A 63008-nucleotide genomic window follows, 5' to 3' on the forward strand; every position below is an offset into this window, starting at 1 on the left:
ATTGCGACTGAGATACACACACACACATATATATAGTGTCAAATAGGTTACTCTGACTTATTATTTTGTGTAATTGGATTATTGAACATAAAAGTGTATAATTAAATCATTAAACAAGTAAAATAGATATAATTGAAACAATTTTCTTTTTTGATATTTTTTACTGCAATTTGAGTTAAAAATAAAAAATAAAAAAAAAATCAATCTTTACTCCCAATTAATATGAATCATATGATCGGATTTTACTTATATGATTGAGGAAAAGGCAACTCTCAATATATACAAGATAAGGTAAGGTAAGCAGTATGATCGAATTTTACCAGAAAATTAAAAAAAAAAATGTCTTAAATGCACATATTTTGCCTGTTTGATGATTTGATTGTACCCTTTATAAGTTCTGTGACCTAATTACACAAAAACAAAAAGTTTAGTGACTTATCTTACACTTTATATATATATATATATATATATATATATATATATATATATATATATATATATATATATATATATATATATATATATATATATACATATATACATATATTCCAATGAAGAACAAAGAAAGAAAGTGAAAAAATAAATGAAAAATGAGAGTAACCCCAGTCAAGATAACAAGTGATCCATACTAGTAACCACAAGATCACGAGTTTAAATATTGTCCCCTTGGTTTGAACAGATCAGCTATTGATGATAAACTGGTTTACTTCTTCGTAGTTCTTTGTCAGTTTGAAACTATAGTGGATAAATTTGTTTACTTAGGGGATGTGTTGGTTCATGGAAAATGTTTTCTAAAGGAAAATATTTTTCTTAAAGTGGAGAAAAATGTTATTTTCTGATGTTTGGTTCATGGAATTGGAAAATAAATTCCTCAAATTTGAGGAAACATGGAAGATGATAAGAAAAAGTGATATGAATTGATTATTTGACCCTTGTTTTTGCTTTTTGTTTTTTTTTTTTTTTGAAAGGCCCTTGTTTTTTTTAAAAAAAAATTATATTACTTTTATTAATTTGTAGGGCCATATAGATCTTTATACTTGTTATTTCTTACAATCCCAAATTTAACCAAATAATAGAATTAGTATTCTCAGCAATTCTTTTTTCACTAACCAAACAATAAAATTCATCTTCCTAGTAATTATTTTTCCATGCAATTTCAATTCTACTTCCATTAAAATATTTTCCGCAAACCAAATGATCCCTTATAGTTTTTTACCGTTTTCAGGTTATTCACACTCAAAATTCTTTTGGTTTCCTCATCATAAAAAAAATAATTTTAATATGCATCCTGCCCTCCTCTACTAATATTTTACATCATAAAATGTGGCTCATAATCTATCTTCACTTAAAGCTCCACCCCCTCCACTTCCGGCAACTTGTGCTTTAATGTCTTTCTTCCCCTATCATAATCTCTTTCTTCTTCTTCTTCAACCTCAATTCCCTCTTTACTGTTCTTCTTTGTATACTATGAAAAATTAACCCCATATATGTATGTGTAGGGATAGATTAAAGAGAAGTAGTAGCATATAGTTAGTGGTTTAATTTGTGGTTTTATGGTTTGATTAGATTGTTTGAGGATAGATGATGGATGAAACAACGTATGGGTTCCCATCTACGAGTTGTGACTACGCAGACAAGGCTTTGATGTCGCCCGACAACAACAACCTTATGATGATGGATTACCCCTACGCTTACAATTACAACTACAACTACCACCCAGGCGGCGCCGCCGCCGACACCATCCCGTTCTGCGGCGCATCGACGGAGGTTGCAGCTGCCACCACCACCTGCGTCGATAACGAGGACGATGATGTTTCCAGCGTGATGATCAAAGCTAAAATCGCTTCCCACCCTTGTTATCCCAAGCTGCTCCACGCTTATATTGATTGCCAGAAGGTTTGATTAATAATTCATCTGTTCTAACCATGAAACAAAAGAAAAACCCAATTTCTTAAAACTCTCATTTCATGTTCTAAACCTAATCCTTTTTTTTTAGGAGATTTCTTGAACTTTGTGATTTTACATATATACTTAGGTTCAATTATGATGGGCTGATAATGGAGAGGAGTTAATTAAGTTGTTGTTTTTATGGTGGTTTCAGGTGGGTGCGCCGCCGGAGATTGCGACGGTTCTGGACGAAATCCGGCGAGAAGATGATGAGTTGCGTAAACGCGGCGGCGGCGGCGCTGTTTCATCGTGCTTAGGAGCCGATCCTGAGCTTGACGAGTTCATGGTCTCTCTCTCTCTCTCTCTCTCTCTAACATATACATACTTAGCTATATATATATATCCTGAGCGTATAGTAATCTGGGGTTGGATCTCAACTGTCCAGGAAACCTATTACGACATGTTGGTGAAGTACAAATCGGATCTGTCGAAGCCCTTCCATGAAGCTACTACCTTCCTCAACACCATCGAAACTCAACTAAGCAACCTTTGCAAAGGTCTCTCTCTCTCTCTCTTTTTCTCTCAACACAATCATTCCTAGGTATGAGAAAATGGGACTCAATTCACATCTCTACCCAAAACACTTCTCATGCTTGCTTTTTGCTAAATCCTTTGCTTTTTAAACCCATTTACTTCTCATAGTTGCAAAAACCTACCTAATGAATCCCGTCAACATCGCTAAGAATACAAACTCTAATTACAAACTCACAATTTCGAATCCCAACCCTCTTAATTTGAACCGATAAACTTGGATAACTTACACCCATTTACCTCCTTGTAGTCATTTGTCCGCTAGAATCACAAGGCGGGATTTAACTACGCATACCATAATAACTGCGCAAGACTCATTTACCTCTTTAAAGTCCTTTATCCGCTAAAGTCACTAAACAGGTTTACCAGTGCACACCTTCTAGTAATAACTGCTGTCCCTCTTCACCCAAAAACAATCGTACCAAATGAAAATGGAAAATTCTCAACCTTTTTCTTCGAGAGTGAAGTAATTGCAGAGGAAATGTTAATTAATTAGGCCCGTTTATATATATATCTTGTGTGTGTGTATTGCTAGGAGTAGTACATGAAATCTCACTTGTGTTATTTATGTTGGGTATGAGAGACTTTTGTGTTAGTTGTGTGTGTTGCATTTATTGTCTTGTCTATGAATGAATTTTGGTGTGTTTATGATGATCATCAATATAATGTCAATGCTGTTTATATATAGAAAATTCAAACGAAACCTTAATGGATTTCTAGGACTTTAATATATATATATATATATATATATATATATATATATATATATATATATATATATTAATGTTGGTGTCATTGCTTTTCAGTTGAGTGTTATTTTACTGGTGGTATATATGGTTAATTTGATATTAACTTGTTTTTTTTGTTTTTTCCCTTGTTTCTCGCTCTTTGCTTGGTGCATGTCAGAGAAAATGAAGGTTGCATATGGACCTTTTAACTTTGAGATTCTTGATTTTGACATTTCACTCTTGAGATGACATGCTATAGTATTTTCATTGTCTGTAAACCAGTAGTAAACATGTATATATGTACTCCTTTCTTCTCTCTTTCACCCCACACACCTCTCAGCCTTAACTGCACAACTAGGGTTAAACGACTATCACTACTCTAAAAATTTAGTGTCTGCCAGTCTTGACTGCATAGTTAGGGTCAAACGCTTACTACTACGATAAAAGCTATATGTATGTGTGTGTGAACCCTTTCAAAGGTGTGAGTAAACTCCGCTTTGTGACACTTGCCGGTAAAGGACCACAAAGAAGTAAACCAGTCTGAGTTACTCGTAACTGACCGGGTCAAGCCAAAGGGACAAGAATTCAAACTCGTGACCTTGTGGTTACAAGTGTGGATCTGTTTTCACCTTGGCTGGACTTACCCGACCAAACTTATTTATTTCTTTTACTAGGATAATTATGTCTTGTTTTTTTGGTGTTTACCCATTATATTACAATGACAAATTAAACCCACCTGTGATTTATTACATACACCTGTAGTGAAATGAATGCACTTGTCTAGTTCTTAAATTTGGTGCTATGGAAGACAGATGTCTGGGTACTTGTAAAGACATTCAAGTTCCCATAGAAACATGCATGAAACATCAGAAATAAGCCTAGGGAAGTGTCTGATACCTCATGTGAGCAGATAAAGTGATGTCTCCTTTTGGAGTAAGTTGCTTATGTACATTTTTACTTTATATTAATCCCCCCAAAAACCCAAAAAAAAAAAAAAAAGAAAAAAAAAAAAAGTGAACCTAGCTAGGTCTTGTTTTATCCTCAAGCTTCTCAGGAGACACAACCATATGAATCCTCTTCATCCAGCACGTGCTTTCTGAGGATAGGATAGGATTTTCTTGATGAAATCTTGTTTTGTTTATGAAAATATTGAGTTAATGGAATAATAATGAGGCAGACAAGTAGAATTGGGATCTGTTAGTTAATCTTTTGGCTTTTCAGAACAATCCTAACCTCAACCTAGTTATTAATTTAATGTCAAGTTGTTCTATTTTATGCTCTTGCTTCTGTGGTGTGAAATCCTCCATCACTATTTGAGGTTGTGCACCGGATAAATCATGCCTTGTGACACTAGCCGGCAAAGAACTACAAGGAAATAAATCAACCTAGATTATTCATAGCTGATCTGTTCAAACTAAGAAGGTTGGGATTCGAATTCGTAATCTTGTGATTACAAATTTGTATCCTTAGTCATCTTGGTTAGGGTTACTTCCATTTTATGCTCTGCTTGTTTGCACAAAATATGGTGTTGCCTCCGTCTCCAATGGAGGAGCGAACTTGTGACCTTTGGTATGACATTAACTCTTGATATTTAATTGAAACATGTATTTCATCTTAATTGAAAAATCTAAACTAATAGTTGGATTGCTGATCATGGGAATTGGATTTCCTGCTCTTGGTGTTAATATAAAAATTTGGTCAAAGTATCAGATTAACTAATAATATTGTTACTTCGAAGTACAGATTTTTAACTAATAATATTTTTACTTCAAAGTACAGATTAACTTTATGGTTAAGTGTGTTATTTTTAATTTGTAACCTGCCTGAGTTGGCCGCTGTTTACTTATCTGCACCTGACACCTAAATACCTAATCCCCTTGTGCATCCAAGGTTGCCATTAGGGATTAATGCATGGTTAATTAACGTTAGATTACCATATAATCACATGTTTTGATTGCATTAATTAATAAATTAAACCTGTTTGATATTTACTAATCTGCTGACAGGATTCGGTTTAAGTTTGGATAAGCTTTCGTTCTCTTTTGTGGCATTTGTTGATCTAGTGTTGTGTGTGTGTGTGTGAGTGTTTTAGTTTTTAATTTTATTATTATTATTATTATTATTATTATTATTATTATTATTATTATTTTGCATTTTCTTGTCAAACTTTAAATGCCATATAATAAACAGGAACTAATAAGTTTAATTCTTTTGTCTATATATGCATTGTAACTTGATTAATAAAATGATTTGAGTTTATTTTACTTTTGATCACTTAATTATAGTGATATTTATACATTTAATTAATTAATCATCCATCTTGATTTATTTCATTTTTTAATTGGTAATTCTGTAAAGAGTTTCAATTTTAGTCTAAAACATGTCTAAGTGGCCGTTTGGTTGGGATATAGGAATTGGAGTTGTAACTAGAATTGGAATAAAATCAAATAGTTTTTGTAATAGCAATGTGTTTGGAAAAAGTATAACAAATGTTTGGTAGTAAGTAAGAATTGAAAATTAAAATAAACAAATAAATAATTTCCAATTTTCAAAAATGGGATAGGAGAAGTTAAATGAAATTTATGATTATTAAAGAATTAGGATTTAATAGTGGTGCATCATATGTAGGCAAATAGACACTGTAATTAGAATCAAATCTAAGATTACAGTATAAAAGTGCCCAACAAAAGCTTAAATTTGTTGAAATATTTAAAAAGAAAAAACATTTTGAATATTGATTCGTGTGTGCACGCATGCACCTGACTTCCTACCACCTCTACTTTGAGTTGTTAAATCATTGCATTGCTTCTCTCTTTTTCCCTTTTCTTTCCCTACTAAAACCTACACGTCTCTCTCTCTCTCTCTCTCTCTCTCTCTCTCTCTCTCTCTCTCTCTATATATATATATATATATATATATATATATATATATATATATATATATATATATAAGAGCGCTCATATGCGGCGGGGTCTTACGGTGCGGTCAAATTCTAGAATACACCAACAGTGTAATAAAAACACACCCCAATGAAATGTAATAAAACATCACAAAATACACCACAAACTCAAAAAAACACACCATATAACTCACCACCCCCAATGGTGTATTTCCGAACAGTGTATGGTGTTTTTACTCCCACCTAATGGTGTGTGTTTGGTGATGCAGGGCTCTGTTTACTCTGTTTTGTGTGGTGTATTTCCTAAAGTTGATGGTGCATATTTGGTGAACTATTGATGTTGCCGCACCGTAAGAAATAACCGCACCGTAAGACACTGCCGCACCTGAACCCGCCTCTCTCTCTCTATATATATATATATATATATATATATATATATATATATATATATATATATATATATATATATATACATATATATATATATAGAAGAGCGCTCATATGCGGCGGGGTCTTACGGTGCGGCGGTGCGGTCAAATTCCAGAATACACCAACAGTGTTAAGAATATGCACCAACAGTGTAATAAAAACACACCCCAATGAAATGTAATAAAACATCACAAAATACACCACAGACTCAAAAAAACACACCATATAACTCACCACCCCCAATGGTGTATTTCTGAACAGTGTATGGTGTTTTTACTCACACCTAATGGTGTGTGTTTGGTGATGCAGGGCTCTGTTTACTCTGTTTTGTGTGGTGTATTTCCTAACGTTGATGGTGCATATTTGGTGAACTATTGGTGTTGCCGCACCGTAAGAAATAACGCACCGTAAGACACTGTCGCACCTGAACCCGCCTATATATATATATATATATATATATATATATATATATATATATATATATATATATATATATATTGGATCAAAAATAGAACAAGTCCTTAGGAAAAAAAATAAGAATCAATATCAACTTTACATATAGAAAAATTGGACGGATTAGATCCTTTTTTTTTTTTTTTTTTTTTTTTTTAAACACGGTGATATTTTCGTAAGTATCACTAACCTTGTTATGCAAACTTGAACATTAACATCTGCAATCCTTAGACTTTTTAGGTTTGCACATTTGGTATTAATATTTTGCATATTTAATATTAAAAGATTGCACTTGCAAAAATGCGAAAGTGCATTGGACTTGGAGGTTTGATTTTAGAGTTTATAACTGAGTTTTTGGTTTTATTTGGTTTAGTGATTCACTTATTACTGCTTAAGGTCTAGCATTTATGGTTTATATTTAAAATTTATCTTTTTTCATTTATTTTATAAAACTTACAAGGTTTGCATATTTAGTTGTTAAAGATTGTATATTTAAGTGTTCAAGTTTTACATAGTGAAGTTGATGATATTTACAAAAATGTCACTACATTTTTTTAAAAAAATTTGATAAGATCTGTCGAATTTTTACAGATGTAAAACTAAGATTGTGTGTGTGTGTACATTTAGCTTCAATTATTTATAATTCATATTTGTTAAATATATGTAACTTAAGTGTATATATTAGTGCCAAGACTTTGTCGTCTAATGATATATTTCAGGTTTGGGTTCCATCATAATCAGGTTTGACATAATTGTTGAAAAGAATATGATAGATTTCAAATTTAGGTTTCATTCTAATTAGATTTAACAAGATAGTATAAATATGAATATGTTAGTGTGCAATTAATGTTCAATTATTGTAATTATGGCATTTAAAGAAGAAAAAAAGTAACAATAATAGAGAAGGGGAGAGAGATGTGAAGTGGAAAGAGAGATGGGCTTTAATTTATTGTGGTGGGGACGCAATGGGTCCCATAAGATGGGTTGAGGGTGAGGCCTGGAACAGCCTCAAATTAAATTACGAGGTTTTTTTTTTTTTTTTTTTTTTTTTTTGTTTTTTTTTTTCACAAAGAATTAATATTACTCATAATTTTTTTTATGCACTTTAATTTTTCTGACTCTATTACAATGTAGTATTTGTTCAAACATATTGTCGTAATCTAATGAAACACAAAAGAGTTTCAACCTTTATTGAGATTCGATCTCATGACTTCTCACATGAGAGAGGTCACTACATGCCATCCGAGCATAATGTACTTGACCACATATTTTAATTAAATGTTTTAACTGATGGGATTTCAGATTTGAATCAAATTTGGTGATATGATTTGAATTTAATTTTATTAATTTAGTGTATTCTTGCGGAAGGGAAAATGCTTTTAAAAGAATTAAAAACCCCTCTGCACGACAAGAGACATTTATTCTTTAATCTTTAGAATAACATCTTATTTTTCGCTCCTAAAGCTGTCATTATTTATTGAACCTTTTTATTAATTGCATAAATTCTTTTTATAATCACTCTATATAATTAATGTTACAAAGTAATTTTCCTTCATAGATAATGTAACAAATTTTGCTCCCACCCAAAAGAGGTGTCTATAATTTAGTGAGAGAATTAGTCATTATGTTCGATGGTGGAAACCATTAATATACCAAAAAGAAAAAAAATATAACAAATTTTGCCGATTATATCACGTTTGTTTCATTGAGGTTAAATGTCAAATAAAGTGACTTTGTATTTTGATATCAGCTAATAAACAAGTATTCATTATTTCTTATATCTTATATTATGTGACATTTTATCCCAACATATATATATATATATAATAGAGGTCCATAATCAGGTGCGAACTGACTTTAATGTGCGGACCTGCGAACCACTGAATGATTGCACTGCATTTACTATATATTTCACCGCACTGGATACGATTGCACTGCAGAGGTCTTCCAGGCATGCCTAGGAGCCTTTGTGGTGTAGCCCTTTAGTAGCTCGTAGGTTCACAGGTTAAAGCTGGTTTGCGCGCGCGCGCACACACACACACACACACACACACACACACACACACACACACACACACACACACACACACACACACACACACACACACACATATATATATATATATATATATATATATATATATATATAGTCTGGCTCCCATGTTATGCCTCGGGTGAAAATGACTTTGTTTCTTTTTTACTTGATTTTATATCTATCGGATCTTGCTGAGTGTTTGTTTGGATTTGTCCACATGTTCTCATCTTGGAGTCATTCTTATTTGAATTAGATATTATATATGAAAGGTGCAAATTGATTTTCCCATGCAATCATGTGAGTTTACGAAGGAATGTACTGCAACTATTGCACAAATGCACGACAACTACTCCCATGCATTCTTGGAGGACTCGCGCAGATGTGTGCAGTGCCATTCATGTAGTAATTGCGGTGCATTCATATAGTAGTTACAGTATATTCATGTATTAGTTGTGGTCCATTCGTGTGGTAGTCGTGAAGCTAGAGTAATTGCTGTGCATTTCTGTAGTAGTTGTCCATTTCTTCATATATATATATATAGTCAAGTTCCAGTGCGTCCAGGCTTTAATGTGCAGTTGGTGCGGCCGCACTATTAGGTATGCAAAAATGCAACAATGGTATTAGGAAATGCACAACAAAAAAATGTATCAATGCACCAAAAAACGCACCACTAGGTATGCATTACCAAAAAATACACAATTAGATATGCATAAATGTCTCACACAGTGTTTGAAAACGCACAATTAGGTGCGGAGATGTATGATGTATTTTTTTAAGTTGGTGCATTTTGTGGAGTATTGATGTATTTTATTATGTACGCTTTTTAGTATTATTGGTGCATTTTTACATAACTAATAGTGTGATCGAACGTTACCGCATTTGAGCTTTTATATATATATATATATATATATATATATATATATATATATATATATATATATAATATGCAAGGAAATCCCCGGATAGGGCGGGTGGCGGAAGGTGTCACATGGACTCCCGCGCTTTACGCTGCCAACTATCCCTTCTTCTGCTCTGATTTGGTCTCTCAAAAACTTTTTCTCTCTACTTGTAGACTACTAGTAGTAGTGGCTGTCAAATCCCATTACACTATTTCTTGTTCTGTCCAATCATGCCTCTTTTATTACCTAATACCCTTGGATCATTTCTATATTTCATCTCTTTTATCTCGTCTCATTTTACGTGCCTAATTTAATTAATAACGCTTCATTTATGTATAAAATATGGATGATATGTTGTGAGTGATTCGGTTCAGTAAAGATGTTCTATAAAATATGTTGTGATATGTTCTATATTCCCTTAAAAGTAAATAAAGATAAAACATTACTAAGTTTAAGTGATATAATAGAAACCAACAATTGTTATAACATAGACCATAATTCGCTTTGCATTGGACATTGGTCCAAAAGGGTCGTGACTAAAAAATGCATCCTTATTTTGTGGGCGAAATTTTCCGTGAACCATTAATGCAAGATAACTTTTTAATATATTAAAACTACATTATTTGTATACGAAATGTATATTAAACTAAATGTGAATGTGTGGCAGATGAGAGTGGAGCAGTTTCATCTGATGAGGAAGACAGTGGAGGGGAGACAGACATTCAACAAGAATCAATCACAAAGACTGAAGAGCGCCAGCTTAAGAATACACTCTTGCGCAAGTATGGTAGCCATTTGAGTAGCTTAAAACTCGAATTCTCCAAGAAGAAGAAGAAAGGGAAGCTCCCAAAAGAGGCAAGGCAAACTTTGCTTGATTGGTGGAGTGATCACTACAAGTGGCCTTATCCTACGGTAAAATCGCTACATAATATTCACTACCTATTACGATATTGACTAAAATTAAAAGGGAATACTTTCGACCGACCCTAGTAGGTATAAGTCTATGTAATTATTGGGCGGAGGTTAAACAAATTCCAAGTCCAACACTAAATTTGGACTTGTCTACTACTTTTGACCGACCCTAGTATGTATATATGTAATTATTGGGTGGAGGTCAATGAAATGCCAAGTCCAGCACTATATTTGGACTTGTCTACCACTTTTGACCGACCCTAGTATGTATATGTCTATGTAATTATTGGGCGGAGGTCAATGAAATGCCAAGTCCAGTACTAAATTTGGACTTGTCTAGTAGATAGTAGTTGTAATTCAACTAAAGCTAAATTATGTGTGGAATACAATTACATTGTTTGGTTGGAGGGAGCTGTAATTCTACGGAATTGCAATTCTTTCCATTTGTGGAATTGAAATTCATAGGGCTCCCCTTATGAATTCCAATTCGGTGGTAGCTGGAAAGAAAAAAAAAGATGAAATTACAACATTACCCTTGATGATGATGATTATTATTATTATTATTATTGTCAAGGACATTTTAGTCTTTTCCTTTCTTCCTCAAAATTCAATTCATGTCTACTAAACAATGTAATTTGAATTCTTACTTTATTCTCACTTTATTTTTTTTTTTTTACGGAATTACAATTTCTTTCCTCCCTACTTCCTTCCTTCCAACCAAATACTTTGTAAGTGGCTAGGGGATTGTTGGGTGGAGGCTTGAAGAGCTAAGTCCAGCACCATGCCTTTTGAAAACGTGACGGTATAAAGAAATAAAGTTTTACTTTCGCTACAGGTAGTAGCTTTTGGCATAATGATAAATGCTTGATCCTAACAAGTGTATCAATCACGAGTTCGACGCTAGTAGGTGTTGGGGCGGAGGCCGGTGAAGGGCCAAGTCCAGCACCAAGTGGGTGGAGTGTAGCATGAATCAAATGGTTTAGCCTTTACTATGAATATCCTTAATTGTTAGGATGGTTATGTTGTTGTTGTATAATGAATAAATACAGGAAGCAGACAAGATTGCGCTGGCGGAATCAACGGGACTGGATCAGAAACAGATCAACAACTGGTTTATAAATCAAAGGAAACGGCATTGGAAGCCTTCAGAAAGTATGCAATTAGCTGTTATGGAGAATCTGACAGGACAGTTCTTCTCATCCGATGACTCATAGATGAGGTCTGATCGAAGAGCAACCAACAACATAAGTTTATAATTGGATGGGATATTTTTTTCCCTCAATGTTTCCTTAATCTCTGTATCTATATTTTAGAAAATTGTGGTTATCGCTGACATGATCGCCATTTAACATATTAATAACCAAAGAATACAATCACTTGTATATTACTTATTATAATTGTATGATACTCATCATTCTCCATCTCTTGCATGCTATGCTCTTTTATACTCCAAGTTTGTTGTTGTTACCATTTGATTAAAGATTGGGTCCCAAATTAGCTCAATATATAGCCCCAATTCAATAAATAATTCAAGAAGTCTAGACATGTTAAACATGCATGAAATTTGGGGAGTGGTTAAGTGGAAGGAATTTCATCCATCCATCCATCCATCTTTAACCAAACGTTAATGAATTGATCTTTGGCCTTAGGTATGAAACAACATTAAATCTCCAAGCTAATTGTCACATCCTTAAATGTGTCTACAACTCATGAAAGAGATTTGTTATTATGCTTGATGGTGAAAACTCTTAATTACACCCCCAAAAAAAAAATGTTAAGCATCACGGTTGAAAATCAATGGATTTTCGGAACTGGCCTTAATCTGGTCTGAAACGCCTGTTTCGACCACTTTGATGAGTATTCGAAAAAACCTTCATCGCTATCTCTGACTACCAGCGAAAATGGTCGCAAATAGCAACAACTTTTCTAAAGTGGTTGGAAAAAACAGCCAGCAGAACAATTAGGCTGGTTCTAGATTTTCCACGAATCACACTTAGAGGTGGCACAGGTGGTCCAGGCCGACTAAGAGGCCTGGATGTGCTCCGAGGACCCAAGAGATAAGTCTGGACCCCTTAAGGGGGACGTGAACCGGATAAGCACTAGGCCAGACACAAAAGCAAGCCTAGGGCATTCAAAGGACCTGAGCGGCAACCCAGCTGGAGTACATGATTAAAGTGAGAGAGACCTGAGCGGCAACCCAACTGGAGTACATGATTAAAGTGAGAGAGCCCAGATGCCACCCTTAGTTCAATTGTAAGGGTCCTGGATGGTTGTGCGATTCATACAAAGGGTTCTAAGAGGCGTATGTGGGCCAGACAACATGATTGAAGCTAGAGAATCCTGACACCACCCTTAGTCCAATTATAAGGGTCCTGGGGCAAGCATAATCCTAACAAAGTGGCCCAAGAGGCGTACAACGAAGAAAATTGTGAGAATAATCTCGAAAGGGCCCCGAGCGACTTAGACACTTAGTTCAACTAAAATAGTCCGAGTAGTGTACGTGACTCAAGTCAAGAGAACCAAACTATGTACTTAGTCCAATCAAACAATGAAAGACGAAGTGCCTCACCAAGAAAGCGAAGCACAGTGCCGACGGGGAATACGAGCTAGTGAACAGTCCCGGTCCCCAAACCAATAGCCATTCCCATCTTCAAGCAAAGAGGAGGCAATGAAGGCAAGAAAAGGTTATGGTCATCCCATGGACTCAACATCTGAAAGTAATGATTCAAAGGAACACCTAAGCACGCCTAGGCACTAGCTCGAGGACTTGAGGTCAATTATGGGCACCTCCTATGCTCGACTAGGACTCAGGGGTTCACCGCAGGTCATGGGGTGCTCATAGTGACCAAGAATATAGACCATGATAGGCGATTCAGATGAAGATAAGCGACCCGAACCAAGAAGGCGACCTGGACCAAAATAAGCGACCCAGACCAAGATAGGAGACGCAGGGCAACTAGCCATTCCCACCCCAAAGCGCATCTCCAAGCTCAAATTGGTAGGCCTTAACTTGGTCTCACACCCCGTCACACTTTTCAGACATTTGCTGGATTTTTCCTTGTATAAATGGTCATTATCTTGGCCTTGACAATCCATGTCTTATTCTAACACAACATCCTTTGTAATATTCCTACATCGATCAAGGAAATATTATTACAATCCTTTGCCTTTACTATTTTACCCTCTTTATTATTTATGCGGACTTATTCATTCGTACATACCCGAATCAATTTGTTTTATCAAAATGATATAGAGAGAATTTAAGAAGGTAAAATAATAAAAATTAAGGGGAAAAACAAAGAGATAGAAAATAGAGACTATGAACATGAATCCATTACCACAACTAATTTTGCACCTAAGTTCGATTTTACCAATCAAATTGAGAGTTGGTTCTTTCTTTTGTCTAACTACTACACCGTATGACGTCCAAAGTTAGTCATGTATTTTAATCATTCATATATCTAAAGCACTTATTCAAACAATTAAAATCCACTAATAAGCTTATAAGAACTTATAGAATATCCGATTTAAGAACTAAATAAACAATCCAACAAGATGTTAAAGAATTAGTCTAGTCCTTCTATAATCACTCTTACTTTTGCTTGGTTTATATTCACTGGTGCTTTCCTAGTTTTCTGATTTAGCTGTAATTGTTCCTCTTTCTTTGGCTCTATATTATTATTTAAAGCCTTTGGCTTACAGTTGATAAATTACAGAAGTTCTCTTTCTCATACAAGAGAGTCAACTCTCGGAGTTGATCTACTTGGTTATGTCACGGGCTCCATTACTGCTCCGGCTAAGTACTCTGATGTTGCGCGCACCACGCTAAATCCTGCCTACACTGCCTGGTTCAGACAAGATCAGATCATTCTTAGTGCCATCCTTGGTAGCCTTTCTGAGGTTTTGCAGACGGTCATTTCGTCCGCTGCCTCCGCCTGGGATGCATGGACTCGTCTGTCCACTTACTGCACTACTGCGTCTCGGGGACGTGTTGTTTCCTTGAAAGTAAAGTTAGCCAAAAACCCCAAAGCTGTGACAACCCAAAATTTAATTTTATAAATTCGATTTTAAGAAATTTCAAAATAGCCGTTTTCACTCTACAAAAAAAAATTGTGATAAAACCGGTGTTTGAATAAATTATTTTGAGAGACTTTTAAATAGATTCAACACCGGGAATATTCTGTTTCAAAAATCCTAAATTCCCGGGTACATTGCGCACCTAGTTTTTGATCCGAAAGTCAATTTGAGTGAAATCGGGAGAAATCTGAGAAACCTAAACTAAATGGTTATTTAGAAAGTATTTTTGACAAAATGTATTTTTTACCCCAAACTATTTAAAATCTCATTCTTAGACTATGGTCCATGTTGTAAGATAGACCATAAGTTTGCCTGATATTTTGTAGAACTCAACCAAATTACTATTTTGCCATTAACCAATCATTGGTGATTCTATCCTAGATTTCAATCTCTGAGATCTTTTCTTAGGCATTGTCACTAGTACAAAATTGAACATAGAAGATTGACCATAGACCACCATTGTTGAAAGAATGGTTGCCTAATCTTAACTCAAAAACTCGCGATAGCAATTTTGTAAATAAATGATTAATAATTCACCACCGTTGTTATCTGTAATGATTGCCTATTGTATTTCTTATGCATTTAAACAAAACAAAAAAAAAAACATTGTTTTATAATGGACAACCATTTCTAAGAGAAATGGTGGGCTATTGTCATCCCCTTTCATATCAGATATGATATTCTCCTCTCCCACACACGCTCTTCAACTTCAGATCTATATTCTCCATCGCACACCCACCGTTCACTACTTCACGTCGCACCCCGGCCACCGCGATGTCGCGCACCGGCCACCACCGTCGACGCACATCCACCGCGACGACGTCGCACACCATCAACTATCGTCGCACACACAGTAGACCACCGTTGCACACCCACCACCGCGACGCCGACGCCACAGCCGCCACCACGCCGTCGATCTGCACCCTTCCCTTGCCCTGCGACGACGCCACATCCGCCGGCTCCGATCAGGTAGGTTTTTTGTTTCAATTCATAAATCTTGCTTGTAGTAGTTATGTTTTTGTTTATATTTCTATGAGGTTTACTCGCACCTCTTGTTTTCCTTTATGAAGAATTTCCTGTGTCTATGTTGCTCTATAAGTTTCGTACTTTTCCCTTGGTGCCTTGCAAATTTTTGTGAAGTAATATTTAACTGTACAGGTAGAATACTTGCAATCAATCTGTGAAATGCTGAGTTCCTGACCTTCCAAACCTGTGTGAAATTTATGGATTTTAAGATTCTTGCTGCTACACCCTAACCTTGAAGACGAAAAAAAAAATTACCTTGCCAAAAAGCCTCAGTACCTCACATATCATGGCAAATTACATCATGGATCCCAGTGCACAATGCTTTGTTTCCTCTAGAACAAATGGGTCTAATAATTATCTCCAAATCAATTCAACTATCACTATTTTTAAAGGAACTATCTGTCAGTGAAAGTTCATTGTCTTTGTAATAAGTGTTCATCACTAAAACAAAATTATGGAACCATGCTTAGTGTACAAGGGTCCATAGTATCAATTGGTGATTCACCAACATTAACCATAACCCTGTTTCTTCCTGTTTGCCTTATATTAGCAATTAAAAACCTTGTCTTGGCCCTCGTTTGATTCTTTTCTTTTAGTAGGCTTGTGCATCTAGCAATTTGAGGTCACCTGTTGACTTTGTGTTAAAAGCTGTTAAGCAGTAAATAAAAAAAAAAAAAGAGAGAGAAGATGCATCAAGTAAATGAACAATTATGTTTATATTGAGATTCAATCTAGAAAAACTACAGTGTAACTATCTCTGCTTTGATTGTCCAACCTTTGTTCCACAAGGTTTTATTTTGAATTTCAAATATTCTTTATATAGGAGTTTTATAGAAATGCCATATTTGTTAAAACCATCATGATTCAAGCCTCATCACGATGTACCTTTGGTTATATCAATTGATGTTGACAAAAATTATAGGAGCAATGAAATGTTACTGGAATCTTAAACTTGCAAAGTGATTTACAAGGAAAACTTGTTTGTTGCTGACCCATCATGATTTCATGCCTCATCATGAGGTACCTTAGTTATACCAGTTGATGACAAAAATTATAGGAGCATGAAGTCTTGTTATTAAAATCTTAAACTTGCAAAGTGAATTAAGCAGAAAACTTGTTTGTTGCTGGCTTTTGCAGGTTCTTATATCCAGTTTATCCACTTATTTGTGTTGCTGCTTCAGCTGTGATTGAGAGCTTTCCTGACATATTCCATGATAAGTATAATCCTAATGACCCAAATGTGCTCGTTATGGTAATCTTCTTTGTTCCTATAGAGTGTAGGCATATGTTGCTTGCTCAATCAGTGATGGAGATTATAATGTTAGCTTTGCTTATGACAGATATCAAAATTTATCAGACCTGTGGCTCTTGTCTTTATTTTATGTGCCTCGCACGCTAGGACATTCTCTCTGATTAATGGTTATTCTGCTCCATTAGAGATTTACAAACATTTGAGTTATCATGATGATGTTGGAACAGGTGAGATCCTGAGAAATTGCATTCTAATTGTATGTGAAGTTAAATATATCATGAGCCTCTAAAAAAAAAAAAAAAAAACAACTTATAATTATGTAATATTTAGCTGCTTTATATTTTTTTTCAATTTGCAAACTTGGAGTTTCGGGATAGGATGCGATCTCCTTTATTATTTTCCCGAAATCTTCCAGAGCATAATCACTAATTACCCTTACCCCTTGTAATTCAAGCGCTACCCTATGTGTTGGGAGTGAGTGGCATCGTTTCCCATCATCCTTCTTGGTTCCTAGTTATGTGGATAATGTTCGATTCAGGGGTCTCCTGCCATTCCCGTTTAATTCTAGTTTGGGTGGGACTTCAGCAGCACCATCTTATTTCAACAATAAGGAGAAGGCATCAGACAAGCAATATGTAATCAGGCTTTCCCTATTGCACACTTCATTTAGTACTGTTATCTTTTCATTTTCTGATGTTATTTCTTTAAGTTACATGGTTCTCGTGCTATTGCATTCATGACAATCGGAACTGGCCTTTCTTTATGGGCAATAACATGACAGCTCGCCAATCTAGAAGAGTGTACTTTCCTCATAGAGCTACAGTTAAAACGACCTTTTATGACTCGAGGAAGTGATCATTCAAAATGGGAGGTATTAACCTGACCTCATCATCCTAATTCCTACTCATTCTTTCCCTTCACACTGCACTATCTCAGGAGGACTTGTAGAGGCAGACAAGAAGTTGAGTCTTAATTCTGGATGTGAATGACTATGCAGAAAAAAGAGATCTGATCTGGACTGGAAGCTGTTGGTTTTGCTTGAATCTGATCTGCAGACTTTAATGTTGATGATCTGCAGTGTCTATGCTTGAATTTGGAAATAAAATGATGCTCCTTACAAGTTGTTTAGGCAAACTGATGAGAAGAGAAGTTTGACGAGTCTAAGTAGTTGCAGTAGTTGAGCTTTTTTGCAGTAGATTAAAGCTTTCAAAGTGGTGATCTGTTATAGCCATGGGATTGATCCCTCCTTGGAAAATGTTTGGCTGGAAATATGATTGCTGCAGCCTCTCAAGTTCTATCTCAGCGGCATTACCTTATTTGGATAGGGAACTGTCGCCTCCCTTATACTGGTCATTCTTCATTCCATATCATTGGCAGCAACTGAACGTCTTTGGCCTATACAAGTTACTCAGAAGAACAGAAAATGAAAGTAGATGAACACGCGGGACCATTTTGACAGAGACTGGGGCAAACTATCATCAGTGACCATATTTTGCTTATCTTTACCTTATCCAGCTGATTTTGTATTGGTGTACATTTTAGGAGTGTTTCTTCATTACTTTACTAGGGGGGGAAACTTCAAGTGTTTAGGCTCCAGATTGATGTTGTAGTTATGTTTCTCTTCTGCCATTATTTTTAATTTAGAATTGTAAATCTATCATTTTATTTACAGGAATTATAAAAAAACTAGAGCTTTTATAATTAAAATAAATTAAATAAAAAAAATCATATGCGACGGTTCCTAGTTGAAAAACGGTCGCGAATGAGTAATTAATAAAAAATAAATAAAAAAGGAAAACGCGACCATTTCTAGCTTAAAATGGTCGCGTTTTACCTTTGAATTAAAAAATAAATAAATACAATACGTGACCATTCTTGGTCAAGAACGGTCGCGTATTACCAACAATGCGCGACCATTTAAAAATGGTCGCGTAAAGTCCTTGACTTTGGACTTTACGCGAGCCCCGCATAGGTGACCATTGTACAATGGTCGCGTATGTGCAGTTTTGTACTAGTGTGTATGTGTTGTTTGTATTGGTTTGAGGTGTTTAAGAGGTGAAGGAAGTGGTGTTTGAGTAGAGTGGAGGCTGAGATCCACACAAGGAGGAAGAACAAGGAGGTACAACCCCATGGACTCCTATAAGCTTATTTTGGACTCTGTGAAGTCTATTTAGTGGTTGAAATGCTTAGAAATGCTAGATTTTGGTGTGTTTGAGTTATTAAGTGATCTATTGTTGATCTATGATGTGTTGTTGAGGATTTGGGAGTGTTTGAATGCTTGAAATTGTATTTACAGGTGAAGAGAACTCATCTGGTGGACAGACAGTGTTGTGACAACCTAAAATACTAATCCCAAATTTCTATTCTATAAAGTTTCGAAATAAAATTATTTTATTACTACGATTATTTATTTCCTAAAACTTTGAACCAAAAGTCTATTTGAGACGAGATCGTATTTATTCATATCAGTTTCCTAGCATAAATGATTTAATTCTTGAGCCCAATTGATTTCTATTCCCTCAAATCTATAAAATAAGTTAAGCCCAAATTATTTGAAACCCATTTATTAAACCCAAGGAGTATATTTTATTATTCTTCAACCAAAAACACTTGACCCAAATTCCACAATCTTAGCCTAGCCCAAATCATATTTGGAAACCCTATTCTCTATACATACATAATATATCCAGCTTCTTCTTCATAAAATAAGCTTTGTTGTTTGATGTGTTTAGCTCCAACCGGAAAGAGATCAGAACCAAACAACCCCTTGCTTTATATCTCTTAGCTCCCTCGACTTCAAGCCTTCTCTGCCTCTACGCTGGATGAAAGTAGCAGCAAAGCATAGCTTCAACCACAACCTCCCTCCCTTGTCTCTCGATTCTCTCTTCCTTCAGTCCCGTAGTGAAACCGGTCACTGTTCATGTAATTTTGAGCATTGCATTGCCACGGGATTGGGGGTTGCGTCAGTTAGATGTCAATAATGCCTTCTTGAATGGCACGTTATATGAAGAAGTCTATATGCAACAGCCAGCAGGTTTTGTTGATAAGGAGAGGCCTAATCATGTATGTCGTTTGAGAAAGGCGATTTATGGGTTGAAACAAGCCCCACGGGCTTGGTATATTGAATTATTTGATTTTCTTGTATTTGTTGGTTTTAAAAAGTCTATAGCAGATACTTCCCTATTTATTTATTGCACCAGTACTGTCAGTGTGTACTTTCTGGTCTATGTCGATGACATAATTATTACAGGCAATAATGAAGCGTTTGTCACGGCCTTTATCAGTCGTCTCGCAGCACGATTCTCTTTGAAGGATTTGGGGCCTTTACATCATTTTTTAGGTGTTGAAGTAGTTTCTACTGCTACTGGCGTATTTTTGTCCCAAAGCCAGTATGTAATTGACATTTTGGAGCAGTTTAACATGACGGGGGCGATGTCAGTTTCCACCCCGATGAGTCCGTCGGCTGATTTGGACACAGACACCACACCTTTTGATCCTGCATCCTACCGTCGTGCTATTGGTCGCTTGCAGTACCTGGCAATTACCAGGCCAGATATTTCATTTACAGTGAATCACTTAGCGCAGTTTATGGCTTCGCTAACTGAGGGTCGCTGGCAAGCGGTGAAGCGCGTTTTACGCTACTTGAAAGGTACTCTTCATTTTGGATTATTTTCCAGGCGTGGTTGTCCTCTCTCTCTTGTGTCTTATTCGGACTTTGACTGGGGTGTTGTTCGTGACGGGGGGCGGTCTACCACGGCATATTGTGTGTTTTTTGGCTCGAATCTTATTTCCTGAAAGTCTACGAAGCAACATTCAGTTTCGCGGTCCTCTACAGAGGCCGAGTTCCGGGCTCTTGCCAATTCCGCTTCTGAAGTTATGTGGGTTCAGAGTTTGTTGCGTGAGCTTGGGGTTCAGTTGTGGTCTGCACCGGTGCTAGCTACATTCGTTCGGTTGAGCAGGTAGCTGATCTTCTGACTAAACCTCTTGGTCTTTGTTTGTTTGCTGCGTTCCGGACCAAACTTGGACTCGCTGACGGCGCCTCAATCTTGCGGAGGCGTGTTAAAGAATTAGTCTAGTCCTTCTATTTTCACTCTTATTTTTGCTTGGTTTATATTCATTGGTGCTTTCCTAATTTTCTGATTTAGCTGTAACTGTTCCTCTTTTTTTTTTTTTTTTTTTTTTTTTTTTTTTTTTTTTAACTCTGTATTATTATTTAAAGTCTTTAGTTTACCGTTGATAAATTACAGAAGTTCTCTTTCACATACAAGAGAGTCAAATCATTTATCCAATTATCCTATAAAGCATAAAATTAAATGGCATAACATATACTCAAATTATCCCCTCGAATAGATTAAACTATAACATAGAATAAAACACAATTAGACTGGCAAAATGAAAACTCAGATTATTGCAGAATCTTCATGGTAATTATTATTTTTCCATGCTGCCAGAGAAAAGAATGAAGTGTACATAATGATTTCAAGATGAATTGCAAATAAGATCAACATACTGCCCACAAACTAAGATCCTAATGTGTAGACTTTAAATTAAGAGCATCCACACTTGTGCATATTGTGGGGAGATTTCAGCATTAATTCTTTCTTACATGAGATAATAACTAATGTGGAGGGGAGATAATTGAAAAAGAATTGTCCTGCAAATGTGAGGATATTGTCAGAAAAAAAAAAAAAAAAAAAAAAAGAAGTAAGGCTGTGCGCGTTCGCGCACAGCCTTGGGCAAAAGCCAGGCGCGTCAGGCGCGCCAGTCGGCGCGCCTGACGCGTCTGATTACTTTTTTTTTTTTTTTAAATTTTTTTTTGTTTTGTTTTTTTTTTTTCTCTCCCCTCCCACATTCTCTTTCCTAATCAGTCTTACATTATCCCCCATTCTCCCCAACCAATGTGGATGCTCTAAGGTTGATGCCGCGGAATGAAGCTTGTTGCGGCAAAATATAATTAACTGGGCGATCAAAGCTATGCAAATCTCCTATTGTTGACCAATCATTATTGCATGTACCATGGTCCACACAATTGTGTGGATCATAAATAAAAAATACATTTTTAATATATTAAGGGGACATTATTTATGTACATAAAGTACATTTTTTAAAGTACATTTTTAATATACTAAGGGTACATTATTTTATATAATGTATCATCAATACAAAAATAATGTACCTTTAGCACAAAAATAATGTACCCTTAATATATTAAAAATGTACATAATATTCATGATTCACACAATTGTGTGGAACATGGTCCATGCAATAATTTGCCAATCGTTAACGGTGCCGTTAGGCACCGTTCTCTTTCATATTTTTTTTTTTAAAAGAAAAAATAAAAATTCAGACCACTTTGTTATAGGAGTGTATGTTCATAATTGTAAGTTCATAATGTTAGAGCTCTGTGTTCATAATTGCATAACTGTACATTCATAATTGCATAACTGTACATTCATAATTCCGTAACTGTACATTCATAATTCAATAACTGTAAATTCATAATTTTCGAAACTCTATGTTCACAATTTTAGAGCTCTATGTTCATAATTTTATCACTATATGTTCATAATTGTAAGTTCATAATGTCAGAGCTCTGTGTTCATAATTTCATAACTTACATTCATAATTCCATAACCGTACATTCATAATTGCATAACTATACATTCATAATGCCACAAACGAATAACGCCGTTAATGCCGTTAACGGCGAGACAAAATCAATTTTTTTTCTAACTGAAAGACCGCGTTTTCCCTTAAAACGACGTCGTTTTGAACTCGTGTCCAAAATGCATTGTGGACACGAGTCCACAGCATAATTTGCGATAATCAATAGTTATGTTGTGCAACCAAATGCACCATGCGCATGGTGCATACGATGCAAAACGATGTTGTTTTGACTAAAAACGCGCGTCCTACTAAAAAAAAAAAATTCAGGTTCGATTCTCGGCAATAGCATTATTGTGGATATATAGTTATGAATTTCTGGATATATAGTTATGAATTTATGGATATTTAGTTCATTCATTGTGGATATTTAGTTCATTCATTGTAGATATTTATTTCATTCATTCACTATGGATATATAGTTATGAATTTATGGATATATATTTATGAATTTCTGGATATATAGTTATGAATTTCTGGATATTTAGTTATGAATTTATGGATATTTAGTTATTCATTGTGGATATTTAGTTCAATCATTGTGGATATTTAGTTCATTCATTGTGGATATTTAGTTCATTCATTGTGGATTTTTACTTCATTCATTCACTGTGGATATATAGTAATGAATTTGTGGATATATAGTTATGAATTTTATGGATATATAGTTATGAATTTATGGATATATAAAAATGCTATTGCCGGGAATCGAACCTGATCTCTTTTTTAAGTGGGACGCGCGTTTTTTAACCAAAACGACGTCGTTTTGCATCGTATCACCATGCGCATGGTGCATTCGGTTGCACAGCATAATTTGCGTAGAGTTACTAAAGTGATGATGGGCTTGGTGTGTGTATTATCAAGTCAACTTGAAAAACTCGACTGACCCGACATCCGCAATCGTCATACCGTGGATCAAGGTCTATAATGTGAAATGTGGATTCTGATCTTAAACGGTATAGTGTTGAATTTCAATTTTGACGACCACTGTAAGCATGTGTATGTGTCTTGTGTTATATGTTCCTGTGTCTCATTTTATGCAATTTTATATCTTAAGCGTATATATTATGTACCTGAAATAAAGTAAATATAGCATGCGCTTTTGTGTCTTGTGTTATGCATTTTTTTATTTTTTATTTTTTGTATTGTGTTATGCGTTTTTGTGTCTTATGTTATGTAATTATGTACTTTAAGAATATTGATAATGTGCTTGGACTAAAGTAAATATAAAACATGTGTATGTGCCTTGTGTTATGCGTTTCCGTGTCTCATGTTATGCAATTTTGTACATTAAGAGTATGAATTCTGTACCTGAAATAGATTATTAGTTGTGTAACATACAACATATTGTGTGTACATTAAGAGTATGAATTCTGTACCTGAAATAGATTATTAGTTGTGTAACATACAACATATTGTGTGTCTTATTTTACGTATTTATGTCTTGTATTATGAAATTATGTGTCTATAAGACATATATTATCTACATAAATTAGATATGAGAATAAATAAATATATAATATGTATTTGTGTTTTGTGTTGTGAATTTCGGTGTATCGTGTTATGAAATTTTTTACCTTAAGTATTGATTGTATACCTAAAATAAATTAAAATGTGTGTTGAAACATGTGAAACGAAAAACTACAAAATCTGTTAAAGTTTAAATATTAAAACTTTTCCAAGGGATCCACATATCATTGTGGACCCTAATCCACATATAAATTGCCCTACTCTGGCACCTCACGCCCTTCTACAGGATTGGTTCTATTATTAAGTAGATTTCGTTTTCTTTTTATGCATGATAATATTAATTAATTTATGAATAATCAATAATTAATGAATTTAAAAAATTATAGGTAAATATTAAGATGTAAATTTAAAAAACAAAACTAGTATTTTTAATATCATGACTTTAAAACTTTTAAATGCTCTTGATCATTTATAAATTGATTAATTCTTATACTTTCCAAAAGGTTGAATCCAACTTTAAGGCCCCACACTCCGACTCGACAGAACATCTAAACATGAATCATAGAGGCTAGTAAATTGATTAATTCTATCACAAATTAAATCACATGTAGAATATAACTAAAGGTGCCTGTTGAATCAAATTTCAACCATCAATAAATTAAAGAAGTAATTAATAAACAATCAAATCTCAACGTGCAAACAATAATCAAATTTCAAATTGTTTACGCAATTGTATTGACTCTAGCAACTAAGCAAATATCCTCACAAAAATGTCAAACTGTACTTATAGTGGCGCATTCAAGAAAATGTATTGCAATTATGGAAAAAATGTTTTGTGGACCACATTTGTGCAAAGTCACAAAAGGCTGTGCATTTGCTTTGACTATTCATTCAATCTGGAATTGAAGACCATAAATTGAGAGTATCACATTCATCTCACTCTGCACCAAGCAATGGAATCTCATCTTAATTCCAAAACATTATTTCTTGTGCTTTTCTTCTTAACCTTTGCACAAACTTGCTATGGAGCAGTTCTCTTCTCTTCCCTTCCACAAACTCTGCTTGTCTCTGCTTCTCCTAAAGAAGGCCAAGGTAATACTTTGTCATTTCAACTTTCTTTATATATAAATTTTGGGCAGTCAACTGTTGGCCAACACTACCATTAAAATAACAAGTATATAAATAAAATAGAGAGAATATATGTATTTTGTATTGATAATATTGCTTGTGAATAGTGAAAATTGCATCCCCTCTTCATGTATGGAGGGAGGTCTATTTATACACATTTTGGACCTAGAGCCCTAAGAATAAGAATCCTAAACTGTCTTATATTGAGAATCATTGTTACATTCGGAGTAATAAACCCTAGTCCTACTACATTAGGAGTAATGAACACAATCCTTATTACAATGTATGTGAATACTAAGCTCAATCATTATTAAACTCCTTTATTGTATTCTTCTTAGACTTCCTTGATTCAGTTACTTTCTTGGGGCGATCTATATTGTCCAAACCTAGTATACCATCAATCATTATGCAACTTTCAAAGTGAGGCATGCATAAAAAACTGAAGATAAGTCATGATAGATTAGATTAAATTTTCAGGTGCGATGAAAGCATACTAGTAACTATGCATAGAATTGATAAGAATGGAATGATCTTGAATTGAAACCTATTAGTTGAGATTATATTCCATTAAGTTATATTGTTATTATAATAACAAATGTTGAGTCGAGCTCACGGAAATGTGAAGTCCAACACCAGACGGTTAGGGGATTGTTGGATAGAAGTTTAAAAGGCTAAATCCAGCACATCTTGAACATGTGGTGACAATATATAAAAGTAAAGTTGTGTTTTCACTACGAACTATAACTTTTGGCGTAACAGCAAATACTTGATCTGCTAACAAGTGGTGTCAAAGCCACCAGGTCATTGCTAAGGGCAGAGTTAGGTCACGGGTTTGAATCTCGACAATTAAAGGCTAGCAGGTGCGGGGGAGTGTAAAAACTGTGCCAGGTAGGTGCTGGGGGCAAAGTCAAGTCCAACACCGTGCCTCTCGAGCACAGCGAGTTATAACTTTTGGCATTTAAAATCACTGTTTTAAACAACTAATTAAAAACGCACTAGTACGTGTTTATTTGCAGTTGTAAAAGCTGGAGAAGACAGCATAAGTATGAGCTGGGGACTGAACCAGAGCTATGAAAGAGGGGTAGATGAGTCATATAAGACCACAAAGGTGAAACTATGCTATGCCCCAGAAAGCCAGGCAGACCGAGGATGGAGGAAAACTGTGGATGACCTTAGCAAGGACAAAACATGCCAATTTAGCATAGTTGAAAGGCCTTACTACAGTAGTGAAAAAAACCAAAGTTTTGAATGGATGATAGAGACTGATGTTCCCACAGCCTTGTATTTCGTTAGAGCTTATGCATATGATTCGGCTGGTAATGAGGTGGCTTATGGTCACACCATTGCTCTCTTCAAGGTTCAAGCAACCAGTGGCCGCCATTTGTCTCTTGACATTGCTGCGGCTTGCTTCTCTGGCTTCGCTTTGGTGTCTGTCTTTGGGTTCTTCTTTGCAGAAAAAAGGGGTAGAAGGCTTATGGCTGCAAACAATTGATGAGAGGATAACGCAACTCTCCTCACTGATTAGAAAGGAGAAATTGTGGAGAAAATTTTAATAATAAGGTCAAAGTTCAAATATTGTTTACAAAGAATAGAATTGTTCCCCGTATGAGGGGTTCCATTGGAGATAGTATAAACTATATAGTAGTTTGGGGGTGTCTCCTCCGCTCTAGATGTAAAAAAAATAAAAAATAAAAAATAAAAAATTAGAATTGTTCAGAATTTGAAAGAAAAAAAAAATGAATAAAGACTAAAATGTCCTTTTATAATAATAATAATAATAATAATAATAATAATAATAATAATAATAATAATAATTTAAAAAGAGCAAATACTAATTTTGATTCCACGAGTATTAGCAAAATGACAGTTTTGGTCTACATGTTTAATTTCTACCAATTTTCATCCACAACTATTGTTTTAGTACCAATTTTCATCCACGACTATAGTTTTAGTGCCAAAATTCATCAGGCCGGTTAATCATTCGTTTAAGACATGCCGAAATCTAAAAATTTTAAGGGTATTTTTGTCTTTTTCAACTTAAGATCCCAATTTGAGCATCAATAATAAGATTTAAGGCCTAAGATCGATCCCAATTCGCAGTTCTTCTTCCCATCCTACCTTATTTGAGTATGAGAACTGTGAATTGGGATTGATCTTAAGGCTTAAATCCCTTTATTCATGCTCAAATTGGAATTTTAATTTGACTAAGATGAAATACCCTTAATAATTTCATATTTCGGCATATATTAAACAGATGGGTGACCGGTGTGATGAATTTTGACACTAAAACAATAGTCGTGGATGAAAATTGGTAATAATTAAACATGTGGACCAAAACTGTCATTTTACTAATACTCGTGAGACCAAAATTGCCATTTGTTCATTTAAAAACATTGATAAGTCTCAATCAAAGTTAGGGCATCCTCAATAGATAAGTTTTTAGCACAAGTTTTTAGGTGCGAAATATGAGAGAGGAGAGAGAAGAATGTGTGAGAAAAGAAAAGAAAAAAAAAAACAAAGCTGAAAAAATTCTGACCCACAAACTTCCTTCTCTCTCTTGGTGGGACCCACAAACTCTGAAAAAACTTAATCTTTGCAGGAGCACCCCACCCCTTCTCTCTCCTCCATCTCTCTCCTCCAAGTTTGGCATTTTTTCCTAAAAAAAATGTGAACAATCCCCTTAATGGGGATGCTCTTATATCCCTAATTTATGTCCATATTTTTAGTGCTAACCATTTTGTACATTGTATTTTTAGAGTTGTAATATACAAACTTTTAAACAAAAATACCTTTAGGGCGCGTTTGGTTCAGGTTATATAAGATAACCAAGGTTATATTTGCTTGGTAATATAAGATTCCATGTTTGGTTCAGGTTATGTAGCTTTCCCAGAGAATGTCAGATAACCTTCGCATTAATGTTTTTAGCTATTGGAAGGGAATGTGAGAATTGAGATACCCTCTAATTTCTCAGGTAATTTCACATTCTCTTGTCTTATTATTAATGTTGGGCTTTGAACATTTTAATCAATTTAACTTATTATGTTGTCTTATTTACATATCTTAGTTTTAAACCAAACACAAGAATCTAACATTGCCTAAAGTAATCTAACATTCCGTGAACCAAACGCCCTTACAGTTATAACTTCCATTATCTTTTCCATTACTTTTACCATTCACATGAATCCACCATATCTTTTCTTATATTCTTTAATGATAATAATATTTGTAGACATTATATATTAGATTAATATAATAAATAAACTTTATTTGATTTAGATTTTAATCAGTACAAATTTATTAGTTATTTTTTAAAATATAAATATTGCACATATGTTCTTGCGCATCGTGCATAGAAAAGACTAGTAATAACTAATAATAATAAAGACAAAATCGTAATTTACTATGGAATTCTAGCTAATTCCACCGATTGTGGAATTGCAATTCAATAGTTGGAGGGAATTGTAATTTTATGGAAAGGAACTCCCCTCACCAAATTGTAGGCACGTTGAGGCTTTGGTTAGAAAGAAGAAATTATGAGAAAGAATTTGTAATTTCGAGGGAAAAAAAGGTAGAAATTTAAATAATGTACAAAGAATAGAATTTTTCAGAATTGAAAAGGAAAAAAATAATAAAAACTAAAATGTCCAATAATAATAATAATAATAATAATAATAAGTAAATATCAATTTTGGTCCCACGAATATTAATAAAATGACAGTTTTGATCTACATGTTTAATTTCTACTAATTTTCATCCACGATTATTGTTTTAGTACCAATTTTTATCCACAACTATAATTTTTAGTGCCAAAATTCATCACGACAGTCACTCTTCCATTTAAATCATGTCAAAATCTAAAATTTTTAAGGATATTTTCTTCCTTTTCAACTTAATATCTCAATTTAAGTATAAATAAGAAGATTTAAGCCCTATGATCTATCACAATTCGCAGTTATCATCCACATCCTACCTTAATTTGAGCTACCTTAATTTGAGGCGGACAAAGGACATGAATTATTGAGAATACATCTCAAACGATACGTTTCACTACATCCATGAAGGACACATGAAGCACAAATTTGTAAGGGAAATGAATAATAAAATAGGACATCATTTTCCTAGAATTATCATAATACAGTAATACACCCACTTGAAAACCTTGCCAATTTCAATCTCCTTCTCTATTGTTAATACCTCATTCGAGCTTCGAATTTAAACAATAAAAATTAACAAGGAAAGTATTTCTTCTTTAATTAGCAACAAAAGCCAAATATCTAATGTGACAATCGTTATATCGTGCACCAGGGCACACAATGCATTGTGCGCCCTGGTCCAAAACAATGTCATTTTTATAAGTTGTGTGGGGAGTTGATGTGACGGACACTGTTCCGTCCGTTTAATCCCGTTACAGTTTTTTTTTTTTTTTTTTTTTTTTTTTTTTTTTTTTTTTTTTAACACTTGTAAAATATGTATTCTGATGAGACCCAAAGACAACAAACAAATGATCCCATGAAAGTCTCTAGTGGCCCAACAACAAGATTCAAGTCAAAAAAGATTCAAGAGGCTTTTAACACATTTGTGCAAGCAAATTGGAGTACAACATCTATTTTTGGAGAAGAAGCACTACAAAAAAAAAATGCGAAAATAGCGATGGAAAATTCCGTCGCTAGAAAGGAAAAATTCCGTCGCTAAACGCTTTAGCGACGGATCAGGGACGGAATCAGTCCGTCACAAAAAGCGGCGTCACTTGAATTTTGTGACGCAATTTTTTCCGTCGCTAATTTCCTCTCCTCGACAATTTGAATGACGAAATTTATAAGGGAATAGCGGCGGAAATTTTCGTCGCTATATTTAGCAACGGAAATTTCCGTTGCTAATTTATTTTTGTAGGTGCAATTTAGCTACAATTTAAAAACAAAAATATTCGTCACTAAATTTAGCAATGAAAATTTCCGTTGCTATTTCGTTTTCATTCTTTATCGTTAGAAGGTATTCAGCTACAAATTTACTACGATTTTTGTCAATTGTTAAAATTTTTTAATTTAAAAAAAAAATTATATCCATTAATTAATATCATATACTTGTATTAACCCTATAATATAATACTTCAATAATATACTTAAAATATATTATATTAAAACTTTAATGTCAATAACAAAAATTAAAGTATAAAATTGTAAAGTTTTACATCATTAAAAATGGTACCAAATATATTAATACACAATCTATAGCATAGTCCTTTTTGTGATGCTCTTTGATGGATGAAAGATAGACCTTTCTCATGGCTTTGACTAGTGAGAATTTTGCAGCATTGACCTCACTTGCTGTCCTGAGACGCTGTGACATGTCTACAAGCTCTCAAAGATGACAGTTCTCAACATCTCCAACAGCAATGTCATTGTCCTTTCCCACTCATCAAGAAAGACATACTTGCAGGAATAATTAAAATTGGTACAATAGTCATTCATGACCCAAAAAAAAAAAAAAAAACATCTTGAACGATTCTATCCATCAGTCCCGTCTATTAAACCAATGAACTAGCATCTGCCTCCTAAATGATAATTGTGCATAAGATGATAATATGTCAGAATTGGAAGAAATATAATTACATTTTCCTCTCACCTTGGAGCAAGTTCTTCATGAGCAAACTCTAAAGCATCTTCCACTTTGTGATGCCATATTAGTTCTATCAACCTTTGATGTTGGGGGTGAAAAAAGAGCTGTGGATTTGTATCTAGTATCTGCATCCAAGAATGAAAGTTATTATTCATAAACAAATAAAACTAGCAACAAACCTCAAATGACTAATTTAATTCTTAGCAGTACATACCCTCACATAAAACTATATTAATACTTGATTCCATTTAGTAAAAAGTGTGTTACTTAATTCCATTTATGCTCATCAATGCATTAAGCTACGTATTAATACTATATTAATAATACTATGCTAATTTGTCGCTATTTCATCGCTAATTTAACAACGAAATAAGTCCGTCGTTAAATTCGTCGCTATTTTTGCATTTTTTTTGTAGTGAAGATCAATCTGGAGAAACAATTCTATTCAATTGCCTTTGCATCAAGACTTTTGAAGAGTTCTACTAGCTTAAGGAGTGTGCTTCACCTACTAGCTTGATGAATCATCTACTTGCTTAGTGATTCACCTACTTGTTTGTGCAACTTCTTCACTACCTAGCTGCTCACTCACCTCCTTGCTTGTCATCAACCAAGTAGCTCAAGCAAACACCTCAAGCAACTAGCTTACCCAAGGAGACAAAGCATTAAATGCTTATGACAACCCATGTGAAAAGTAGCAAAGCTTTGGAAGAAAAATCAACCTACAAAAATTAGATTTCATACGCAAAAGGGGGAGGGTATGTTAATTTGCAACCTGTAATTTTTTATTAATTACTTCATAGTTAAGGGATAAAAGGCCTAGAATATTTTATACATTTAAATCCCTAATTTTTCCCTATAAATACGCCATAACCCAATGGTTCAAATCAGTTTGTAATATTTGAAATGAAATGAGACTTTCTCTCTTTTTCTTTGCATGAGAATTGCATTGAGTGTTTAGGTTGTTCGTGAGAAGCATTCAATCTAAGTAAGCTAGTGAGAAGCTAGTTTACAATCCGAGAGGGCATAACCCACTATCTTGTTCTTTACATTCGTACACATACCCAAAAATCCCAAAACATATAAACTACTACATATATTACATAGCTAAGTTTGTTTTTATATCTTATCTCAAGTGCTAGATTCTTGAGTCTAGTTTTTAGCCTTTTGCTCCACTTTTCCCTTGTTTTGTTCTTGTGATCAAATCCATAGAAATTACCTTGCTTTGGCTCCCTTTGAAGCATTTTAGCCACCTCCTTAGCTTCACATTGACTCGATATTCAATCAAAATTCCCCGTCCGGTCCACTTCTGCTCCAAACTCGTCCTAGAACTTTTCTTGCTTTTGCACTTGACCTACAATGGTTCCAACACACCTAACAAACACCGTAAAACATTCAAAACAAGTGTAAATCATATCTAAATGATAAAATAAGGGAATAGGCAATTAAAGTAACATTTTCATGAACTTAAACCCATAAATATGCTCAAACTAGCACCTAGAAACATGTACAATTTGGCTCACATCATATATTTAGTTGATCTTTGGAGAATAGTGAATTCTTGTACATTAAAGAATGATTAACCAGCTTGGTTGGTGTGAGTGGCTGTGTACTTTCATCCCTTAAGAAATGTCAGGAGTTCAAAACCACCTTTCGTATGAAAAAATCAATATGACCATGACTTTTCCCCTTAATTGGGCATGTCCAATGCGAACGAGGATTAGTGTGAGTGTGATTAGGGCCTACTCAAAAAAGAATGAAACCCCATAATGGTGTGTTAAATTCATGAAATTTTATCATATTTGTGAACATGTGATATAATTATTGTGGAAATTGTAGTATAATGAATAATATAAATGTCATGATCTAATATACAATGTCCTCAACTTTCCTCCACCACCTCCTCTAGTCTTTCCTCGCAATGCCAATCAGTAGGTTATCACTAGAATATATCAAGAACAAGGTCTAAATTTAACTAACTAGGGTAATGAGGGTTGGGGAATAAGATTGATTTTAGAATCAATGGAATATTATTCTATTGGGCGGAGGCCCGTGAAGGGCTAAGTCCAACATCAGGTGGCTAATGGGATTGTTGGGTGGAGGTCTGAAGGCCAAGTCCAGCACTTGTCTCTCGATAATGTGGCGGTATAAGGAATTAAAGTTACGCCTTCGCTACTAGCTATAGCTTTTGGCGTAGTTGTAAGCATTTGATCCTAACAAAGTGGTATCAGAGCTAGATCACGGGAGTTCAGAGCCAGCAAGTTTGGCTAGCCTGAAAAACCAGGTCCAACACCCTTGCCTCTTGAACTTTTGGTTTAATACAATTATACAAGGAACTTTCACATGTTTCTCATTTGAAGAGAGACCATTTGTTCAATATTGAACTATAATTCTTTCTCTCCTTTATTCTTCACTATCCATTTCATTTTACTTTCATTTATCTTTCCCCTACAGTCTTACTTTTCATTTCATCTTTCGGCTGCCAGACATCTTACTCTGCCGAGGCAATACAAGAATTGTTAAATAAGAAACGCTATGAGGTGACCATTACAGATGACACAGGCCAGTTTGTGTGCAACTATGTATATTGCCATTCACTTTGGCTCGTAGAAGAAAAAGGTCATAAAACTCTGTTTGTCCATGTTCCTCCCTTCTATAGAATCAGCGAGGAAACGCATATGCAGTTTGTAGCGGCATTGTTGGAGGCCATTGCATCAACTTGTTGATTTCCTTGACTTGAATTGAATGTAAACTAGAAGGTTGTGCTTTTTGTTTGTTTTTTTTGGGTACTTTCTGTTCACATTCACCTTTTACCCAAATGTATTGCAGTATTTTTTTAGTATTACTGACTCTGTTACAATGTAGTATCTGTACATACATACTTTCTCAACCTATTGAAGCACAAACATATTGCAGTATTATGACTATTACTTTCAATTGTTGTACTATATTTAGCTTTCCTAGTCGCCACCAAAATTCTTCACTTAGTAAATGCGAAGATTAATATGTTGTTGCGGGCAGGAGGTCTTTCCGCTCATGAAACACTTATTTTCTTTTAGGTTACTGAGAAAATCGCAGTCACTATCCAAGATGGCATGCAATGTGATGAATGCTCATATTTATATGATAGTTTAAAAATATTTTGTCTATAAATATGTAAATGTGTTCGATCCTAACCTCCATAGACTTTTATGAACATTAAAAATTTGGTGGTATTCAATTCAAATTTTTAGAAAGTCTTTAAATTACTAAGAAAATTTAAAGTTTATGCCCACCAAACACCTTCTTATTCACTAAGTTTAAAATATGAAAAATTATGCTTTCACTCCCTCTATTACAAACATACTAAAATAGGGATATAAGGCTATCTCTATCTTTGCAATTCTCTTTTACTTTCACAAGCAAATTCTACTGCCATAACAACATATTTGTAATTCACTACTATTTTCTTGACATTTCTAAAATTTCAACTTACTTTCAAAATATAATAATAGTAATTATAATTGATGGGGTGAGGACCCCGGCCCAAGGTATAGGGGCCCAAAGAAAATAGATAGGAGAAGTGGGCCAGCGTCGAGAGGAGCCCGAAGAGCAAATGGGCCGAGTCCAGGAGTCGGCCCAGGCCCAAGCATGGGGCCCAGTTCCGAGCTGCCAAGAGGAGTCCAGTAGGAGCTTAGGCCGAGACAAGGAGTCGACCGAGGCCCAAGCCCAGGAAAGGACTCGGCTCAAAGAGCCGTTGAGAGCATTGAAGAGGCTCGTTTAAAGAGGGAGCCGTTGAGACATTGAAAGCCGGACACGGTCAGGCCGTTACAAGCCTGGGAGAGCCGTTGGTCGACCGAGTAATGACGTCCAACGGCTCCGTATCTTAATTAGCCATGAAGTCGGCCATCAAAGGCCTTCAAGTCGGTAGAGGAGGAACCACTATATAAAGGCTCCTCCATTCCTGTAAAAGGGAGGGACAATTGAACACCCAAAGAGGGAGAATACCAAAAAGTTCTGAGTACTAGCATAATCTTCGAAATAGACATACATTTCATTGAAAGGTGCACCCACCAGCCAAAGGTTGTGCTGGACCTCCTTGGGCCCGAAAACCCTAAAACCATCACTGGCGCCGTCTGCGGGGATCGAAACTAAGAGTCACGTGTCCTCTTGAGTGAGGCGAGTCCGAGGAACAACGATTAGAATCACAGTCGAATTAGAAAAGTTCCAGACATGGCAGGAAGTGAAGAACAATCGAGCCGTCATGACAATGGACGGGAAGCAGACCTGAGAAGCCAGCTGAATCGGAGAAATGCCCGGAGCCGGGAAAATGAGACAACACCGCCGCCGACACCACCGATAAACCAACAATTGCCCCAAGTGCTGCTCACCCCAGAGCAGCTGCGTGCAATCGGACGCGCCTGTGCCGAAGCAAGCCTAGGAGTGAGAGAACAGTCCATCACTCGCCAGCAGCAACGCGAGTTACAGCCGCTTCATAGGCCCGACAACCGGCAACAGAGCCGACGGGCCGAAAGCCAACCGGTACAGTCCGTTCATTCTCGGCTGGGTCCCAGCGTTGGGCGTCGGTCGGCAAGAGAACGATTGGGTCGGATGGAACCCAGTCAAGCCCCGTTAGCCGCTCGCCATCGACAAGCTGCACGAGAGAAGAACCGTACCAAAAGAGCCAGGACTGAGACTCGTCGCGTGGAGCAACCTCCACGCAACCCCGACCAACCGGCTGAGTCTGAAATCGGCGAGAGCACGGAATCCACAGGAAATCGCACCCGGGAGAGGGTCGAAGTGGCGAACTTAGCGCAAGAAGTGAGAAATCTGAAAGAACAGATGGAGGGGAAAACCAAGTCCCCAAGACGTACGTTACTGACCGCCTTACCCTTCTCGGATGAGGTTATGGCTTTTAAAATACCGGGCGATTTCAAGTTCCCGGAGCAGGCCACGTTCGATGGAACCGGCGATCCCCGAGAGCATTTGCTGAGCTACCAGGCTAAGATGCAGGTTTTGGGGGTACGAGATCCGGTCATGTGCCGCGCCTTCTTGCCCACGTTGAAAGGGTCAGCACAAAGGTGGCTAGTGGCACAGCCCTCGGGATCGATTCACAACTTTGAAGAGCTGGCAGACCGCTTCATGAGCCATTACGCCGCTAATATCAAGCCACAAAAGGACCTAACACACTTGGGTGACATTCGTCAAGACGAAGGCGAGTCCTTGAAAACCTATCTGGCCCGCTGGCAGAAAGAAATCCAGTCCATAGAAGAGGTCGAGGACCAGACGGCGCTCACCTTCTTCATCGAGTCGCTGCGGTCCGGCCAGCTGTACCGAGACCTGAGGGACAATCGTCCGGCCACCTACGCAGAGGCCATTCATATGGCCAACAAGAGGGCCAACACAGAGCAGGCTATGAAGTACAAGCGACAGCGCGAAGTCGGCGGATCCGCCAGCGGGAAGAGGACGCGAGCGGAAACCAAAGAAAGGCGCCCGGACGTGACTCGGCGACCTGAGGTCAGACGGCCATACGACAGACCCGTCGTCCATGCTTATCGGCCGATTCCCGAACGTCTGGTCCATGAGATACAAACGGTCGCCCCGCCTCTGCCTCCGCCGACCGACGATCGCCCGACGAACGAAGAAATGGGTAAGACTTCTAAGTATTGTCGTTATCATAAAACTTATACTCACAGCACGGAGGAATGCTTCTACCTGAAGAAGATCATGGAGGGTATCATTCAGCAAGGGACCCCGCCTCCTAATCAGTGGAGGCGAAGATCGGTCAATAGAGGGGATGAGGATCCCGCCGCCGTTGCCGAAAATAGTCGAGGCAAGCAGCCGACTCCCGAGGAGGAGGAGGTTCAGTGGCGTCAGAAGCCGGTTATCAACATGATAGTCGGCGGGCCGGAAGGTGGTGACTCAACAAACACCCGAAAAGCCTGGGCTCGCCAGTTATACGTTGGAACGGTGTACAGGCGCGAGGAGAACCCTAAAAAGGTGTGCCAAGAGCCCATTGTGTTTACCGACCGAGATTTACCAGCCGGTGAAACACCGCATCGAGATGCGCTGGTTATAGCTATGGACATCAATGGCGTTGTCGTCCGACGAATCCTGGTGGACACCGGAAGCAGCGTCAATGTGCTGTACCTAGAAACCTTCATCAAAATGGGAATGAGTCGGGAACAGCTGAGTCCTGTCAAAACTCCCCTCGCCGGTTTCACAGGGGACTCGGTGGAGGCGGATGGATCGATCACACTTCCAGTTGAGATCGACAGTTACCCAGACGTACAGAGACTCAGCATGAAGTTCATTGTGGTGAATCTGGCCTGTTCACATAACGCTATACTCGGCCGACCGGGTCTCGAGGATTTGGGAGCGTTGATTTCAATTGAGCATCTTTGCTTAAAATTTCGCACGCCAAACGGAATAGGCACGGTGCGCTGTGACCGTAAGGTCGCTCGCGACTGCTACCTACAGGCATGTAAGGGGATGGGCAAGCGCGAGATATAGGTCCATGAGATCACCGAGAGGCCCCCAAAAAGGACAATAATACCACGTCCGGAGCCTGCCGTCGAGTTGGAAGAAGTCGAGATCGACTCCACGCAGCCGAACCGACGAGTCCGAATTGGAGTCGGCCTCCCCGAGGAAGTAAAGGAAGAAATTATAAAGGTGCTCCGGGAACACCGGATGGTCTTCGCCTGGTGCCCGGAGGACATGCCAGGCGTCGACCGATCGATCATATCGCACAGACTCGCTGTGGATCCTGGGCATCGACCGGTTGTGCAGAAGAAGCGATACCTGGCCAACGACCGAAGAGGATTTGTGAAGAAGGAAGTGAGCACGCTACTCGCAGCCGGACACGTCCGCGAAGTTAAGTACCCAGAGTGGTTGGCGAATGTGGTCCTTGTACCCAAGCCCCCGGCGTGGCGGATGTGCGTGGACTATACCGACCTTAATAAGGCCTGCCCAAAAGATCCGTTTCCCTTACCGCGGATCGATCAACTGGTCGACGAGACGGCGGGGTCGGCGCTGTTGAGCTTTATGGACGTCTTTAGGGGGTATCATCAGATATTCATGCACTCGGCGGACGAAGAAAAGACCGCGTTTCTGACACCGGACGGAGTTTATTGTTACCGAGTCATGCCGTTTGGGCTCAAGAACGCCGGAGCCACGTATACCCGAATGGTGGCCCGATTGTTTCATCACCTGCTGGGAAAATCGATGGCCGCGTATGTCGACGACATGCTCGTCAAGAGCCGAGAGGAGAGCAAACACGCAGGGGACTTGGCCGATTGCTTCAAGGTAATGTTAAGGTACAACCTCCGGCTGAACCCCAAGAAATGTGCGTTCGCCGTGCAAGGTGGAAAGTTCCTGGGTTACATGGTCACCAAGCGAGGTATCGAGCCTAACCCTGAGAAAGTACAGGCCATCGTCGACATGCAGCCTCCCAGCACTATAAAAGACCTGCAACGGCTGACCGGCCGATTGGCCGCCCTTAGCCGCTTCCTAAGCAAGGCGGCAGATAAGACCGTGCCCTTCTTCGAAGCCATGAAGAAGAAAGAAGGTTTCGCTTGGACCCCAGAGTGCCAGCAGTCGTTTGAAGAATTGAAACAATACCTCTCGACAACCCCGGTATTGTCTACCCCCCAGGAGGGCGAGCCCTTGTTTCTGTACTTAGTTGCCTCTCGCAAGGCGGTGAGTTCGGTATTGGTCCGAGAGGAAGAGCGAGTCCAGCACCCGGTTTACTACGTAAGCCGGTCTCTGAAGGCTGCCGAGTCAAGGTATACCGCCTTGGAAAAAATTGTATACGCGTTGGTGATTACCGTGCGCAAGTTGGCGCCCTACTTCCAAGCTCACACCGTCCGAGTACTGACAGACCAACCTCTCAGAAGTGTTTTGCGAAACCCATCGTCGTCCGGCCGCCTGGTAAAATGGGCCGTAGAACTAACCCAATATGGGATTGAATACCAGCCCCGGCCTTCCGTGAAGGGTCAGGCCTTGGCCGATTTCTTGGTCGAATGCACCGCGAGTGAGGAAGAAAAGGAACGCGCCGTGGAGAGCTGCCTAGGCGAATGGTGGGAAATGCATGCGGACGGAGCCTCGAGTCGACAGCACTGCGGAGGAGGTGTTGTGCTCATCACCCCCGAAGGGTTCCAACTGTATTATGCCCTGAGCTATCTGTTCCAAGCCTCCAACAACGAGGCCGAGTACGAAGCTGTGTTAAACGGCCTCCGACTCGCCAGGGCCTTAGGGGTCGAGAGGTTACGAATCAAGACTGACTCCAAGTTAGTAGTCGGGCAGATCTTAGGCGCATGCGAGGCAAAGAATGCCCGGATGACTCTATATAGAGAACGCGCGGTTGAGATGCTAAAAGAGTTCGGAGCCTACGAAATAGAGTATATATCTCGAACGGATAACATAGAGCCTGACATATTGTCCAAGATTGCCTTGGAAGGAGTACCGGACCACCTGGTAAAAATCTGTCAGAAAGAGGAGCTAAGCCGACCAAGCATCGAAGAAGCACTGCTAAGGGTCCAGCAAGTGACTGGCGAGGAATGGGACCGAGAGAAAAATCCCGAGATGTTCTGGATAGAGGACATCCGGCGATTCGTAGAAAAAGGCGAGTTACCGGAAGACCCAGGAGTCGCCGCGAGGGTTCGACGAAAGGCCCCCTCTTTCCAGATCGTTGATGGGCAGTTATATAAACGGTCGTTCGGAGGACCTTTGTTAAGATGTTTGCTCAGGCCCGAGGCCGAGAAAATAATGGACGAAGCCCATAGAGGCATCTGTGCCGCGCACCAGGGTGCCCACACACTCGCTCGGAAGCTAGTCGTCCAAGGATATTATTGGCCCACCAGGATGCGAGACTGTATTGAATGGATATCCAAGTGCGGCGTTTGCCAGGCATTCGCCAAGAAAGATACTCGGCCAGCTACTTTTTACACGCCGGTCACCACCGCTATCCCATTTGCCAAGTGGGGGATTGATTTGCTGGGCCCATTGCCAGTCGCCCCCGGAGGTTTGAAGTTCTGTGTTGTAGCTATCGACTACTTCACCAAGTGGGTCGAGGCGGAACCACTGGCCACCATCACCGAGTACCAATGCCGACGTTTTTTATGGAAAAGGGTAATTTGCCGCTTCGGCCTGCCCGAGCACATCGTTAGCGACAACGGACGACGGTTCGATTGCCAGGCATTCGCTGACTTCTGCCGCCGACATGAAATTCGTCACACTAAGGTGTCGGTAGCATACCCACAAGCCAATGAACAAGTCGAGAATGTGAACCGAACGCTAGTGGATGGAATTCGGAAGAAATTGGAAGACATTCGAAGGAATTGGGCGGATGAGCTGGACCGAGTCCTATGGGCTTATCGCACCACTCAACGACGAGCAACGGGAGAGAGTCCGTTCTCCCTCGCGTATGGCTTTGAGGCCAAGGTTCCAATTGAGGTGGTCGAGCCCACTCACCGGGTCCGTACCTATTCAGACACGGAGAACGAAGAGAGTCTTCGAATTGAGAAAAATTTCATAGAAGAAAAGAGGGAAGCCGCGAGTGCGCGAATGGCTGAATACCAACAGGCGGTGAAAAGATATCGCGATCGGCGGATTCGTCCGCGAGCCTTCCAGGTCGGCGACCTCGTGCTGTGGGATCGGCAGGCCAGTCAGCCCACAGAAGGGGGTAAGCTTGCGATCAAGTGGGAGGGACCATACCGAATCGCCGCGGTTGTCCAAGCGGGGACCTACAAACTAGAAACCATGGAGGGTAAGCCCGTGGATCGAATTTGGAACGTCATCCACCTGAAGAAGTTTTATCAATAGAAAGGGACAAAGCATGTATGGGCCCGCGGGTCCTGAAAGACTTGAATAAAAGTACGAGTTACGGTTGACCATTCCAGGGATTCGGCGAGTATATAAAGAAACAATGGGGCACTGACCCTAAAACGCTTCTAAGAAAGTAAAAGCCTAAAGAGTCGCCTCGACTGAGGGACTCGGCGGAAAGAGTTAGGAAACAAGGGCCCACACCCTTAGTCGTTTCCGTGAAAAAGCCAAGAGGAGTCGCCTCGACTGAGGAACTCGGCGAGTATATAAAGAAACAATGGGGCACTGACCCTACAACGTTTCTAAGAAAGTAAAAGCCTAAGGAGTCGCCTCGACTGAGGGACTCGGCGAGAAAGAGTTAGGAAACAAGGGCCCAGACCCTTAGTCGTTTCCGTGAAAAAGCCAAGAGGAGTCGCCTCGACTGAGGGACTCGGCGAGTATATAAAGAAACAATGGGGCACTGACCCTACAACGTTTCTAAGAAAGTAAAAGCCTAAGGAGTCGCCTCGACTGAGGGACTCGGCGAGAAAGAGTTAGGAAACAAGGGCCCACACCCTTAGTCGTTTCCGTGAAAAAGCCAAGAGGAGTCGCCTCGACTGAGGAACTCGGCGAGTATATAAAGAAACAATGGGGCACTGACCCTACAACGTTTCTAAGAAAGTAAAAGCCTAAGGAGTCGCCTCGACTGAGGGACTCGGCGAGAAAGAGTTAGGAAACAAGGGCCCAGACCCTTAGTCATTTCCGTGAAAAAGCCAAGAGGAGTCGCCTCGACTGAGGGACTCGGCGAGTATATAAAGAAACAATGGGGCACTGACCCTACAACGTTTCTAAGAAAGTAAAAGCCTAAGGAGTTACCTCGACTGAGGGACTCGGCGAGAAAGAGTTAGGAAACAAGGGCCCAGACCCTTAGTCGTTTCCGTGAAAAAGCCAAGAGGAGTCGCCTCGACTGAGGAACTCGGCGAGTATATAAAGAAACAATGGGGCATTGACCCTACAACGTTTCTAAGAAAGTAAAAGCCTAAGGAGTCGCCTCGACTGAGGGACTCGGCGAGAAAGAGTTAGGAAACAAGGGCCCAGACCCTTAGTCGTTTCCGTGAAAAAGCCAAGAGGAGTCGCCTCGACTGAGGGACTCGGCGAAAAAGAGTTAGGAAACAAGGGCCCAGACCCTTAGTCGTTTCCGTGAAAAAGCCAAGAGGAGTCGCCTCGACTGAGGGACTCGGCGAGTATTTAAAGAAACAATGGGGCACTGACCCTAAACGTTTCTGAGAAAGAAAAAGCCTAAGGAGTCGCCTCGACTGAGGGACTCGGCGAGAAAGAGTTAGGAAACAAGGGCCCAGACCCTTAGTCGTTTCCGTGAAAAAGCCAAGAGGAGTCGCCTCGACTGAGGGACTCGGCGAGTATTTAAAGAAACAACGGGGCACAGACCCTAAACGTTTCTGAGAAAGAAAAAGCCTAAGGAGTCGCCTCGACTGAGGGACTCGGCGAGAAAGAGTTATGAAACAAGGGCCCAGACCCTTAGTCGTTTCCGTGAAAAAGCCATGAGGAGTCGCCTCGACTGAGGGACTCGGCGAGTATATAAAGAAACAATGGGGCATTGACCCTAAAACGTTTCTAAGAAAGTAAAAGCCTAAGGAGTCGCCTCGACTGAGGGACTCGGCGAGAAAGAGTTAGGAAACAAGGGCCCAGACCCTTAGTCGTTTCCGTGAAAAAGCCAAGAGGAGTCGCCTCGACTGAGGGACTCGGCGAGTATATATAGAAACAATGGGGCACTGACCCTGAAACGTTTCTAAGAAAATAAAAGCCTAAGGAGTCGCCTCGTCCGAGGGACTCGGCGAGAAGAAGTTAGAAAACATGGGCCGGGACCCTTAGTCGCTCTCGTGAAAAATTCATAAGGAATCACCTCGACCGAGGGACTCGACGAGCAGTTAAGGAAACAGGGTTGAAGAGAAAGCCTCAAGCTCAAGATAATACGAAAGAGAAGAGAAAATGGTAATTCTATTAAAAAAGGCCCGAAAAGGAGGCCAGCCTTTACAAAAGGGACTATCCCAAACAGGATAGCCCTAAACTACTGGGGAGGGGGTGTCAACGTCAAACCCTTCGACTTGAGCCCCTGCCGTTGGTCCAGCCAGGGGAACAGAAGAAGGGTCCTCGGCCTGAAGAGAGGACTCAGCGAGCTCAGGAGGTGTTGCTGAGGGAAGAGCCGTCGGATCAGAGGCTGCCGGAAGAGCCGCCGAGTTCACGGTCGCCGACTGTCCTTCAGCCGCCGGAAGAGCGTCTATTACGGGCTTGAGGCCCCAGCTCTCGGGAGTGAAAGAGGAGTCCCGGACCAGCAGGGCAGAATGGATCTCTGTCTGCGCCTCGCGAAAGCCGAGGCGATAGTCACGCTCGCCCAAGTCCAGGAGGAACTCGTCACCATCCGGCGTCGACAGCCACTCCTTAGCAATTTCTTTCTGGCGAGCCTCTATCGCCGCCTTCACCTCCGCCTCGAAGGCAGCCGACTTCTTGTATTCTTCGACAGAGGTCGCAGCAATCGTCGCCACCTTGTCCCGCTCTTCCTCCCACTGACGGGTGACCCTCAGCATCTCGGAATTGTGCACCTCCACCGCTTTGAGGTGCTTCGCCTGCTCTTCCAAAAAGGCCTCCTCCGTCTGGCGCAGCTTGAGGACCATAGACCGCATTTCGGCCCGGTAGTTCTGCAGCCGCTTACTCATCTCCATTTGGAAGGTGAGGTTCTGCGAAATGACCACGAGTGAGATAATAAAAGGAAAGAACGAATGAGAGGAATTAGATGGGAAACACTTACGCGGTACGACTGGCGCAGCGAGGCCTCGATGATGTACGCGTCCCCTAGAGCATGAGTCGCCTCCACGTCCTTAGGCAGGAGGACGTTAGCACACCACTTACGGACGGAGGAGGTGCCCATCCAGATCTGGGCATCCTCCTCTACCTCATGGCATAGCCGGATTCTTTTTGGAGCCGGCTCATCAGTTTGACCGGCCGGGCGCTTAGAGCTGGGGCTCTCTGTCTGAGGAGGAGGAGGCTGCCGAGTGGGCGACACCACTGGCGACGGAGTCAAATCCACCACATTTCGAGGTGGTGGAGGAGTCGGCCTGGGAGCAGGAGACGGTTGAGATGAAGAGGCAGCAGCAGTGCCGGAAGTGCGCTGGGTCAGCCGACGCCTCATCTTTTCGGCTCTATCCGCCATCTCGGGAGTCAGCTCAACCGCTTCGTCGGAGCTGGAGGAGTCGGAATCGTACGGACCTGCGGAAAGGGGAGAAAAACCATGGAGTATTCCGAGTCGGAATATGGCAAGATAAGAAAAGAAGAGGAACGAGGGGTAACGAGGACTACCTACGGTGGTCGCACCCTCCGGTAGCAAGCCACGCTTAGCCATGGCCCGGACTCGGGACCAGTACTTGACAGAGTACGGCCCAAAGCCCTTCAAGAACTCGCCGCCCAGGACCGCATCATCAGAAGGAACGACACGTCGAGAGCAAGGCTTGAATAGAGCGGCCGGCCACAAGGTCGGAAAAGTGAAGGAAGAAAAAGCAGGGCGGACGAATAAATAGAGGAGTTTCCAGTCCTTAATGGAATCGGACAGCCCCTCGAAAAGCTGCCGCCCCGGGCGAGCGGCGACTTGAACGAAGCCCGGCGAGTGCGAGCCGACCTTGTTCACGGTAAAAAGATACCGGAACAGGTCTAGGTCAGGCTCGCACAACCACCAATGGCAGAGGTTGACGAAGCAAGTGAGGAGTCAGTGAGAATTGGGCACTAGTTGGCCCGGAACTAAGTTGTAATGGCGGTAAAAAAGGGAAAGAAAAGGACATGGGGGAACCCGGAAGCCAAAAGCAACCGAGTGTAAATGAATACCGACATAACCCTCGGGGGGGTCGTAAATTTGCCGGCCCTCCGGGGCGAGGACTACGGCAGAAGGCCCAAGAAGGTATCGGGCCATTTCCAGGTCCACCGCATTGACAACGGAGGGTGACCCGGAAGGGCGGACGATGGAATCGAACTTGCCCCGCGACCGTCCGACGCCACCCGGCAGAGCCGCCACCGTCGTTAGAGGAGCGGGGCTCAGCGGAGTAACCGCCCCCGAAGAAGAGGGGGTCGGTGGAAGAGAAGATGTCGATGGAACGTCCGCCGGAAATTCCATACGACGAAGAGAGGACGTCGATGGAATGTCCGCCGGAAGTTCCATATGACGGGGAGGAGAAGAAGAAGACGAAGAAGGAGAAGACGAAGAGGGAGAGGTCGTCTCAAGGTTATCGACCGAGTAACGACGAGAAGAAGAAGAATGTGAGGAAGAAGACATTACCTAAGTCAGGAGAGAGATCGGAGGAAATATTGAGTGGCTGGAGAAGCTCAAAGTTGAAGCTGAGAAGAAAGACTGGAGAAGAAAAGGGAAGGAGAGACGAAATGGCTATTTAAAGGGGAGGAATTTCAAAGGACGACCACGTGCCACCTTCTCGTTGGAGGAAGAGGAGGTGATGAGACGTGAAGGGACGCCGCATTTAATGCCTCAAAAGGCGGGGCGACGGTTCAGGCCTAGGGTTAGCCCACAGACGGCGCGTCTGTCCTAGGCTAAGGTCGAACGTCAAGTGACCCGGCCTGCTAAGCCAGAAGCCCGTAGTGGGCCATGGCCTCTGGGCCCATGTGATACGAGCTGGAAGCTTCTAGAATGACCCGGTAGAACCCGGCTCATCGAATGATATCAGCCGAGTTCACGAAGAGACTCCCGTAACCAGGTCGGCAATCAGACTCGGCGACTCCCTCACCAGGAGGGTCTCGCCATAGCAAGGCTAGGAATCAGTCCCATAGACTAGAGGTCGGACGACAAAATACTAAGAAGATGTGGGGTCGGACAGAAAAACACACAATTTATTTAATTAGTACGAAGATTACAAGGCCCAGCACTCGGCCGATGCAAATTACAAGAGAAAAAACGAGTCTAGGCTTGACTTCTTTCTTTGTCGACGGACTAGCGGTCGGAGGGCCTTCCAGGAGGTACTGAGAGCGGAAAGGCAGAGGACTCGGCTCAGGCTCAGGCATTTCGTCCAGATACACGGCGGGCTTCCCGTCATCGATCATTTGCAAAGGCCTCTCCAGAGCGCTCGGCGACATGGCCACACCGAAGAGGGGAGGAGCCTCCCACTTCTCTTCCACCATTGGTTCGGGATCTTCCACCACCGGCTCCATCTCCACCCCAGATTCCGTCTCCACGTCAATGGGTTCCCTGCACATCAGGTCCAGCATGTTTGGAAGCACCACGATGGGGTCGGAGGCCGAGTCGCCCACTAAACGACCTCCGTTAGCCAACCTTTTCTGCCTCAGTTGCTCCAGACGAGCATGCTCCTTGTTACGAATGGACCAGCGGCGATCACCGTCCCTATAACTCATAGCGCCGTATCTTCGCGAAGTGGAGAATGTTGCGATTTGCATCAATTGTGAAGGGCCTTTATATAGCCCAGCAAAGGCAAATACCTAGGCGATGATCGCAGAGGAGATTATAACTGACATAACTGAGCCGGATTAGACGGATGACGCGAATCTCTGTCAGAGATTAGTTCCATCAGATCCGCTCGAGAAGAGAGAGATTCGCACGCCAATGCAGGAAAAAGTGGATTCGCCCAGGATATGGGGAATCTTGCAGGTGTCAGACCGAAAAGATTTCGATGACGTGACCGACCCCTTGACCAGTCGTCCAGATGAGTACGTAATAGAACACGACAAAACATAAGGCAAGGATAGCATTTATTATTATTGCAAAAAGGAGGATACAAATGGCAAGGAGCTTATTACAATGAGAAATATGAAAATGCTCCTAAAAGAAATCCCTCCGAACTATGGCCGACTCCGGTACATACGATCACTCGCCAGGCGAGGAGGAGTCGCCCCCAAAGAACCCCCCCGATGGTCCAGGTGGGGATGGGCAGAACGAGTCCCAGAAAGTTGGCATGAGTGGCGGCGCAATCGGCTCCTTGTCATCCGGATACACCTCCAGGTAGCGGGCGTAGTCCTCATCATTCATCAGGCCCGTAACCGGCCCGTCCAGGTCGTCCAGCGGAATCGAGAAGGTCATTCTGAAAGTAAGTTGCTCTGGAACCGCCACCTCAACAAAGGACCCATCTTGGGAAGTCACTCGGGCAGTCGTGGGAGTAGGCGGATGGCGTGATGGCGGAGTGACCTCGCGTCGAGAAGGAGTCGGCGGCTGAGAAGCTGAGGACATAGCGCCGGCAGGAGACCTCTGAGGGGCTGGGCGAGGAGTCTTCTTCCCGTGTTCTCGTTCAGGCCGAGTCCGCTTGGAGGGCAGCGGACGCCAAGGAGACCCGAAGTCAATCCGTTTTCCTTTCAGAGGAGAACGACCCATGATAGACTTGAGAAGGTGAAAGAAAAGGAAGGACGCCATTTATAGGGGCCAAGTTTAGACGGAAGAATCCAAACGGCCCCGCGAGATCCGGAGGAGATGGCTGAGGATCCGGACGTTACCAAAAGATATTTAAGACGAAGATACGATGATTGGGAGGGACGAACAGTTGCTACTTTTCCAAACCCAGGCTAGCGGACCGGGTGTGGAAAAGTGAGGGACTAGTTGATGGGGTGAGGACCCCGGCCCAAGGTATAGGGGCCCAAAGAAAATAGATAGGATAAGTGGGCCAGCGTCGAGAGGAGCCTGAAGAGCAAATGGGCCGAGTCCGGGAGTCGGCCCAGGCCCAAGCATGGGGCCCAGTTCCGAGCTGCCAAGAGGAGTCCAGTAGGAGCTTAGGCCGAGACAAGGAGTCGACCGAGGCCCAAGCCCAGGAAAGAACTCGGCTCAAGGAGCCGTTGAGAGCATTGAAGAGGCTCGTTTAAAGAGGGAGCCGTTGAGTCATTGAAAGCCGGACACGGTCAGGCCGTTACAAGCCTGGGAGAGCCGTTGGTCGACCGAGTAATGACGTCCAACGGCTCCGTATCTTAATTAGCCATGAAGTCGGCCATCAAAGGCCTTCAAGTCGGTAGAGGAGGAGCCACTATATAAAGGCTCCTCCATTCCTGTAAAAGGGAGGGACAATTGAACACCCAAAGAGGGAGAATACCAAAAAGTTCCGAGTACTTGCATAATCTTCGAAATAGACATACATTTCATTGAAAGGTGCACCCACCAGCCAAAGGTTGTGCTGGACCTCCTTGGGCCCGAAAACCCTAAAACCATCAATAATGTTTGCAAAAGTTGAAAAAAAAGTGCAAATAAATACTCCCTCCATCCCATTTTATGTGTCTGGTTCGGTTAATGAGGCTTGACTGGAGTTATTTTTAACTCAATTTTTCATAATATTAAGTATAGTATTAGTATACAAAATTTATATATTTAGAAACAACACTAAAAGTACTATTGAGCACAAAAAATTAAATTTAAAAATAAGTAAAAAATACTAAGGAAAATAAACAAAGAAGAAAGAGTTGGTTTGACTAATGAATAGTAAGTAGGATAGATAAAATGGGATAGAGAGTAGTATTTTCAATTCTTTCAATATGTAAAGTATTAGTTTATTTGGAGTATTTTAGACATCAGGAAGGTCCCATGGTCTAGTGGTTAGGACATTGGACTCTGAATCCAGTAACCCGAGTTCAAATCTCGGTGGGACCTTCAGTTCTTACGTTTGGAATCCATCTCTAACTTTTTATTTGTTTTTTTCCTTTAATACTTTTAATTTTAGATTATTTTCAACATTAGAGTGGTCCCATGGTCTAGTGGTTAGGACATTAGACTCTGAATCAAGTAACCCGAGTTCAAATCTCGGTGGGACCTCATTTGGTTATTTTTACCTAATTTCAACCCTTTTGTTCGTTTTCATCTTGATCAAATAATTCATTAACGTACAAATAAATAGAACTGAATATATTTATACCTTAAATTCAACATAATAAAGACATATCTGGTTTCCCAAAAAAAATGGGAAAATGGGGCAATATATTTGGAGAAACTTGTGTAGGATTTTTTTTTTCCTTAAATATTGTTTGACTAAGAATTTTGATATGTTATTATAGAAGAAACCATAGTTGAGAAACTAATTGAAGAGATTGCTGGCAATGATCAACACACTTGTGTGTCATTGATCAACACACTAAAAATTTTGATATGTTAAAACATTTGCATTGAGGAAAATTTTGTACTATTTAAAATTATCTTAAAAATTTAATCATGTACTCACAAATATCTTATTAAATAAATTCAACACTATCTTAGTTTAATTACTTTGAGACTCTTGATCATTGGCTAGTCTACATATGAAGGAATTCAATTATATTTTTAACACTAGTATTTCTTATACGCGGTGCGCAAAAAAAAGGTGTCCAATATTAATATTTTATATTAAAATTTTAAATTTATTTAAATATTTTAGATATTTAAATTACTGTAAATTATATATATATATATATATATATATATATATATATATATATATATATATATATATATATATATATATATATATATATATATAACAAAATCCTCCTATTTCATTTTCCCGCTCAAACTTTTGTAGTAAAACTTATTTGGTAAGTAAATGTAAAATATAAATTAATTAAAATTTATTAATTGATTGATGGTTTTAGGGTTTTCGGGCCCAAGGAGGTCCAACACAACCTTTGGTTGGAGGGTGCACCTTTCAATAAAGTGTATGCCTATCACGGAGATTATGCTAGTACCTGACGGGTCACTGACGTTCGACCCTAGCCTAGGGCAGACGTGCCGTCGTAAGGCATCCTTTAGCCATAAACTGTCATTCAATTTTATATTCCCCATATGTCTAACAGCAACACAGTCCCCATTGGGTAGATTAACCATGGCACCATTCACAATATAAAATTCATCAAACAAATCAAGAGAACATATGATGTGGTCAGTAGCTCCCGAATCAACAATCCAAGTAGAAGAGGTCAAATAAGCAGAATTAATTTGTGTAAGAAAGTACTTGCCTTCATCACCGATGTTGTTGGTTTTATTGAACCTTGGGACTAAGGACACAGCAACATTGGTAGATTGTTGATTATGCCCCATTCGATCTAGAAGGGAGATCAGACCTTGAACTTGTTGAGGAGTGAAAGTCTGATCAGTCTGAGTAGCTACTGCATTGGTAGCATACTGTTTTCCCTTAGATTTATAACCTTGTACCCAACCGGGAGGGTACCCGTGCTTCTTGTAGCACTTCTCGATGGTATGCCCATTCATTCCACAAAAACTACATTTAGCCTTGGTTCCTCCTGAGTTTGCGAATTTCTTACCATTCGAGAAGTTGAAGGCAGCAGCAGTTGTCTCATCAGAACTGCCTTGGTCAATCTGTACAGCGTTAGCTTGAGTCATATCCCTTCCCAGGCTGTTTAGATTGGTGAGATTAAGTTGTCTCTCGAATTTCTCAGACATCACGAGAACTTTGTGCATCTCTGGGAGTGGATCGAGCACGAGAACTCCCGATTTCAAGGAATTGTACTCTTCGTCCAATCCTTGTAGAAACCTGATGACTTGATCGATTTCTCGATCCTCTCGAATCTGATCCACTAGATCACAGGAGCACCTTGGTATACACTTGCAGATTGGGAGGGGCCTAAGAGCATTCATCTCCTCCCAAAGAGTGCGGCATTTAGTGTAATAGTCGTTGACCGACAAACCTCCTTGCTTCAGGCCAGAAATCTCGCTCTGTAAAAACGAAATCCGATTCGCATCTCGTTGTGAGAACCTCCGTTTGAGGTCGCCCCGCCTTTCGAGGCATTAAATGCGGCGTCCCTTCACATCCCGTCACCTCCACTTCCTCCAACGAGAAGGTGGCACGTGGCCGTCCTGTGAAATTCCTCCCCTTTAAATAGCCATTTCGTCTCTCTTTCCATTCTTCTTCTCTAGTCTTTCCTTTCAACTTCAACTTTGAGCTTCTTCGGCCACTCTGTAGTTCCTCCGATCTCCCTCCTGACTTAGGTAATGTCTTCTTCCTCGCATTCTTCTTCTTCACGTCGTTACTCGGTTGATAACCCGGAGGCGACCTCTCCCTCTTCTTCTTCTCCTTCTTCGTCTTCTTCTTCTCCTCCCCGTCGTATGGAACTCCCGGCGGACGTTCCATCGACGTCTTCTCTTCGTCGTATGGAACTTCCGGCGGACGTTCCATCGACGTCTTCTCTTCCTCCGACCCCCTCTTCTTCGGGGGCGGTTACTCCGTTGAGCCCCGCTCCTTTGACGACGGTGGCGGCTCTGCCGGGTGGCGTCGGACGGCCGCGGGGCAAGTTCGATTCCATCGTCCGGCCTTCCGGGCCACCGTCCGTTGTTAATGCGGTGGACCTGGAAATGGCTCAATACCTTCTTGGGCCTTCAGCCGTAGTCCTCGCCCCGGAGGACCGGCAAATTTACGACCCCCCCGAGGGTTGTGTCGGCATTCACCTGCCCTCGGTTGCCTTTGGCTTCCGAGTTCCTCCGTGTCCTTTCCTTTCCCTTTTTTACCGCCATTATAACTTAGTTCCGGGCTAATTAGTGCCCAATTCTCACCGACTCCTCACCTGCTTCATCAACCTCTGCTACTGGTGGTTGTGCGAGCCGGATCTAGACCTGTTCCGGTATCTTTTCACCGTGAACAAGGTCGGCTCGCACTCGCCGGGCTTTGTTCAAGTTGCCGCTCGCCCGGGGCGACAGCTTTTCGAGGGGCTGTCCGATTCCATTAAGGACTGGAAGCTTCTCTACTTCTTCGTCCGCCCCGCTTTTTCTTCCTTCACCTTTCCGACCTTGTGGCCGGCCGCTCTATTCAAGCCTTGCTCTCGGCGTGCCGTCCCTTCCGATGATGCGGTCCTGGGCGGCGAGTTCTTGAAGGGCTTTGGGCCGTACTCCGTCAAGTACTGGTCCCGAGTCCGGGCCATGGCTAAGCGTGGCTTGCTGCCGGAGGGTGCGGCCACCGTAGGTAGTCTTCGTTACCCCTCGTTCCTCTTCTTTTCTTATCTTGTCACATTCCGACTCGAAACACTTCATGACTTTTCCTTCCTTTCGCAGGTCCATACGACTCCGACTCCTCCAGCTCCGATGAAGCGGCTGAACCGACTCCAGTGATGGCGGATAGAGCCGAAAAGATGAGGCGTCGGCTGACCCAGCGCACTTCTGGCACTGCTGCTACTTCATCCTCCCAACCGTCTCCTGCCCCCAGGTCGACTCCCCCACTACCTCGTAATGTGGTGGATTTGACTCCTTCGCCCGTCGTGTCGCCCACTCGGCAGCCGCCTCCTCCTCAGACAGAGAGTCCGGGCTCAAAGCGCCCGACCGGTCAAACTGATGAGCCGGCTCCGAAAAGGATCCGGCTGTGCCATGAGGTAGAGGAGGATGCCCAGATCTGGATGGGTGCCTCCCCCGTCCGCAAGTGGTGTGTTAACGTCCTTCTACCTAAGGATGTGTCGGCGACTCACGCTCTGGGGGATGAGTACATTATCGAGGCCTCGCTGCGTCAGTCGTACCGTGTAAGTGTTCCCGACTTAATTCTTCTCATTCTTCTTTCCTTTTATTATCTGACTTGTGGCCGTTTCGCAGAACCTCACCTTCCAGATGGAGATGAGCAAGCGGCTGCAGAACTATAGGGCTGAGATGCGGTCTATGACCCTCAAGCTACGCCAGATAGAGGAGGCCTTTCTGGAAGAGCAGGCGAAGCACCTCAAGGTGGTGGAGGTGCACAATTCCGAGATGCTGAGGGTCACCCGTCAGTGGGAGGAGGAGCGGGACAAGGTGGCGACGATTGCTGCGACCTCTGTTGAGGAGTACAAGAAGTCGGGCGCCTTCGAGGCGGAGGTGAAGGCGGCGATAGAGGCTCGCCAGAAAGAAATTGCTAAGGAGTGGCTGTCGACGCCGGATGGTGACGAGTTCCTCCTGGACTTGGGCGAGCGTGACTATCGCCTCGGCTTTCGCGAGGCGCAAACAGAAATCCACCCTGCCTTGTTGGTCCGCGACTCCTCTTTCACTCCCGAGGGCTGGGGCCTCAAGCCCGTGATAGATGCTCTTCCGGCGACTGAAGGACCGCCGGCAGCTGTGGACCCGGCCGCTCTTCCGGCAGCCTCTGATCCGGCGACTCTTCCTTCAGCAACACCTCCTGAGCTCGCCGAGTCCTCTCTTCAGGCTGAGGACCCTTCTTCTGTTCCCCTGACTGGACCAACGGCAGGGGCTCAAGTCGAGGGGATTGATGTTGACACCCCCTCCCCAGTAGTTTAGGGCTATTCTTTTGGGATAGTCCCTTTTGTAAAGGCTGGCCTCCTTCTCGGGCCTTTTTTAACTTTAATAAAATTCCGGTTTTCTCTTCCTTTGCGTACTATCTTGGGCTCGACACTTTTTCTTTAACCTTGCTTCTTTAACTGCTCACCGAGTCCCTCAGTCGAGGCGATTCTTCATGGCTTTTTCACGGAAACGACTAAGGGTCTGGCCCCTTGTTTCCTAACTCTTTCTCGCCGAGTCCCTCAGTCGAGGCGACTCCTTAGGCTTTTTCTTTCTCAGAAACGTTTTAGGGTCAGTGCCCCGTTGTTTCTTTAAAGACTCGCCGAGTCCCTCAGTCGAGGCGACTCCTCTTGGCTTTTTCACGGAAACGACTAAGGGTCTGGGCCCTTGTTTCCTAACTCTTTCTCGTCGAGTCCCTCAGTCGAGGCGACTCCTTAGGATTTTTCTTTCTCAGAAACGTTTAGGGTCAGTGCCCCGTTGTTTCTTTAAATACTCGCCGAGTCCCTCAGTCGAGGCGACTCCTCTTGGCTTTTTCACGGAAACGACTAAGGGTCTGGGCCCTTGTTTCCCAACTCTTTCTCGCCGAGTCCCTCAGTCAAGGTGACTCCTTAGGCTTTTTCTTTCTCAGAAACGTTTAGGGTCAGTGCCCCGTTGTTTCTTTAAATACTCGCCGAGTCCCTCAGTCGAGGCGACTCCTCTTGGCTTTTTCACGGAAATGACTAAGGGTCTGGGCCCTTGTTTCCTAACTCTTTCTCGCCGAGTCCCTCAGTCGAGGCGACTCCTTAGGCTTTTTCTTTCTCAGAAACGTTTAGGGTCAGTGCCCCGTTGTTTCTTTAAATACTCGCCGAGTCCCTCAGTCGAGGTGACTCCTCTTGGCTTTTTCACGGAAACGACTAAGGGTCTGGGCCCTTGTTTCCTAACTCTTTCTCGCCGAGTCCCTCAGTCGAGGCGACTCCTTAGGCTTTTTCTTTCTCAGAAACGTTATGGGTCAGTGCCCCGTTGTTTCTTTAAATACTCGCCGAGTCCCTCAGTCGAGGCGACTCCTCTTGGCTTTTTCACGGAAACGACTAAGGGTCTGGGCCCTTGTTTCCTAACTCTTTCTCGCCGAGTCCCTCAGTCGAGGCGACTCCTTAGGCTTTTTCTTTCTCAGAAACGTTTAGGGTCAGTGCCCCGTTGTTTCTTTAAATACTCGCCGAGTCCCTCAGTCGAGGCGACTCCTCTTGGCTTTTTCACGGAAACGACTAAGGGTCTGGGCCCTTGTTTCCTAACTCTTTCTCGCCGAGTCCCTCAGTCGAGGCGACTCCTTAGGCTTTTTCTTTCTCAGAAACGTTTAGGGTCTGTGCCCCGTTGTTTCTTTAAATACTCGCCGAGTCCCTCAGTCGAGGCGACTCCTCTTGGCTTTTTCACGGAAACGACTAAGGGTCTGGGCCCTTGTTTCCTAACTCTTTCTCGCCGAGTCCCTCAGTCGAGGCGACTCCTTAGGCTTTTTCTTTCTCAGAAACGTTTAGGGTCAGTGCCCCATTGTTTCTTTAAATACTCGCCGAGTCCCTCAGTCGAGGCGACTCCTCTTGGCTTTTTCACGGAAACGACTAAGGGTCTGGGCCCTTGTTTCCTAACTCTTTCTCGCCGAGTCCATGGAATGATTAACCGTAACTTGTACTTTTATTCAAGTCTTTCAGGACCCTTGGGCCCATACATGTTTTGTCCCTTTCTATTGGTAGAACTTCTTCAGGTGGATAACGTTCCAAATCCGGTCCACGGGCTTGCCCTCCATGGTTTCCAATTTGTAGGTACCAGCTTGGACAACCGCGGCGATGCGGTATGGTCCCTCCCACTTAACCGCAAGCTTGCCCCCTTCAGTGGGTTGACTGGCCTTTCGATCCCGTAGTACGAGGTCGCCGACCTGGAAGGATCGCGGACGAATCCTCCGATCGCGATATCTTTTTACCGCCTGTTGGTATTCAATCATTCGCGCACTCGCGGCTTCCCTCTTTTCTTCTAAGAAATTTTTCTCAATTCGAAGACTCTCTTCGTTCTCCGTGTCTGAATAGGTACGGACCCGGTGAGTGGGCTCGACCACCTCAATTGGAACCTTGGCCTCAAAGCCGTACGCGAGCGAGAACGGACTCTCTCCCGTTGCTCGTCGTTGGGTAGTGCGATAAGCCCATAGGACTCGGTCAAGCTCATCCGCCCAATTCCCTCGGATATCTTCCAATTTCTTCCGAATCCCATCCACCAGCGTTCGGTTCACGTTCTCGACTTGTCCGTTGGCTTGCGGGTATGCCACCGACACTTTAGTGTGGCGGATATCATGCCGACGGCAGAAGTCAGCGAATGCCTGACAATCGAACTGTCGCCCGTTGTCGCTGACAATGTGCTCGGGCAGGCCGAAGCGGCAAATCACCCTTTTCCACAGAAAGCGTCGGCATTGGTACTCGGTTATGGTAGCCAGTGGTTCCGCCTCAACCCACTTGGTGAAGTAGTCGATAGCTACGACACAGAACTTCAAGCCTCCGGGGGCGACTGGTAATGGGCCCAGCAAATCAATCCCCCACTTGGCAAATGGGATAGCGGTGGTGACCGGCGTGTAAAAAGTAGCTGGCCGAGTGTCTTTCTTGGCGAATGCCTGGCAAACGCTGCACTTGGATATCCATTCGATACAGTCTCGCATCATGGTTGGCCAATAATATCCTTGGACGACTAACTTCCGAGCAAGCGTGTGGGCGCCTTGGTGCGCGGCACAAATGCCTCTGTGGGCTTCGTCCATTATTTTCTCGGCCTCGGGCCTTAGCAAACATTTTAACAAAGGTCCTCCGAATGATCGTTTATATAGTTGCCCATCAATGATTTGGAAAGAGGGGGCCTTTCGTCGAACCCTTGCGGCGACTCCCGGGTCTAGCGGTAACTCGCCTTTTTCTATGAATCGCCGGATGTCCTCTATCCAGAACATCTCGGGGTTTTTCTCTCGGTCCCATTCTTCGCCGGTCACTTGCTGGATCCTTAACGGTGTTTCTTCAACGCTTGGTCGACTTAGCTCCTCCCTCTGACAGATTTTTGCCAAGTGGTCCGGTACTCCCTCCAAGGCAATCTTGGATAACATGTCCGTCTCTATGTTATCCATCCGGGATATATAATCTATTTCGTAGGCTTCGAATTCTTTTAACTTCTCGACTGCGCGCTCTCTATATAGAGTCATCCGAGCATTCTTGGCCTCGCACGTGCCTGAGATCTGCCCGACTACTAACCTAGAGTCAGTCTTGACTCGTAACCTCTCGACCCCTAGGGCCCTGGCGAGTCGGAGGCCGTTTAACACAGCTTCGTACTCGGCCTCGTTGTTGGAGGCTTGGAACAGGTAGCTCAAGGCATAGTACAGTCGGAATCCTTCGGGAGTGATGAGCACAACACCACCTCTACAGTGCTGTCGACTTGATGCTCCGTCCGCATGCATTTCCCACCACTCGCCTAAGCAGTTCTCCGTGGTGTGTTCCTTCTCTTCCTCGCTCGCCGTGCATTCGACCAAGAAGTCGGCTAAGGCTTGTCCTTTTAAGGAAGGCCGGGGCTGGTACTCAATCCCATACTGGGTTAGTTCTACGGCCCATTTTACCAGGCGGCCGGACGACGATGGGTTTCGCAAAACACTTCCGAGAGGTTGGTCTGTCAGTACTCGGACGGTGTGGGCTTGGAAGTAGGGCGCCAACTTGCGCACGGTGATCACCAACGCGTATACAATTTTTTCCAAGGCGGTATACCTTGACTCAGCAGCCTTCAGAGACCGGCTCACGTAATAAACCGGGTGCTGGACTCGCTCTTCCTCTCAAACCAACACCGAACTCACCGCCTTGCAAGAGGCGGCTAAGTACAGAAACAAGGGCTCGCCCGCCTGGGGGGTAGACAATACCGGGGGTGTCGAGAGGTATTGTTTCAATTCTTCAAACGACTGCTGGCACTCCGGGGTCCAAGCGAATCCTTCCTTCTTCTTCATGGCTTCGAAGAAAGGCACGGTCTTATCTGCCGCCTTGCTTATGAAGCGGCTAAGGGCGGCCAACCGGTCGGTCAGCCGTTGCAGGTCTTTTATAGTGCTGGGAGGCTGCATGTCGACGATGGCCTGTACTTTCTCAGGGTTAGGCTCGATACCTCGCTTGGTGACCATGTAGCCCAGGAACTTTCCACCTTGCACGGCGAACGCGCATTTCTTAGGGTTCAGCCGGAGGTTGTACCTTATCATCACTTTGAAGCAATCGGCCAAATCTTCTGCGTGCTTGCTCTCGTCTCGGCTCTTGACGAGCATGTCGTCGACGTACGCGGCCATCGATTTCCCCAGCAGATGCTGAAACAATCGGGCCACCATTCGGGTATATGTGGCTCCGGCGTTCTTGAGCCCGAAGGGCATGACTCGGTAACAATAAACTCCGTCCGGTGTCAAAAACGCGGTCTTTTCTTCATCCGCCGAGTGCATGAATATCTGATGGTACCCACTAAAGGCGTCCATAAAGCTCAACAGCGCCGACCCCGCCGTCTCGTCGACCAGTTGATCGATCCGAGGTAAGGGAAACGGGTCTTTTGGGCAGGCCTTATTAAGGTCGGTGTAGTCCACGCACATCCGCCACGCCGGGGGCTTGGGTACAAGGACCACATTCGCCAACCACTCCGGGTACTTAACTTCGCGGACGTGTCCGGCTACGAGTAGCGTGCTCACTTCCTTCTTCACAAATTCTCTTCGGTCGTTGGCCAGGTACCGCTTCATCTGCACAACCGGTCGATGCCCGGGATCCACGGCGAGTCTGTGCGATATGATCGATCGATCGACGCCCGGCATGTCCTCCGGGCACCAGGCGAAGACCATCCGGTGTTCCCGGAGCACCTTTATAATTTCGTCCTTTACTTCCGCGGGGAGGCCGACTCCAATTCGGACCCGTCGGTCCGGCTGTGTGGAGTCGATCTCGACTTCTTCCAACTCGACGGCAGGCTCTGGACGTGGTATTATCGTCTTTTTTGGGGGCCTCTCGGTGATCTCATGGACTTGTATCTCGCGTTTGCCCATCCCCCTACATGCCTGTAGGTAGCAGTCGCGGGCGACCTTACGGTCACAGCGCACCGTGCCTATTCCGTTTGGCGTGCGGAATTTTAAACAAAGATGCTCAATTGAAATCAGAGCTCCTAGATCCTCGAGACCCGGTCGGCCGAGTATAGCGTTATGCGAACAGGCCAGGTTCACCATAATGAACTTCATGCTGAGTTTCTGTACATCTGGGTAACTGCCGATCTCAACTGGAAGTGTGATTGATCCTTCCGCCTCCACAGAGTCCCCTGTGAAACCGGCGAGGGGAGTTTTGACAGGACTCAGCTGTTCTCGAGTCATTCCCATTTTGATGAAGGTTTCTAGGTACAGCACATTGACGCTGCTTCCGGTGTCTAACAGGATTCGTCGAACGACAACGCCATTGATGTCCATGGCTATAACCAACGCATCTCGATGCGGTATTTCCCCGGCTGGTAAATCTCGGTCGGTAAACACAATGGGCTCTCGGCACACCTTTTTAGGGTTCTCCTCGCGTCCGTACACCGTTCCGACGTATAACTGGCGGGCCCAGGCTTTTCTGGTGTTCGTTGAGTCACCACCTTCCGGCCCGCCGACTATCATGTTGATAACCGGCTTCTGACGCCACTGAGCCTCCTCCTCTTCGAGAGCCGGCTGCTTGCCTCGACTGTTCTCGGCAACGGCCCCGGGATCCTCATCCCCTCGATTGACCGATCTCCGCCTCCACTGATTAGGAGGCGGGGTTCCTTGCTGAATGATACCCTCCATGATCTTCTTCAGGTAGAAACATTCCTCCGTGCTGTGAGTATAAGATTAATGATAACGACAATACTTAGAGGTCTTACCCATCTCTTCGTTTGTCGGGCGATCGTCGGTCGGCGGAGGCGGAGGCGGGGCAACCGCTTGTATCTCGTGGACCGGACGTTCGGGAATCGGCCGATAAGCGTGGACGACGGGTCTGTCGTACGGCCGTCTGCCCTCAGGTCGCCGAGTTACGTCCGGGCGCCTTTCCTTGGTTTCAGCTCGCGTCCTCTTCCCGCTGGTGGATCCGCCGACTTCGCGATGCCGCTTATACTTCATAGCCTGCTCTGTGTTGGCCCTCTTGTTAGCCATATGAATGGCTTCTGCGTAGGTGGCCGGGCGATTGTCCCTCAGGTCTCGGTATAGCTGGCCGGACCGCAAGGACTCGATGAAGAAGGTGAGCGCCATCTGGTCCTCAACCTCCTCTATGGACTGGATTTCTTTTTGCCAGCGGGCCAGATAGGTTTTCAAGGACTCGCCTTCATCCTGACGAATTGTGGTTTGATATTAGCGGCATAATGGCTCATGAAGCGGTCTGCCAGCTCTTCAAAGTTGTGAATCGACCCCGAGGGCTGCGCCACTAGCCACCTTTGTGCTGACCCTTTTCAACGTGGGTAAGAAAGCGCAGCACATAACCGGATCTCGTACCCCCAAAACCTGCATCTTAGCCTGGTAGCTCAGCAAATGTTCCCGGGGATCGCTGGTTCCATCGAACGTGGCCTGCTCTGGGAACTTGAAATCACCCGGTATCTTATAAGCCATAACCTCGTTCGAGAAGGGTAAGGCGGTCAGTAACGTACGTCCTGGGGATTTGGCTTTCCCCTCCATCCGTTCTTTCAGATTTCGCACTTCTTGTACTAAGTTCGCCACTTCGACCCTCTCCCGGGTGTGATTGCCCGTGGATTCCGTGCTCTCACCGACTTCAGACTCAGCCGGTTGTTCGGCGTTGCGGGGGGGTTGCTCCGCGCGACGAGTCTCAGTCCTGGCTCTTTTGGTACGGTTCTTCTCTCGTGCAGCTTGTCGATCGCGAGCGGCTAACGGGGCACGACTGGGTTCCTTCCGACCCAATCGTTCTCTCGCCGACCGACGTCCAACGCTGGGGCCCAGCCGGGAATGAACGGACTGTACCGGTTGGCTTTCGGCCCGTCGGCTCTGTTGCCGGTTGTCGGGCCTATGAGGCGGCTGTAACTTGTGTTGCGGCTGGCGAGTGACGGACTGTTCTCTCACTCCTAGCTTGCTTCGGCGCAGGCGCGTCCGATTGCACGCAGCTGCTCTGGGGTGAGCAGCACTTGGGGCAATTGTTGGTTTATCGGTGGTGTCGGCGGCGGTGTTGTCTCATTTTCCCGGCTCCGGGCATTTCTCCGATTCAGCTGGCTTCTCAGGTCCGCCTCCCGTCCATTGTCGTGACGGCTTGATTGTTCCTCACTTCCTGCCATGTTAGGAGCCTCTTAATTCGACGGAGATTCTCGTTGTTGTTTCTTGGTCTCGCCTCACTCAAGAGGACACGTGACTCTTAGTTTCGATCCCCACAGACAGCGCCAGTGATGGTTTTAGGGTTTTCGGGCCCAAGGAGGTCCAACACAACCTTTGGCTGGAGGGTGCACCTTTCAATAAAATGTATGCCTATCCCGGAGATAATGCTAGTACTCGGAACCTTTTTGGTATTCTCCCCCTCTGGGTGTTCAATCGTCTGTCCTCTTACAAGAATGGAGGAGCCTTTATATAGCGGCTCATCCTCTAACCGACTTGAAGGCCCTTAATGGCCGACTTCAAGGCTAATCAAGATATGGAGCCGTTGGACGCCATTACTTGGTCGACCAACGGCTCTTCCAGGCTTGTAACAGCCTGACCGAGTCCTGCTTTCAATGCCTAACGGCTCCCTTTTAAACGAGCCTCTTCAATACTCTCAATGGCTCCTTGAACCGAGTCTTTCCCTGGGCTTGGGCCTCGGTCGACTCCTCGTCTCGGCCTAAGCTCCCACTGGGCTCATCTTTAGTAGCTCTGAACCGGGCCCCGTGCTTGGGCCTGGGCCGGCTCCCGGACTCGGCCCAATTGCTTTTCGGGCTCCTCTTTACACTGGCCCACTTCTCCTATCTATTTTCTTTGGGCCCCTATCTCTTGGGCCGGGGTCCTTACCCCATCATTGATAATATTACATAATTACACATTTCCTTTTTGAAAAATTATACAAGTTTATAATTCTCATATTTTCTACCTATAAATACAATGGATTGGTGAGTTTGGAAATCATAATTTTTCCTTTTGCATTGTTTCTCTCTTCTTCCTATTCTCTCTTCTTTTTGTTCTCTCTGTGGAATCATATCTTGGTGTTGCACTCATGAAAACGTAAGCATTTTTTTTTGCAGTTTTCAATATTATTATTATTATTATTATTATATTATTATTATTATTATTATTATTATTATTATTATTATTATTATTATTATTATTATTATTATTATTATTATTTATTATTATTATTATTATTATTGTTATTATTATTATTTTTTTCAATTGTAGCTTGAAGTGTTTTTAGTGCCAAAGGATCCAACGGATTGGGCGTTGATGGAAACCCTGGTAACATTGACTAAAAACCGATTTCTTAATTTTTCGACAGCAAGGAAGGGCCGGCGTTTTCCTTATCAGAAATTAAACTCTTCTTCTCCACACAGGCAACGAAGCGCTTTGCCGAACCGGAAAATGATTATTTTCCAGATGATGAGTTTGAATTTACTTGTGTTCATCTATCTCTAACTCTTGCGTTTGTTCACTATTGCACATGTAGGTCCAAACATACATTGAAGATATTATTTAGTATCTCATGTGTAATTAATGTATAAGAAATGTTGTAGAATATAATGGTACTCTCATATCATAATACATACTGCAGTTTGAAGTAGTATCCCGATTTCCTACAAATAAAAATGGACGATTAGGAAAATGAAGCTGATAGTATTAAAAAAAAATGAAGGTGAATATGGATTTGATTATAGATGAAAATAATATGTGATTGTGCTGAGGCATGAAAGAAAATCATTTTTTTTTAATTAGGTAATTTTTATTTTAACATATTTTACTATTTACTATAAAGTCTATATACTGTAACATGTTTTTCTATTTCATGTAAAAAGTCTGTATAAAAAAAAATTCTTAATTCACGAAAAATGAAAATGAAATGAAATTCACTGATTAATTAACTAATAATAATTAGTAAAAAGTTAGTAAAATAAGAAAACAAAACAAAAAATACGCAATTCACTAAAAATGGAAAAGGAAATAGAATTCACTGATTAATTAATACTAATAATAATAAGTAAAATATGAAAATAAAAAAAGATCCTTAATTCATTGAAAATGAAAAAGGAAAGGAATGATTATGAATAAAAAAAAGTCATAATAACGATACGAGTAAAAAAGGAAAATCCTATAAAAAATTACTAATTAATAATAATAAGAATATGCAATTAAATTAATAATAATAATAATGTATACTATTAATAAAAATAAAATACTCCTATGTAGTTTCGATTTTGAAGTAGTTTCATGATTTCCTACAAATTAAAAATGGATGATTAGAAAAAATGAAGATGATAGTATTCAAAAGAAAAATGAAGGTGAATATGAATTTGATTATAGATGAAAATAATATGTGATTGTGCTGAGGCATGAAAGAAAATCATTTTTTTTAATTAGGTAATTTTCATTTTAGCATATCTTACTATTTACTATAAAGTCTATATACTGTAACATGTTTTTCTATTTTATGTAAACATTCTATATAAAAAAAAAATCCTTAATTCACGAAAAATAGAAAATAAAATGAAATTCACAGATTAATTATAGTACTAATAATAATCAATAAAAAAAGCAGCAGTAAAATAAGAAAAAAAAAAGAATATGCAATTCACTAAAAATGGAAAAGGAAATAGAATTCACAGATGAATTAATACTAATAATAATAAGTAAAATAGGAAAAAAAAAAGGATCCTTAATTCATTGAAAATGAAAAAGGAAAGGCAAGATTATGCAAAAAAAAATAATAATAATAATAAAAAAAAAATAATAACGATACCAGTAAAAAGGAAAATCCTATAAAA

General features: G+C 41.8%; 3 protein-coding genes and 2 non-coding genes across 7 annotated transcripts; all 5 read left to right on the forward strand.

Annotated features, from left to right (window-relative positions):
• Nucleotides 1–1331: 1331 nt before the first annotated feature.
• On the forward strand, nt 1332–12254 carry LOC109157471 (homeobox protein knotted-1-like 6). 2 transcript variants are annotated; one of them, XM_019305375.1, is made up of 6 exons: nt 1332–1484; nt 1564–1896; nt 2102–2233; nt 2333–2444; nt 10589–10833; nt 11883–12254. In XM_019305375.1, exons 2-6 carry the CDS (start codon nt 1582–1584, stop codon nt 12045–12047), a joined length of 969 nt encoding a protein of 322 aa, XP_019160920.1. In that variant the 5' UTR covers nt 1332–1484; nt 1564–1581; the 3' UTR covers nt 12048–12254. The 2 variants fall into 2 exon arrangements, with proteins under 2 accessions (XP_019160920.1, XP_019160919.1); XM_019305374.1 differs by having other exon boundaries at nt 1332–1896.
• A 1998-nt stretch (nt 12255–14252) lies between these two features.
• On the forward strand, nt 14253–18059 carry LOC109157458. Its single transcript, XM_019305362.1, has 7 exons — nt 14253–14264; nt 14536–14785; nt 15546–15879; nt 17074–17188; nt 17277–17415; nt 17643–17823; nt 17898–18059. Exons 1-7 carry the CDS (start codon nt 14253–14255, stop codon nt 17926–17928), a joined length of 1062 nt encoding a protein of 353 aa, XP_019160907.1. The 3' UTR covers nt 17929–18059.
• Nucleotides 18060–25240: 7181 nt separating this feature from the next.
• On the forward strand, nt 25241–28955 carry LOC109157472 (high-affinity nitrate transporter-activating protein 2.1-like). Of its 2 annotated transcripts, XM_019305377.1 has the most exons (3): nt 25241–25414; nt 26467–26954; nt 28927–28955. In XM_019305377.1, exons 1-2 carry the CDS (start codon nt 25276–25278, stop codon nt 26940–26942), a joined length of 615 nt encoding a protein of 204 aa, XP_019160922.1. In that variant the 5' UTR covers nt 25241–25275; the 3' UTR covers nt 26943–26954; nt 28927–28955. The 2 variants fall into 2 exon arrangements, with proteins under 2 accessions (XP_019160922.1, XP_019160921.1); XM_019305376.1 differs by lacking the exon at nt 28927–28955 and having other exon boundaries at nt 26467–27075.
• A 19464-nt stretch (nt 28956–48419) lies between these two features.
• Nucleotides 48420–48491, forward strand: TRNAQ-CUG. The gene has a single exon. It is a non-coding gene; the product is annotated as a tRNA-Gln (tRNA).
• A 90-nt stretch (nt 48492–48581) lies between these two features.
• TRNAQ-CUG lies at nt 48582–48653 on the forward strand. The gene has a single exon. It is a non-coding gene; the product is annotated as a tRNA-Gln (tRNA).
• Nucleotides 48654–63008: the final 14355 nt, after the last annotated feature.

Source organism: Ipomoea nil, unplaced genomic scaffold (assembly GCF_001879475.1).
Source record: "Ipomoea nil cultivar Tokyo-kokei standard unplaced genomic scaffold, Asagao_1.1 scaffold2782, whole genome shotgun sequence".
NCBI classification, from domain to species: domain Eukaryota; kingdom Viridiplantae; phylum Streptophyta; class Magnoliopsida; order Solanales; family Convolvulaceae; genus Ipomoea; species Ipomoea nil.

Excerpts from the sequence above, each read along its gene's own strand:
- LOC109157458 (XM_019305362.1), top strand. Across the intron at positions 14,786-15,545 it reads CGCCTGGGATGCATGGACTC|AGAAATGGTGGGCTATTGTC; the intron begins GTCTGTCCACTT and ends ACCATTTCTAAG. Across the intron at positions 15,880-17,073 it reads CATCCGCCGGCTCCGATCAG|GTTCTTATATCCAGTTTATC; the intron begins GTAGGTTTTTTG and ends TGGCTTTTGCAG.
- LOC109157471 (XM_019305374.1), top strand. The coding sequence starts at position 1,582 with ATGATGGATGAAACAACGTATGGGTTCCCATCTACGAGTTGTGACTAC. Across the intron at positions 1,897-2,101 it reads CTTATATTGATTGCCAGAAG|GTGGGTGCGCCGCCGGAGAT; the intron begins GTTTGATTAATA and ends TGGTGGTTTCAG. Across the intron at positions 2,234-2,332 it reads CTGAGCTTGACGAGTTCATG|GAAACCTATTACGACATGTT; the intron begins GTCTCTCTCTCT and ends TCAACTGTCCAG.
- LOC109157472 (XM_019305377.1), top strand. The coding sequence starts at position 25,276 with ATGGAATCTCATCTTAATTCCAAAACATTATTTCTTGTGCTTTTCTTC. Across the intron at positions 25,415-26,466 it reads TTCTCCTAAAGAAGGCCAAG|TTGTAAAAGCTGGAGAAGAC; the intron begins GTAATACTTTGT and ends GTTTATTTGCAG.